Consider the following 72089-nt stretch of genomic DNA (forward strand, 5'->3'; position numbering starts at 1 on the left):
TCTAACCATTGAGCCAAACTAGCCAGGGCTCCTACACACTTTTTTTTGATCCACTCAGTATAAACTGACTTCTCTAGTCATGCATCTGAAGAGGCCAGCTCCTCCACCGCCTCCTGTACTTGAAAACCTAATCTATCCTTTAATTTTTATCTCAAATTGTACTTTCTCCATGAAGCTCAAACATATATCCATCCCCTGACTACACTTCCTGTTAGAAAATAAGCTCTTTGAGGACTAAATTCATATTTTGTTCAACATTGCTATCCAGTCACATCCTCGGCCAAGGTCATACAACTGACCAGAGGCAGAACCCATTCTGATAACCCCCTATCCAATGTTCTTTCCAGTAAGCATTTTGCTTGAGCCTTTGCTGGAATCACAACAGGGTTTTGTGCTATTCTCTCATGCTATTCGGAACAGGCAATGCACACTGTATCCACAAAAGTGGTTTCATCAAATCCATGGGAATGATCTCTAAGCTCACTTGGGGGGTTATCTATGATAGATTAGTTTGTGGATTTGTAAAATCAGAGTCTTCATTTGGAGGTCAGATCAATAGAAAATGATGAAAATAATCAACCAAACAACACTTTCTCACATAAAATGTTATTACGATATTGGTTCATTAAACAAGTCTTCACCAGCTCTCTAGTGGGCAATTTGTCTACAGAGCAGACTCCTTAATCAAACCATATTACTCTTCTTGCCAGACTTTTTCACATTTGGCATGGGAATTTAAATATATATATATAACATATTACATACCAGGATCTTCATTCCAATAAATATATATTCCAACCAACTACTCTGGACACAGTTTTGCATTTCTAGTGAACTAAACTGAGCACTCACTCACAGAGTGAAAAACCAGGGAAGTCATTGAAAAAGTTTCTGATTTAATCTGGGAGAGAAGGCATGAGAAGGAGCAGTTTCAGTCAGGAGGAAAATATTCTCTATCTCATTTCAATAACAGAACTTTTTAAAGCAGGAAGAGTATCTCCCTTTCCTTTGCTACTCACTACCCATTTCTAAGTAATGACCAAATCTTGTCGCTTTCTATTTTCAAAATACTTCTAAAATCCATCCCTCCCTCTGCAGCTCAGCCTCAGACCCTCATCAGTTCTCACCTGGATTAATTCCTCCCCTGTACTCCTTCTTAAAACGATCCTTCAATGCTTCTCAAACTGGGGAATGTTTAAGAATCACCAGGCATGTTTACTTAAATACAGATTTTTAAAAACACCACAGATTTTAACATCACACGGATTTAAATAGATGCCCCTTCACAGAGAGTCTGATGTAGGTGTAAAGAGGGCCCTGTGATTTCTGTTTTAAACAACCATCTCAGGCAACTCTGATGCAGGTGTTCCCATTGCCACATTTTGGTGAGAATGAGGACTATGCTGACCTCAAACATATGGTCCAAAATGGAACTCTGAAAACAATTCACATGTACTAAAAACACTTACATAGTCTCCTACAGTCAACTGGCAATAAAGAAAGCTGCTGGCCATGATGTTCAAAGGCTTTCAGGAATAGATGACCTCTACCAGGTCTCCTACCCAAGTTCTCGGAGCCTGCACAACACACCGAGCCATGGATATGGGGTGATCTTCCTCACAAAACCCTCTCTGGGTTTAAAGACTCTCCCAGCAATTACTTCTGTCCAATTCCTAGCAGGGATTTCCTCTTTCAGGAATGTCCCGGGTCCCACCTCCTTTACATACAAATCTGGTTTAGGAGAGGCCTTGTGTGCTCCTACAGTTCTTTATGATGTATTGAAATCATCGGTTCACTCATCTGCATTTCCACCAGACCATGACCTCTTTTCATACAAGAAGCATACATGACTTTATTTGTGGCCTAGTCTCCTCTATAGGAAGTGCTTGCTAAAGAATGTTTACTTGCATTTGCTCTCACCTGCATCATCTCAACACACCCATACAACTGGTTCCCTTATAACATAAATGAAATCAGTTCTTAATTCATCATTCCATCTGTAAATCAATCAAGGGCATAGAATTATTATAAGAAACCTAGGGCAGGATGCTAAAGTAAGCAAGAGAAACGAAGAAAATCTAAATACAGAAGAAAACTCTGTTCACCCCTACGGTAGTAAGAGGCACGAGCTTTGAAGGCAGCCAGAGAGAGATGGAACTCCTGCTCTTCCACTGACAAGCTGTGTGATTGTGAGCAGGTTGCATAAATTCTCTGTGCCTCAGTTTCCTATTTGAGGACAAAGAATATCCCCTAGATTTGTTGAGACATGTAGAGGACATTTTGGCAAACATTTTCAGTGATGTACCAGAAATGACATGTTTTAGGCTCTGCTAGCCAGTCTCTCTCTTAACTACTCAAAAGGGGAATCAGCCATAGACAATATGTAAACCAGTGAGTATGGCTGTGTTCCAATAGAACTTTATTGACAAAAAACAAGTGGTGGGCCTGATTTGAACCAAGGACTGGAGTTTGCTGACCTCTGCACTAGAGCAATGCTTGCACAGGTTAAACTTAACATTATTGCAGCTGTTATTATTTTCCTTGGAGAAATTTACTTCCTGGCAAATAACACAAGTTTGGACCTTTTATACATCCACTTAATCATGTGGTTCCCCCATAATAGGAACATCTCACCTATTTGTATTAATTGAAATCAATACAAAATGGGCTTGAGTCTGAAACTCATGATCTGAGATGATTTTGCACCACTCCTCGTTTATACTGATCATCAGAAGTAAAACCAGTAGAGTATTTGCTGGGGTGATATAGCTCCCCCTATAATTCCAATCATTCTGAAACACAAAAGTTAACTTGAAAACCCCTGAAAGATACTATAATGGGAAACATGCATCAAAAGAAGCTGCCTGACTGTTATGACTAATTTTGTTCATTGGGAAATCGTTGATGTTGAATGATAAATTATGTTAATTAATAACTGTGCTAAATTAAACTGAAGCGACACCAAATAAACCCAAGCCACTAAGCTGCTGAATATGGAATACATCACTCCTTTTCTTCCCTCCAGGATCACATTTGTACTTACAGTATAAATATATATACAAAACCTTCAGAATTATTCAGGTATTTCTGATTGGAAAACTTGGCATTGATGCCATGATCTAGGGAATTTAGGGTGACCACTGGTGAAGCAACAGTTAGGTTTTCTAGTTGAGGTGCCTGCGCTGCTGACTCATAAGTACAATGATTTAAGTACCTCTAATTTTTTCCAGGAGCTGACTATGCATAAAAACAATTTTAAGTGAATTTTTAAAAGCCATGTCTGCCTTCTTCTTATATCCATTTTTGCAAGCAAATATTTTTTGTAGAGTTTCCCAAGAAGTCATTGTTCTCCTCTGCTCACACAGTCCCCCCAGCTTATTAGATCCTCTGAGTGGCTGTGCCCACCTGTCGGGCCTGGACCAGGGTGGCTGCATCAACCCAGCACAGACAGGAAATCCCCCCACCCCTCTCAGCATCAGTGTACCCCCATTCTCCCTCCTTCTCATTTCTGCCTCACCCACTCAACCCCAGCTCCCTGCTCTGACACCAGCTGCCCACTGGCTGGGGTGCTGATTGTTAACACATGCAGCTGGGAAAAGACTCATAGCCACATTAGTCTTCACATAACCACTGACTTAGCCAATTCTAAAGGACATGCAAGTCACTTTGTTAAATTGCAGATTCTGACTCAGTAGGTCAGGGTTGAGGTCCAAGTTTTGTGTATCTGACCAACTCCAAAGACATACCCAGGCTCTAGGTCTAAACAATACACTCTCCAGGCTTTGACTCTTGCCATAAACTACTTTGAGCCAGTTGCTTCTTACAGTGCCTGACTCCCAGGCTGACCTGACTGTTGATTTCCAGACTAGCATGCTCCCCGCCCACACTTTCCATTGTAGGCACCTCATGGGTGCCTGTCCAGCTGCCTTAGCTAAAAAAATAACAGGAAAAGTCTCAATAGAGGTGGGTAGGGGTTTCTCTCACCTTGAGGCCTCATCTCCTTCTTCGGAGAGGAATCACCTTTGGAGAATGTCTGGTTTCACCTCTACCCTAAGCTAAGGACCTCCTTTATGTCCCACATTCAGGCTCAAATGCAGATTAGATTATTTTTTGGATGAAGGCCTTGCTGATTTTCCACAGGCAGCAAGTGACTGCAAAACATGAGCTTGGAAGTCTTTGTGAGGTGTTGGGGCCTGGTCCTACATTTAGAGAAGGGTGTCAGTTTCTCCACCCACCGGGAGTGCTGAGATTGACTTGCCCCTTGATGCTGTTATTCCTCACTTTTAATGCTTTAAAGCTTTTTGTAAGTCTGGGCTCATATGTGGCTTTGTTTCTACTGGGAAAAAAAGTGTCAAAATGTGTAGCTTCAAATTTGATCCTAGGTAGTTTGGACAAATCCCACAAGCAGGCTGCCAAAATTGGCTCATTTTTCAACATGGATCAGATGCTTTTTTTTTTTTTTCCCCTCTCACAAAATTAGATTTTGTTCATTTGGGTCTGTGTGTTATATGGGGAGGGTGGTTATTACAAGCGGATGACTCTTTCAAAATAGAAAATGCTTAAAGTGTAATGCAGTATCAAGAAAAATATCCTCCTTTCTGAATGAGTTAGCTCTGATTCGTCCCCACTAAGTGTTGTATGTGAAGAATATGCTATTTCACCCAACAGCCTCTTGTTCCCCTCCCTTGGTTTCTTGGAGAGGAGGATGGGCCCTCATTCCCAGCATAGCACAGGAGCGTCATACCAAGGTGTCCCTGAGACACCTGCTACCATACTGTACCTTTGTTCTGAGGGTGGAACAAAATTTAGAGAGTGTTCTTCTCATAGAAAACTGATACTTTAAGCCACTTTTCTCAATCACTTCGAACCCAATTTCCTTAACCATGCCAGGGAAATGAGACATTATAGTAATTTCATATAGGGACCTTCCCAGTTTGTTCATAAAATGTATACCCAGGGGTACTTATAGTGACCAATTTCCTGCTCTTAACGCCAGCTGCCTATTGGCTGGTGTTCTATTACTCAGCAACCTCTGCTTATTACCACATCCAATTGGGAAAAGACTCATAACCACATTAGTTTTAACATCCATTGACTCAATCAACTTTAATGGACAAGCAAATCGCCTTGTTAAATTTCAGATTCTTATTCAGTAGGTCAGGAGTGAGGCCCAAGTTCTGTGTATCTAACCAGCTCCAAGGAAATACCCAAGTGGTAGGTCTAAAGACTACAAGGATTTGGACCACAGTGTATACAACACCATACATAGACAAGAGCAGATTAAAAATCCTAGGCAAGCCTTCAGCATGGAATCTTCTCTGCTTTAAATATTCTCTGGCTAGAAATCAGAGGGCCAGGTAACTGTGAAAGAATTTCTATAACTAGCTGAGCCCCACAGATAATTTCTGATTCTGCCTCTATCCCCTCAAAAATCCGTAGTGGGAAATTATAGGGTTCTCACCTCAGCAAAGTGTCTACAAAAGGCTGATCATCTTGATCCTTCCATTAGAACTAAACAGACAAGTTACTCTGGTTCCCTTCTCCTCCTAGGAAAACTCCCATTGGAACACAGCAAACCTCTCCTCTCTTGGTCTCATGCACTGCCAGCTGTCCCCAGCTGTGACTCAAGGCAGTTCCTAGTACTAACAGCTCCCTGTGGCAGAGATATCGTGGCCACTCCCACAGAAGCTTGGTCTCCTATTTCTTACCTTCTCAAATAGCTGGGGCATCTCCCAGATCTCTCGTGGACAGACATCTTGAAGAACACTCTCCTACCACCTTTACAAAAGAGCTCACAGAACCCACTTGGAATAATTATGTGGTTCTTTTAATAAGATGATAATGATGGTGTCCATTTATGGCATACGTTCAATGAGCTAGGACTGTCCTAAGAAACTTACAAACTTCATTTGAATTACTGCAAATGTGGGAAGGTTGTTGCTGTTTCACAGTTAGGGCAACCGAAGACAAAGTGACCGAGCCACAGATCCATGCGAGTGCCAGCGTAGCTGGTAAATGACAGAGCCTGAGTTTGAGACTGGATCTGGCTGACTCAGCAGATACTGTCTACTTCTATTCTGTGCTGCCTCTCCAATCCCCTTGTCTTGTCTTGGTTCGTGAGAAGACATGTAATTTATGGTGCCCTAAATCACATGGTCAGTCCTATTTGGTTGCATCCTGGCAAAGAATACAGATTTATGAACTTTTCCTTTGCTCAACCAAGCATTCAAACATCTAGAGACTACAGGGAATCGTTGCCCCTGAATGAATTTTGCTCTAGAGGACTTGGCAGAAGGTCTGTATTTCTCTCCTCATCTCGGGCACTGAGGCAAATATGCAAATCAGTTCCCAGGATCTGTCCCAGCATTTTATAATTTCTTAAAGTGGTAACCCATCAAAGTAAACCCTATTTTTGTCTGTAGATCCCCATCTAAAAATTACTTATGTTAATGTTAAAACCATTTTCACTGCAGATAGAGGTCAAGATTTTGACCAAACCCCCAAATTCATAAAGAACTGAGAGCACATCCCCCTTCTTTTCTATCTCTGAGAACAGGGTATACTACAGGCCTTAGATAAAGGCATCGTGAATTCAAAGCTGATGAGTGTCTGTGGTATTTGCCTATGTATGTATATTTGACTATTATAACCAAAATAAAACAAAACCAATAGTAATTCATATATACGTATATATAATGTATCCAATTTAGAATAGATTTTGCTCTCAAATAGGTTTCATGTGATGCGTATAATGTATGTCTGTCTATTTTAGAGCCTATCGTACATGTGAGGGTTCTATATAGATGTAGTATGTGTAGTATGTGTATATGTGTGTGTGTGTGTATATATATATATGTGTGTGTGTGTGTGTGTATGTACACACACACACACACACACACACACACATATATAGTCTATGATTAAACTGGGGGAGGAGTCCCTACATATAACTGCTACAGTGTCTAGTCTGGCATTAAGAAAAGCACATCTAAAGAATTGAGAAAAGTACTTTAAAAACCAAAGCTTGTTTTGATTTAAATCTCTTGAATAAAGTTATTTTGAAAATATACTCCACAGTTTCATAACGTAATAAACCTATATATTGAAAGTTGTATTATCTTTGAAAAATCATTCAAGGTCACATTGATGGCCAGTGGTTTTACTCCACTAGAAGCTAATGGCTTGAGACTGGGGATGCCCTCCAGTGTATTTTCTTCCCAAATCCCCTATAGCTCTTACATTTCTTCTCATCTGCCCCCTTTTCACAAGAGGAATGCAGAATGTCAAGTCTTTGGTCTTCTGGGCTATTTCTACAAAGTTAGTTTTGAAATCAAAGGCTGATTCTGCCTCCACAAATCTTTTTTTCTCTAATGACATTACGTCTTCACTCTACATAAAGCCTCCTGGACGCCTCTGCAGCCTGGGAGACATTCTGTTATGCAGGACAGTGATCCCTTCAATATTCTTTGGCTTCCTCTCACTCTCTTCCTCTCTCCCTCTCCTTGCTCCTCACTCGTTTGCCCTAACTTAAGGGAGAAGCATTCCCATTAGTAGATTTGGGGGTTCATATTTCTAAAGCTCATTAAAGGTGATAATGTGTTTCTCAAGGGAAAAGTAAATGAGACAAAAATTTAAATTTCCACATTAGTTCAAATAAGTACAATGCTTGAATCCTGAGACAACTGCATTTCTAAGACTCAAATAACTGGGTTTTACTATATAATATATTCCTATTGCTTCACCTCACTTAGAAAAAAAAAATCAAAATACATTTGGATTTTATTATCATTCTGAAATCTAACCTTTCCAGTTAATAGGGCATTTCTATTCTTAATTCCCATTTCACAAATTTATATATTCATTCATTCCTTAATGAGACAGGTCATATTTAAACAGAGGTGGATAGAAGCAAGTGAATTTAAAATACGGAATAAATCAGGGATCTAGGTTTTACATTCTCTATTTAATACTCTATCACATGCTTCTAAGTCCCTCCTGAATCATACCCTAATAGCTATTCTTTATTTCAACCATCCAGTTTCTGAGAACCTTTCCCATGTCAGGTACTGGGCCCATTAGAAAAATAGGCATATCATGTCTGCTCAAGGTTTTGAAGTCTCTCACACATACAACCCCAAAAGCACACCTAATATAATACACCTGTTTGTTTGTTTGTTTCTTAAGTAAAGTAAACTTAAATTGAATTTTTAGACGTGTTTTGGGACTACACAGAGCTTTCTCAAACCATTAGAAGCCCCTGGATAAGGACAGCCTGGTGTTTGCAAGCCACCCTGAGGGACCAATCTTTCTCCATCTACCTGATGGACCAGCTCTTTCCTTCCCTATCAATTTTGTAACAAGTCTGGTATTTCCCAGCTCCCAGAATATTACCCCAAAATAAAATAAAATTAAATGTGGAAACAGAGCATAGAGAGTGACTTTTTAAATCATGTTTTTCAAATTGGAAACAGAAGGTAGTTTTTGGATCTTCCCCCCAAAGCTCCTAGTATTTAAACTCTACCTGCCACAACACCCTATAGCTATGCTAGTCTTTTCTCACACATGCTTTTTAAAGGTATGTTAAAGAACACATTCTAGTTAAACAGCTAATAAAAGATAGGGTGTGGTCTACCTTTGAGGACTTCTGTGTAATGTCTGTTAAATTCTACCTTCTGGACAACGTGACACTACTCTGAATGTTCCCCCATACTTCCTCTGCCTTCCATGGTTCACTTCCATGATCATTCCCTCAAAATAAAGTCAACAACCACCCTCACTTCATTTCCTTCCAGGTCTTCTGAAACAGCATCGTCTCCTTTAACAGCTTTGTCCTACCTGTTTAACTCTATAACCCCTCTATCACTGGGTATGGCTTTAGATGATTTTTAACTGCCAATTTTGAATAGCTGCACCTGTGCTGTGGACACTCTGTGTTCAACAAGTCCCAACTATAATTAATTGTCTGCTCTCTCCCACTCTCCTGTGTTTCCCCTCTGTAGACACCATTATTCTCACTGTTTCCTAAGCAGACACCCCCCGGCATCATCGACTCCTCCATCCCCACATGCGATCCATGGCCAAGATCTGCTACTTCTGAAAATATCGTAACCCTATATTCTCATCTCCATTTCTATGACCATTCCTTAAGCCCGGCCCTCCTAAACTGCAATTTCTTGGTGAAGCCACCTAACTGATCTCCCAACCTCTGATCTTGAATTCCACCCCCACCCGGGACAAGTTACCCTCCACATTGCCATCCGCCTGGTCTTTCTAAAAATTATAAATCTCATCACTTCTCCTGCGGGGTCTCTTCATCATGTTCAAGGTAAAATTCATGTAACAGAGTAAACAAAGCCCCTGGTGCTGATCTGGCCTTGCCTGCCCACCATTTCCTGCCCCACCTCTGACCACCAGCACCCACCTTAATAATAATTATAGCAATTGCTAATATGTAGGGGGTGCTTTCTCAGCCATGGTGCTAAGTGACTTATATTGATTTTTTTTTTCTATTTAAGCTTCACAATGATTCTAACATACCTTTAAAAACAATAGTAAATGAACTATTGTTATCATCCCCCTTTTACAGGCTTGCCTAAGGGCACCGATCTGGGTGCTGACACAGGCAGAGACTCTGTGCTCTACACCTGTGTCCCTCCACCTGTGACACTGCATACTTTCACACCTGTGCTCTACACCTGTGTCCCTCCACCTGTGGCACCGCATACTTTCACACCTGTGCTCTACACCTATGTCCCTCCACCTGTGACACTGCATACTTTCACACCTGTGCTCTACACCTGTGTCCCTCCACCTGTGGCACCGCATACTTTCACACCTGTGCTCTACACCTGTGTCCCTCCACCTGTGGCACCGCATACTTTCACACCTGTGCTCTACACCTGTGTCCCTCCACCTGTGGCACCGCATACTTTCACACCTGTGCTCTACACCTGTGTCCCTCCACCTGTGGCACCGCATACTTTCACACCTGTGCTCTACACCTGCATCCCTCCACCTGTGGCACCGCATACTTTCACACCTGTGCTCTACACCTGCGTCCCTCCACCTGTGGCACCACCCGCTTTCACACCTCTGTACTTTACACTCTGCCTAAGTGTCCCTTGCCTCTCTATTCTCATGACAATTCTGCCTCTTTTCTCCAGATGTTGGTAAGTAGCCCCAAGCCCCATTTTGTAATTAGAAAGTCTATTTTAAGCACCCATCTATTCAGCACTAATCTGAAACCACTGCTGCATATCAGCTCATTATTCACCCCCACCCCAATGCTGGAGAAAACTAAAAGACAAAGAATCCAAAGGTGTCAGGTACCAAGAGCTGAACCTTGGAGGAGGGTCCCATTTTCTATGACTACTTGAGTGCAAGCATTGGAGAGATTATCAGTGCACTTCCCTTTCACACTTACCTCGGCAGTGTCATCAGGTAGGTCCACTACGAATTGGTGAGCAGAACTTAGATTCAGAGCATGAGGGGAGGTGGATGGAGCAGGAGAGCATGGAGAATACCTGTCTAGGGCTTGAGTAAAAACAGTTGCAAAATAGGTGGCCCTACTCCTTGGTTTAGGAAAGAAGATCAGGTAGACATTGACTTGAAGACCAGTTTGGACCTAGTATTTACATGTCTGTCCTTTCATTAGCTCTTAAAGGAGAGGAATCTATCTGCCTTTGAAATTATTCTATCTCATTCTTATCTGTAGCTCTTTACCTGTAAATTTCACAAGGTATTTGTTGAAAACAAAGAACAAACACAAGAAAGAGTAAAAGGCCCTAGCTGGTTTGGCTCAGCAGTTAGAGCATCAGCCTGCAGACCAAAGAGTCACAGGTTCAATTCCCCCCTGGCCCTGGTCAGGTTTGTGCAGGAGGCAAAATCAATATATCTCTCTCACATCAATGTTTCTCTCTCTCTCCCCTCCCTTTTTCCTCCTTCCTCACTTCTACTCTATCTAAAAATCAATGGAAATATATCCTCAGGTGAAGATTAACAACAACAACAAAAAGAACAAAAGTAACAAACAAAGAAACAATATATATATATATAGTGTTTTTCTCCAAATTTGTTTCTCAAATAATTATAGTTGTTAATGGACTATTACACCTACTATATTAGTATATAGAGCCTAATGAGAAAAACCCACCTGGGTAAAATGATCATCAGTGGGAATTATTTTAGTCCTCAAAGTCTGAGTTACAAGAGAGCAGTTAGGGATTTAAGGCAAAATTGATTTCCCTAGAGGTCGACTTTGTGGACCCTCTACCGTTAGACTGGGACCCTGTGTCCGCATGAGGAGAGAATGGCTGTGACAATACAATTGCTTTGACAACACATTTTCTAGTAAAAGCTGTGGCACAGCAAAGGACCCCAACAATCACCCACCCCTGTGAACCCCAGAATCCCAGCCCTACATTAAGAAATAACAATGATGATGCAATGGAATTAAATAACACCCTAATAAATAAACTTTTAAACATTTTGCTTAATATCTCAGACTTAACACTGTTTGGCATCACAATAATAAAAAGAGCATTCCAGGGAGACTCTTCCTGGTAATATTCCTTAAGTAGTATCCTATAGTCTAGATTCCTTTTGACCATTGGAATTTCCCCCAGTACATCTAAATCCTGGCTGAAGGAAAAAGAGGAAAAGTGTACAAAATACAAAAATATAATAAAGAGGGAAGTGTGTTTGCAATCAGACATCAACAGCAGTGAAGAGGCAAAGAAGTGATTAATTGTGTCCATGAGTGATGCTGTATCCATCTTCATACCTCTTGATGGATCTCTAGCACAGCAGAAGTCTCTCTGACAGTGGTTATAGTGTGCAGCCTAGACAGAGAAGAGCAATGCCATTTAATATATATTTTATTGACATACACACACACACACGTATGTATGTCATGCCAACTTTGACTACCATGAATATTATATGCACAAGAGTTGAAATAAAAAGATAAAATGTCATAATTCAATTTAGAATTTTCAAAGTTGAAAAGACCCTTGGATAAAGCTGCTTGTTTTTGGTACATTTGGTACATTTCCTCTGTCCTAGTAATTTTGCTGTCCTCTAGGAAAAAATTCACTGCATACTTATCTACCACTCATTTGGGGCCTGTGACTCACCTACTAAAAGAGCATTCTTTGAAATGACAGCATTAAAACTAAAGTAGTCAGGGGAACTTTGATTATAATAGTGAAATTTAGGACTTGGTTCTTTGTTCTTTATCTTTACTCAAAATCTGGGAATAAAAAATGTTTTTGTTCTTCCCCATATACCCTCAGTGTCTTTGAACTTTTATACTCCATCTAAGATTGGTTTAGCCTCTGCAGTTTGGGTAATCTGTCACTGACAGCTGGTGACCATCACTGTCTATGTAAGCAGGGAGGTTTGAGTTAACTTTTAATGAACTGTTACAGTTACTCATATTCAACACATTAACTCTTTTCTTCAAAATCAAACTATTTCCCAAGAGGGTCTTCCATTAAAAGCAAATACATTCCAGACTCAGCGAAAGAAAAAACACAGGTATCAATTAATTCAGAGTAATTTGATTTCATTGTTCTGGTAATACATTACCCATTCTAGACAGCCTTCATATTACTTCACCTCACTCTATGGGCCTCCATGGTACTCACATTCTTAGCTTCTTAATAACAACAAAGACAAAGAGTATATTTTTTTCTTCTTTGGAGAGTTATAAGGAAACCTCTGGTGGTCACTTCTCACTCTTCAGCCCTTGTTTAAAGCAGGTCCTTCTAAAATCTGCAAGTTCTCATACCTCTGCAGCAGTCCTCCCCTGAGGATGCTCCATCCTCTAGAACCTGAGGGTTTCAGCAGAACTGCCTGCTGTTTCCACTGAAAACGTAAACTCTGGAGTAAGGAAATAGCCCTTGTCTTCCTCCAGCAAAGCAATGGCCATATTTCATATAAATGGCAATGGGAGCAAGTGTGCCAAACTGTGTCTTTCCTGGTTGATTTTGCAAAAAGTCTGTAGCCTTACGCCACTTTCTTCCACATAAATTTTTGTCTTTTCACTGTTAAGTGTTGAATATATATGTGCTACTTACACTTGGAAGTGACTATGCAGAACACAGAGTCAGTCTGAGGTAAAATGATGAGGCAGGTAAAATCTCACTTCGGCCATTTCTGCCAAATTCCCATCTCCTTCGGAAGTAGTGCCCCATTATTTCCTCTCATAACTGCTCTATTAAAAGTATTCTTTCTTCCGGCCAGTGTGACTCAGTGGTTGAGCGTTGGCCCATGCACCAAGAGGTCACTGGTTCAATTCCCAATCAGGGCACATGCCCAGGTTGTAACCACATCCTCAGTTGGGGGCATGCAGAAGGAGGCCAACTGATGTTCTTTCTCATTGATATTTCAACCTCTCTCTCTCTCTTCCTTCCTCTCTAACATCAATAAAGAAAAAAAAAGTATTCTCTCTATCTGGTTCCATCATAAAGTTTTAATAGTTGATAAGGGCAAAGTATTATTACTTCCAAAATAGATGTATTTTGGTTTAGTACTTGAATTTTTTTCAATTCAACAGAGAAGGTATTATCCACCAACAATGTGAGGGAGGAAGTAGTGAGAGTTATACCTTGCCCCTTTCACACAGGTATTTTGTGTAATTCTTACAGTTTGGGAAATGAGTATGGTCATCAGCTCATCTCAATCCTGGGTTCGAAGTAGTTAATTTGCCCCCAAATATAGAGCCATTATAAATAGCAAAGTTGATCTATAACACTGGTCTTCTACCTCTAAATTGTGTGCTTCTTCCCCTGTACCACAGTAGCAATGACCAAACCACTTTTTATCTCTACTTTTATTTTTATCTTTTTCATTTGATCCTGTACCTTCACAGTGAGGATACAAAAGGTCAAAGGATTGGTCACTTCTTTCTTCCTTTCCCCCCTTTCTTTCCTACATGAGGAAAACAGTTTTGAAAAATAACTAGATCTCAAGTGAATAAGAAACAAGTGGACTCAGAGAATCTGGGGCTGTCTCAACAGCCCTCACCTCAGATCACGGATTCCACGTTCTTCTGCTGAGACTGGTCCTGAGTGGGCACAGAAGACCACCTACAGTCCTCAACTCTTTACCCAACCTGAACCTTTGGGGAAAATGGTAGCGGATCCCTAAACTCACTTTTTTTCCCTTTATTGATTTTAGAGAGAGAGGAAGGGTGAAGGAAAACAAATAGAAACATCGATGAGAGAGAACACTGATTGGCCACCTCCTGCATGCCCTCACTGGGAATTTGACCCACAACCTGGGCATGTGCCCTGACTGGTAATTGAACCGGTGACCTTTTGGTGCATGGTCGATGCTCAACCAGTGAGCCACACCAACCAGGCTCACTTTTTTATTGTGCAGGAGAAACAGCATAGATGAATGAGAACAAGTTCTGAAACCCTATAGACCTGAATTTACATCCCTGTGCTGCTACTTCCTGGCTATTTAAACATGGGCAGCTCATGCACCCTTAACCTTACTTGACCCTCAGTTTCCTTATGTGACAAAGAGAAGAGAAGGAATAATATGGGGCTCTTGTGAAAATAAAATAAAGAACCTGGCAGAGAGTAAAGATGTCATCTCTCTTCTTTCCTATCTCTGCCTGCCCAAATCTCATACTCTTAGCGAATGGTAAAGATGTCCCAAACAGGAGACACTTTTCTGTTGTGAAAACATAATTGTGGATCAATGCCATGTGGAACAGTACTCTTGGAGTTAAATGGGTTTGGTCCCAGATAAGGAAGGGTAATAGGTAATGGTTGTTCAAACACAGCTTCCTATCTTAATTGCTCTACAATCAAAAACAGGAAAAAGAGAAGGGATTAAGCAGTACAGCTTGGTAGCTACAGAATAGTCACAGGGATGTAGATCAGAGCATAGAAAATATAGCCGATAATATTGTGATGACTATGTATGGGGTCAGGTGGGTGCTTGAAGCATTGGGGGACTGCTCTGTAAAGTACACGTTTGTCTAACCACTATGCTGTACATCTGAAGCCAACCAGAATAATATTGGATGTAAACTGTAACTGAAAAATAAATAGATAAAATGTCAAAAAAAAAAAAAAAAAGAATCAGAATGATTTCTTTTATTCTCACATCATCATCCTCTACATATCTTGATTTCAGGAATTTTGATGAACAGAATATAAAGCCCTCTCTGCACTACTCCTAAATGATAGTACTAACCCTAAGGAGACAGCATATTGGAGTGGCTTGGACCCCATGGGATTCTGAAACCAAAAAGTATCACTCATCGCCGGTTTCTGAAATGTTACCTGAAGTCCTCCAAAGATTTCTTTTTGGGTGCTCTCAAACCACCAGTTTGGCAGCAGGCCAATTTGTAATCGATGACCTGGTAAATGATGGGGTTGTACATTGCTGATGATTTTGCAAGTAGGGTGGGCACCACAGAGAGCTGTATGGGGATGGAGTCTGGCCTCCCGAAAGCTGACCACACGGAGACCACTGCGTAAGGAATCCAGGCGATCAGGAAGCCAGCACAGATCAACATCGCCACCTGGTGAGAGAACGCAAGGGACAGCAAATCAAGACACCTGGCGGGAATGACAGGCGTGGCCGAGAGATAGGTAGCTATTTACACTATCTGTCCATGTCTGTTGTCTGTAGGAATAATTTCGTATGAGCTTCTGAAATGTTAGGCCAGAAGAAGTTATTACAATTCTTTATTCCACTTACCACGTGTCATTCATTCTCCACTCCAGCATTTGAACGTACCCAAAGGCCCAAAGTTTAATCCTGTAAACAGGGTTCCATTGTGCCTACATTGGACAGGAAATCATAGACTTCTCAGCCCACACTCACTTAAAAACTAGATGAAAAATACGTTGAGCTTGATGAAATTTTAAATCACTTATATGTGCCTCAGGGAACTTAGAAACTCTGCCCTTGTTTGAAATTCAAATATGAATCTTTTTCAGCAATTTCTATTAAATGGTATTTCTTTCTGTCCAAGTCTTCCTTAAGTCCAAGGCTCAGATCTTGGAAATTCACTAGCTACAAAGTAAAAGAGAATCATCCAGCTTTAACCAAAGTGACAAAGTTGTATAAAATGAGACTTTTCCAGAAAGCACTTTTCTCTCTCACAAAATTATATTTACTTTAGAGATCTCTTAACGCTCAGACCAAAGAATAATTAGAAATAGAATTTAAAACATCCTCTCTAGTTTCTCCCCATCTGCAAGTCAATCCCTTTAGTAATGTAGCCCTAATTATTGCCCTGTCACTATCTAGGTCACCTCACTTTAATTCAGCAAACCCTGTTTAGAAAGTGCTTTGAACAGGACACGAACAGGTGCTGTGGGGGTTACTGTACAGCTGCTGCCTGCACTGTCTTCCTCTAGCACACAAACAACTACAGAGCAAAGCTGGACAGGAATCAAGTGCCAGGAAGACAAAATTACATGCTCCGGAACATGTGACATTTCATGAGGGATGTAGCATAGACCCTGCAGGTTGGCAAGTGGAAATGCAGGAAGAGTAGGGAGAGCAGCGTGAGCAAAGGCATAGCCAGGTATGTGTGAGGTCGCTATAGGGACTAGTGAGCAATTCACTTGGGCGTCTGAGAAAGCAACAAAAGAAGATAAAGCTGGAAAAAAATAGAAAAAAACAAGATAATATCTATGTATGCAGGGTTTTGGATAACGAGTAACTGAGCTTGTTCTTAGTTCTATATGCTTTGAGGCACTACTCGTTTTTAACTGAGACTTAATGAGAACTGTGATTAGGACGATTAGCCTGTAAAATGAAATGGAGGAGGAAGAGACCAGGAGGTAGAAAGGTCATTGTGTATCCACCCGATCAACATGTGTTACTGAGCATCTCTTATATGTTTCGTGTTGAGGATAAAGTAACGAATGGAGCAGACACAATCCCTGCCCATACAGAATTTCCACCCTCAACAGGTTGGTTCAGACAACAGTCTACCCAAGAACTAAGTGGGGTCTCAGGGTTCTGACACTGGCGAATAAAGTTCAAGGTTTGGTTTTCATTTTCAACTTGAGCTATTTCAGGCCCTTGTGGAGAGAAAGTACACAAATTCCAAAGTATCCTTTGCAGTTGGTCTGTTATTTACTAGAATATTCTTTTTGTAAGATAAACACTGTAAGTCCTCACTTAACATCCTATATAGGTTCTGCAATTTTAAACAAAACAACTTATAACAAAACCAACTTTACCATAGGTTAATTGATATAAAGAAGAGTAAAGTTCCTGGGACATCTCATCAACATGATAACAAAATGACCTTGAACAAAACATTATTCAAGGACCTGCTATCATGAAACTATCTATATTCAAATCAGTCCTCTGTTTTTAGTGCACATCTGGTTTTGTTTGGTTGGGTTTATTTTTCCTCTTTTCAGTATACCCTGTACCTGAGCATTGCCAACCTCCCTTTCCACACTTAGGCTGTTCATGGGCTAGCATCACATGGCCCAAGTTGACCAGAGGACTGCACACCCCTGGCTACAGTCGGAACAACAAAGGGCATATAGTTAGAAAGAGCATAATCAAACCTGTCTTGGGAGTTCCAGGAAAATGGGCCTTTTACCTTTGAGTTCCCTAAAGTCCTGGGGAGATGTAAGGATGCAGCTATTTGAGGCCAGGGGCCACTTCTTTCCATCATCCCCTTAGTTAAGAAGTAAAATAACTGTTCCCAACATCAAGGTCATGACAAACTGTGGGGAAGATCAATGATGAGCAATGAGACACAAAATATTACAATAATAAAGCTGAAGCAACAATATTTAGGCATGCTTTTTTGTTTTAGAAATTCAACTGGAGCCCTGGCCGGCTGGCTCAATTGGTTGGAGCACCGTCCCGTACACCAAAAGGTTGCAGGTTTAATTCCGGTCAGGGCACACACCCAGTTTGTGGGTTCCATCCCTGGTCGGGGTGTATATGGGAGGCAACTGATTGATGTACCTTTCACATTGATGTTTCTCTCTTTCTCTCTTCCTCTCTAAAAGTCAATAAAAACATATCCAGTTGGATAAGTTATTCTTACAGCAGTCATCTGTGTGCGCGTATATTTCAATATGCTTTTGTGGGAGTAGATTATGGCATACACAGAATGAATGTTCCAGACCCCTCAGTCTGCTTGGCCTGTGAACAGCTTGTCCATCGTGTGTGTTTGCCCTGGGAACCCCACATATGTGGGAGGTGTTAAAAAGGAAGCAAATCTATCCTTATGTCTCCAGTTCTAAAATTCCACCCAAAAAGTTCAAGGCTCATCTCTAAAATTGAACTCCAGCAGGAAAAAAAAGAAAACAATAAAAAACTCTCAACAATATTTAATTTTACTCCATTTTGCAAATAGAAAATTGAATCCCAAGTAGATGAATCAAATTAGCCCCGAACTCCTTTGTTTCCTGAAGTCTGTCCTTCGGGTCCTGCAGCCTTGACCTCAGGTCCTGAGCCGAATTTCCCACCCATGCTTCACAGTTATAAACGAGGCACATAGGACATGCACAGGTCTCCTGCTTGCTTGTTTCCATTTTTCTGCAGAAGATTACCCAGGAGAGACTGTACTTGGTTTGATCTGTGTGAATTTTGTTTGTCAATGGAATGGAGGCCTTCAGGCTCACACTGAGGGCATTTTTCTCTCAACCCCCAAATAAACAAGAACTGTATAAACAAAGCTTGCTTTAGCAGATGCCTGGGAACTTCACACAGCTCCATCCTTTCTCCTTTGACGAGTCATGTGGTGATTTCCCAGGACCTTCACTAAAAGCTGTTTTCTGTGTTGCTGCCAGAGTCACTGGCAAAAAGTAGATTAGCACTCAGTCCATAATATTTTCCACATTCTGCACATCCCACTTCCATTGCAGTGTGTGACGGGGAGGACTTCGCTATTTGCATTAGGTTATCCCTAATAGGAGAATTTAAAAGGACATAGGCGAATTCAGTACACTGCACTTTTTGAGCAGATAGCAAATAAATCAGTGTGGTTTTTCTGAGATTAGAATAAAGCTAAAGACTTTAAAGTGAATGACTAGAAAGCAAGTTTAAAGCAAAAAGATTTAAAAGGTATTGAAGAATGTGACTTGTTTTTAAAGGGAATACAAAGTTAAAAATGGGGCACGTTCATTATTTGCAGCCTTCTCATGTTAAAATGCAGTCCACAAAATAGTAAACCTTAAAATATGAAATCTATTTTAAGACATGCTCTATAAAATTTTTCAAAACTTTCATGCGGCGCTGTTTTCCCAGAACTCTCTATGCAACTTGGAATGTGTTGAATCGTTCCTTTGGTCTGTTCTTCACGTTCCTCGTTTGTAAGCGTGTTCTCCTCTGTGTTCCAGGACTTTTCCCCCGGATGTCCTTAAACCAGTTTTAACACAGCCACCTGTACCTGTCTGCTTTCTTTATGTTGTTACAGTGTTTAATTGCTTCATTTTTACCACTGCTTTTTGGTTCACTGGAAAAGCAGTAAAACTTTAAGTTCTTAAATTAGGCAGTTTTTTGTGTTTTTTTTAAGTGAGAGAAAAATCACAGGGTACGTGTTTAGCTTCTACAAAAGAATCACACATCTGTAACCCAGTTTGTTGCAAAAACCTCTTGCTGCAGGGGCCCAAGGGAGAGCGGGGTGTTTCAGCTATGGTCTAGGCTGGCATGAAGTGTCATGTAATTAATATTGTCCATATTGATCAAGCCAGTGAATTAACCAATTAAAGCAATAATAGAATAATAGTTGAAAATAAATTCTTTATGTTATAAAAGGCTCTGCTACCTGAACCATTCCAGCAGATAGGATTCCCAAGAAGGAAGGCCCTATTTTCTCTAGGGTAGCATAGAGTCATGGGGGAGTCATTGATATGGAGATACTCTGGGGTTTGGAGTCTAATCATGTCTCAGCTCCACCAACCAACGTGAGACAGAATCCCTGACGCCCTAACAACCACCATTTCTGTTCCTTCCACCAGGCTCCTTTGCCCAGATATGAGTGCGACTCTAGCCAACATTTGAAGCTTCATGTCACCCTGAACCATGAAACAGATGAGAAGAGGACAGGGAATTGATGTGGAGGTGAACAGGAGGACCAAAGGCATGAAGTCAACTCCCCACCAATAACAAGACTGAATCACATCACAGAAGCAGCTAGACTACTGATAAGAAATCTATTTCAGTGTCTGGGCTGAGATGAGGTCACAAGAAGAGAGATCACCACAGCTATGCATTGAGAGAATAGGGAGAGGGAGGGTCCCTGCCTGCTTCAGGAGAGTGTATAATTGACAGGAGCATGGGAATAATAAGATTTGGTTTTTCTGTCTTGGCTCTAGCTAGCAAGTTTGTAGCTTTGCTCCCAACCAGAGAGGAAATATGATATTAAAAGAGGGTAATGCCTTCCACATGTGGTCAGCGTATCACTGAGTGATACAAACAAAGGCAGAGAAAGTGACAGTCATGACCTTCCTTCTTTTGCCCCCAGTTCCCTCATCTATATAACAGAAAAGGTGGTAATATTAATCTTTCACACCATCTTTAAGAAATTAAGTTATTCAGCAACTCTAAGAATATCTAGTTTTCGCCCTGGCCGGTTTGGCTCAGCGGTTAGAGCGTCGGCCTGCGGTCCTGAGAGACCCGGGTTCGGTTCCCGCTAAGGGCATGTACCTTGGTTGCAGTTTGTCCCCGGCCCTGGTCGGTCGTGCGGGTGGCGGCCACTTGATGTGTTCCTTTCACATCGATGTTTCTCTCTCTCTGTTCCTCTCTCTCCCTCCCACTCTACCTGAACAAAAAAAAAAAAAAAAAAAAAGAATATCTAGTTTTCATTTCTTTCCTCCTTTTATGTTATCTGCAGAATCACAACTAGAGCCGACTGTACCAGACCCTCTTTAGTACAGTTATATAGAAAAATCTCTGGAGAGCTTTGGTGTGTCTGCCATATGTTAGCCCTGGTTGTGATCCAAGTAGAGAATATTAATTCATGCTATAAAAAAAGATGCAGCAGAAGAATTCTGTACTTTCCAGTTGCAATTTTCTCAAATCTTAAAATACCACTACTCTATGAACAAGCAAAAACTGTGCTTGAAAGGAGAGGATGTAAATTAGGTCATGCCACTCCATGCATCTGTGTTTTAGTTTTTATCTAAAATGGAACACAATATTCCCCAACTAGGTTGAGGCTGGCATACAGAATAGAAAATATAAATTTATAAGTAGCTGGTTCAACTAAACAAAGAAGAGTTCACTATTCACTACAGATAAACCAAGGCCCTTAAAATGGGGATGCTGCTATTCAGCGACAGGCACATACTCAGATGGAGAGGCCAGGGGGTTATACAAATAAGAGCCATTGTCACAGACCTTTAAACAATCCAATGAATCCAGCCATTGTCATAGAACCTCAGAGTCTTAGTTATTTAATTACCCTCCCCACCTCCATTAACAGATGAGAAAATTAAAGCCCAGAAAGGTAAAGTACTTAACTCAGGTGAATCAGTCAAAATACTGAGTTGCAAGCAACAGAAATTGAGTTAGACTGATGAGACAGAAAAGGAATGTGTTGGTGAGGACACAGTCTCACTGGGAATGCTGGAGTTAGAACAGAGGTCAAATAGACAGAAATGATACCCAAAACTATGACCTGAACTGGTTCTGATGCAGAAACCATTGCTTCTGCAGCCATGGCCTGAGGAGAGATCTCCCCAGCCCTTTATCTGGTGTCGCTGGTCTCCAAGACAGGCTGATGTGACTGGAGTCTCGGGTCATAGCTGTATTCTAGCCGCAAGAAAATCTTGAAAAACGAATAAGTGGTCTTTCTGAATCTTTTAAGAGGTGGTCTTTGCTTCCTCCCTTCCCCTGTACTCTTCAGCAAGAGACAAAGTGTTGGAAATTCCTCAACACAAAAATTCCAGACACAGGAAGGGGTTCAGCCACTGGCAGCCAAAATAAATAACAAATGTGGCCTGCATGAGACTTCCCAGTGGGCTAGTGGCAAAATTAGTCATGAAGTGAACAAAATTATATGGGTGTTAACTCCATGGGCCTTATTACTAAAGGTAAAACCAGACATTGAGCAAATAATCACAAACTAAGTATGGAGCTATACACTAATTATGTATCGTGACACCTTCTAAGAAGAAAATGCAAAGGCAGCATTAAACCATTATAATAAGAAGACGCAGTCAATTTGGGGAATGCTCCTCTAGAAAGTGACATTTAAGCTAAGAAGAAACAAAGAAAATTAATTAATTAGGTTAAAAAGTAAAGCAGTGCAGCTCAGCTTCCTCCCTAACTACCCTCAAACTTCACGTGGGGTCCACAGGACCTGAATCCTCAATGACAAATGACACTGGGTGAGCAGTAAAGGAGAGTAGTCATCAGAGGGAAGCAGACGATTACGCTCATGAGTTGTGAAAAGACCTCACAATCACAATCACAGTGAAAGAGCAAAGCAAAAAAATACACTTCCTCTGGAATAAAAGGGAAGTAGGTGATCAAAGCAGGGGTCAAAGGACTGCTTAACACTCATCAAGGTAATTAGGCTAATTTAGTTTATTTAATTATGTACTAATTGCATCCATCTTGAGTAAGCATCTAGCAGGCGCCAAGAACTGAGGGGGGAGGGGGTCATGGTCAACAGCAGACAGGGAGGCTTTGGTGGAAATAGGAAAATAAAGAGAAAGCCAGGTACCCACAGGATCTTTGTCTATTCGATAAATAAACATGAAGTACTAATAGAATTAGTTTAATACTACTTGGAAAAATTAATCTATGCTTCTGGAGTTTCCTTCCTGTGACTCGTCCATCCCCCGCGTCAAAGCAGCTCCAAGCACGTCCGTTGCCTTGTGCGAAGGATTTTATAAGGCGAAACACCCAAAGTAGTAAAACGCTCGTTTCTCAGCTTCTGAATTTCAAAAAGGAAACTTGAAACGTACAGGAGACGATGGTTGAGAGGAAAGGGGTTGGAGTGGGAATAAAGTGACACGAAGGACTGAGAGTACTGAGTTCACGTGAACGACTGAGGGAATGCTCGTGGAAACAGGAGCCGGTGTCCCAGTGCCGGGAGTCAGCCCACAGCCCGAAGGCCGGGGAGGCGTCGGAGGACCTGGCGTCTGACCTGGAGAAGCTGTCCTGAAGCTACTCCACTGAGCTTGCACATGGGGGTTGGGGTGGGGTTGGAGGAATCAATATATCCTCAGTACTCTGGGAATAGGAGCGCAGAAAATGTATGCCTCACTTTCCAGCGTCTTAACCAGCCTCTGAACAGCCACCAGATGGGTTGGGATGGAAGGATGAGGAAGCAGCTGGAATTGCTAATGAATCTAAAGAGGCTTTACAGTTGGGACAAGAAGGATTCGAGGTGACCCATGGCAACTGATGACTGAGACAAGAGGGTACCTTAAATATCTCAGCAACTTCAGGGTCAAGAAATAACAACCCGGACAAGAGACCCCACCCATTGGCACCGTGGAGTTAGGAAGATGTCCCTGGAACACAGCTGTGAGAAGAGGAAGGACATTCTTGAATCAGCTGAATGTATCCTGATAGGTTGACATGGTTTGTTTTGCAAGGTCAAATGCAGGCATTAGAAAAGAGATTATGCTGATTCAGAGAAACTGATATAAAGAGCTCTTTGTTTTTTGTTTTTTTCTTTCGGTTTTCTTTTAGGCACAATGGTTCTCAATCTTCCTAATGCCACGACCCTTTAATACAGTTCCTCATGTTGTGGTGACCCCCAACCATAAAATTATTTTCATTGCTTCTGAAATGAAAATAATTTTCATTTTGCTTCTGTTATGTCTTAGCCAACCCCTGTGAAAGGGTAGTCCAACCCCCAAGGGGTTGCGACCCCCAGGTTGAGAGCTGCTAGTTTAGGTTCTTTTTTTCTCTATTTTCCCCACACCTCTGCAGTTTCTGTAGTCTAAAATTTCAGCCTGCTACAAGAGTCCAGCAAAATCACTTTTTAAAGTAAATTGGAGGGAAGCTGCAATGTAGAGAAAGGGTTATGAATAAAACCTCAGTGTTTAAGTTGACCAAGTCAGACTGGCAAAATGCAGGCCCAGGTAATCACCTACCAAGAAATAATTAGAATACACACACAAAAAGGGTAAATGACTTTGATCCCGGAATCCCAGGGGGTGACCTCTAAGTGACAAGCTTCCAGACCAGACTCTTCTGAAGATCAGAAGCACTAAGCAAATAGGCAGATTTCTAATCCTGAGAGGGGGCTAAATGGAGGGAAAAGACCATGAAAAGGCTCAGCATGAGGCTGTTTCTACTTACTTTTCCTCATTACAGAAAATCAAGGTCAAAATTAAATGATAACTTAAAATAGTTTCAATTTAGTACAGTAGATGCCACAATAGAAAGTTGTGTTTATTTTTCAATATGGGTTCAATTTTGACTTAAATTTTTTGCACAAATGTTAATAATTAGAAATATTATATATATATACATGTTATTTAAAATAGGGTTTACATATGTAAATAAAATATAGACATATATATAATATTGTAATAATATAACATATATAATATAATGTCATTTAGTGTATATGTTAGAAGATACACATACAATAAAATCATACATGTACATGACTACACTTTTCATTTAGCATCTCTTTGGTTAATCTGGTCTGGGTGAGCCTGGCTATTTAATCTATACATTCAGGAGAAGGAGAATGATAATAAATCAAATTAGTTGGTGTGTGTTGAGCTTTACTTCATATGGATAATGAGCTTTAGAAGCACTGACTAAAAAAGTTGCCATCTTCAAGAATACGCAACAAAAAAACACAAGATTCTAACGTATTCATAAAAACCAGCTGTGAGTGGGTCAAGTCAAACAATTCAACCAACAGGAAAGAGAATGATGAGTAGCAGACTCAGAGAAACTGGAGAAGGAACTTATGGGTTTGAGGACCCAGATTCTCTAGGCAAGACCATCAGAATGTCTCAGGGCCAATAACATTATAGGGTGGCAAGGAGAGAGAAAAACTCATACAACATCTCAGCAACTCCCAGTGTGCCAAGATACAGGGCTGCAAGGTCAACCAATAGCCACACACCAGTGTGACAGACATTGCATTGTGCCCCTGAGCATACTTCCATAAACTATCGAAAAGGACAATTATTACTGTTGCATTCACCAGGTTCCTACAACAGTGCTTGACAGAGTATAGAGTTTGGGTTCGCTGTAAGCCACATTTAACTTGGCTTCGTGTACTTTTTTAAAATCACAGATAGAAGCTCAAGGAAGAGCTGAAAATGAATAGGTTAATTCATGAGCTACATCTTATGTTAATATTTTCCCTACTTCATAGCTAATTGTAAGGTAAAAGTAGATCATGATTCCTGATTCTACATTTGTTGACCATGAAGAACTGCCCCTATTTGGGTAATCGGTATAGACTTGGAGTGATGAAAACTTCCTTCAATGTCCTCTTGCTCAGCATGTGGAGTTCGGGGAGTCAAAGTCAACTAGAACAAACTGATGGTTGCCAGAGGGGAGTAAAGTGGGGGATGGGTGAAAAAGGTGAAGGGGAAGAAGAGACACAAACCTCCAGTTGTAAAAAAATAATAGTAAATCACAGGATGTAATATACAGCACAGGAAAAAATGTCCATATCATTATAATAACTTTGCATGGTAACAGACAGTTACAAGACTTACTGTGGTGATCTCATAAAATATACAAATGGTGACTCGCTGGGGTGTACACCTGAAACTGATATAAATTGGATGTCAACTATTTAATTAAAAACAACAACAACAAAAAACCCCTATTCTTCCTGATTGGTGTTTTAGGCTGACAAAATAAGCTGTCGACCAAAAGAGACCCAGAGGGTGTGAGGGGAAAGAAGAGGTAAACCAAAAAACCTATGTGCATATAGGCACAATAATTTTTAAGAAATCTCTAGCTCAACTGTGCAACCAAAGGATCTTAGCACAACTTCAAAAAGTCAGCAATTTGGAGAGAAGAATATTACTAAGATAAAGGCCCTGGCTTATTAGGAACCATCTCTGGTGGAGAAGGAACTGGTAAGGGGACTTTAGGTCCCTGAGACCTGTGGTTCTGAAAGTGGGTTGTGATGACACCTGGAGGTGGGGCATTGATCAGCATGATTGATTGGGATATCGGAAGGAATTACTAGAAATTCTATCTACATTTATTTGTATCTTTAAACTAGAAAATGGAAAGTCGGGTGTGCTAATGTCAAATACACAGTTGGATATTACCTGTGTGTCATTTACAGTGACAGTGTGAGCTGAAAAGTACTTTCAGTATAATGAAAGCATAAAGACCGCTGCCTTAAACTTTACTAGAATTCCTAGAAATTATAAGAGAAAAGAGGAGTATGGTTTATTTGACATCTATGCACCAGATGACAGGATAATCTCATTAAATCTTCACCACAACTCAACAAGGTAGACATTACTGTTTCTGTTACACAAGTGAAGAAGTAGATATTTTAAAGGTGTCTAGCTCTGGGTCACATACCTGGTAAGTGTTGGTGATGAAATTAAAACCCTAGTTTGTTTTCAAATTGTCTGTTCTTTTCCTTGTATCACAATAACTAAATCGCTGCCAATTTTGAAATTGGTGTTTACCAAAGGACTCAAACCTGCAGTAATTGTTCCTGGATTAAGTTTTCCATAGGCAAACAGACATGGTAAGCTCTTACTCTACAAACAATCTGAGAGGTCAGAATGTCCCTAATCATTCCCACCAACGTCCATACAAAGCAGTAAGTACTGTGAGGCATTTCATAATTCATAGAAGTTATTATTCTTATTACTAAAATAATTTATAAGAACCAGTAATAGTCTCTTCAATAGGGAGAATAAGCCTCTGGTAGATCCATTGTACAATTTTGGTAGATATTATTAGAACTGCTGTGTATGCACGTGTGTGTGTAAGTGAGACAGAGACTGAGACAGAGACAGAGAAAAGAGATTCGACAAGGTTTAAACAAATAATGACAAAGCTCAGAAATACATAAACAGTAGAGACTCTAAGTTCTCCCGGTCTCCAACGTTCCCTATTCTTTTAGCCCTCTGAAGTTTTCAGCAAGTAGAAAACACCCTCTGTAAATTATTACTGCAGTTACCTTGGTCAGTTTCATTTCCAGCATGTGGCTGCCATGGATCCGACTGTCAAAATGAGCTACTTTTTTGGAGGAGGATTTAACTTTGGCAATGATCTTCACGTAGGAGAACACAATCACAGCCGTTGGGAGTAAGAGGCAGAAGAAGAGGATGTTCAGGATGAAAATCTGACCCCCTACTGAGGCCTGGGCCAGCCACCAGTCCAGGGTGCACGAGGTTCCGAAGGGCTCGGGTACGTAGTCCCCTAGACCTACCAAGGGCATGGTGGTCCAGAAGGAAGCATAGGCCCAGATGACTGCCAGGCAGATGTAGGTGTGCTTTCTTTTCAGCCAAACCCCTGGAGGCGGAAGAAAACCATTACCAAGATATAATCTGCCCTCCACCCAAATACCTCCCCTTGATATGTCACATTCCACATCCAAAGAGTTATTCCACTGGCCTTGGGAGAAGTGGTCAGATAACTGAAGCCGGAGGGAGAGTGGAGGAAAGGAAGGAAAGTTCCAGAGCTGGACCTTTTTCCAAGAGAATAAAATTGGAAGTGATTTCACAGGGAAGGTTTGCTCTAGGCATCTGGGAGCCTTGGGAGAGGGAAGTGACAAAAGCTGGGGAAAGACGACAGTAAAAGATGAGAGGGTACCAAAGACAGGAAGGTCTTGAGAAAGCATGCAGAATGAACTCTGAAATCCTATCCAATGCAAGAGACCAACTGGTAGACTGAATCCAAAAAGCCATGTACTCGTGGGTCATCCCTGGTAGAACTTAATCTCCAGGGCAGGTGAGAAATGATATGACATTGCTTATGTCTTTAAAATGTTTTCAGTGATTAGAAAACACCTCTCCCTGAAAGCTTTCTCCCTAAAAGCTTTTGTGTCTCTCATTTCATTTGTCTTCCTAAGTACTTATCAAATGGGGGCTGGTGGGCCATGGCCATGGCTGTGTGGGTTACATTGAGGTGCACTCTGCTTGGTAAGAGAACACTTTGAGTCTTCAAACCTTATTAACCTGACAGCCACACTCACACAGCCCTTGGAGAGGAGGGAGAGACTCTAGGTAGGTGGTATCCTGTTCTGCAAAAGTAATTCTGTGAAAATACTTTCAGGAAAACAAAGCAACAACAACAACAAAAACAATGAGCTCCATCTTTCAGCACTAGTATCCATGAACCAAAACAGAATTCTGGGAGGAAGAAACAGTACAGTCATCTAGAAAAGCTAAGAAGCCCTAGTGATCATTTTCCAAAGCTCCACACAACCGCCAAAGACAGGCACCAACAGGTTGGCCTGGCTTTGCGCTGCAGCCTACATGGAAGTGGTGTCCACACCCTACCTGTCACCTTGAACCAAAGGCCCCGAGAAGTGACCCCTTACTGCTTTGGTTTTACCGTAACAGAGAAGAAATATTGAAATATATTTAAACCAAATACAAAGAAACAAACAAAAAAAGAATGACTTCTTTGGCATAGACTCAAGGCCTGCCTCTGCTTAGTGCCCTGTGAGGCTCAGGAAGTCAGCAGGGCCTACTTCTCCATTCTAGTATTTGACCTTCACATGACCTGTCTAAATATTGGTGTTCTTACTAATTAAATAGAGAAAGCAAAACTCTAGGACCTGCAGGTTTTGATAAGAATTAAATGAACCAATGCAAAGCCTGTTTGGCAAGCTATGAAGAACTACATTCACATACATTGTTACTCTTAGGTTTGCCTCATTTAGCAATAACAAGAAATACAACAGATTGTTTATATACTCCATTGTCTCTATTTTTCCAAATATGTGGCATTTTAGATTCTAAAATGCAAATTTTTTGAGCCCAACCAGATAGGGATAACAATTATGGAGCTGAAATATTGTCAGCTCTTGGTTATCCATTATAATGGATAGAATGTGGGCACGGATCATCACATAGAATTACGGAATGTGCATCAGCATACTTACAAGCGTCTATGGTTAGGGGTGCTTGGTGAGGTGTTTTATACTTACATTCGAGTGTGGTGAAAGGCTGTCAAGTACAGGAATGAGTAGATTAGTAGGTTGGTTCTGTGTTGCTCCAGAAGTCAGAACTAGGACCAATGGGTGGAGATTACTGGGAGGCAGTTTTGTCTTAATATAAGGAATAACATTGTAACAATGACAGCAGACCAATCAGAGAATGGGCTGCCTTATGCAGTAGTAAGCTCCCCGTCACTGGTCACTGGAATTATTCAAGAAGAGGCCAAGTGGCTGTCTGTGAGAAATGCCTTAAAACAATTTATCACATTAGATGGGAGAAAGGTCTACATATCCCCAAGTGAGCTTCTAAATCTAACATTCTAAGACACTGTGTGGAAGGTTTAACAGTGTGTCAAATCAAACAGACCAGCCTATGGATGTTCAACCTTAGTAGAAGAAGGGGAATACACACAGTTCTCATATGGAGCTATGCCCCGCAATCCTTCTGGAGATGGAGAAGAGCATCTCTTTAATTGACACAAAGCTTAAGTTTAAGAAAATATTTAAAAAGCAGACATTAATCACTTCTTGGCCTTTTGGCTAAGGTCAAGTGTAGTATCTGTTCTTATCAGTTTAATATCTGATACATCCTCTATCTGAGGACATTATAGTAAATGTATTTTTGGAGCAGGGAGATGAAATGGGAGCTTGCACTGTCCACTCCACACATCAACCCGGTATTGCAGTACCTCAGGAATGGTGCACCAAGAAAGAAAGAAAGAAAGTAAAATGCAGATATTAAGGCTTCAACTCCTGCAAATATTCCCAGGAAGTTTAACTTTTTGCCTTTGTATATATATTATTTTTATTGAATTAATTGGGGTGACACTGGTTAATAAAATTATATAGGTTTCGGGTGTACAATTTTATAATTCATCATCTCTATATTATATTGTGTCAAGTCTCCTTCCATCACCAATAGGACCAAAAATAAGTTTATAGAAAGAATTTGACTCTGAAGTCATTTAGAATATTGTGTCTGTATATATTTTATCTTATTGGAAATTCTGATTTAAGTTATTTTCATTCCAAGTTTTAAACTGTTTACAAAAGGAGATACAAAGTTTAAAAAACAAACAAACAAACAAACAAACAAAAAGAATTAGCACTGGATTGGGAAGATGGTGGATCATGACCCTTCCTTTTCCTATGCATGGTTTCCCTGGATTTGGGATGTAAACTTTTAAAATCTAAGGGAAAACTCCACCACACTGAGGGTCAAGTTGACTCAATGTTTCCCGCCTCAGACTCCAGGCCGGGCTCTGTTCCCATGGTCACAATCACTCTGATTGACAGACTGACAGACAGAGCAGCTTCATCCAGAGGGAGTCAATATTATTCCCTGGTTACACTTACCAATATTAAACTTCAGGGCCCAACTATATCTCTTACAGGTTCAATAAATTCCCAGAACTATGAGTAATAAAAATATATTTTAACATGTAGAATTGTCTAATCACAAAAAGAAATCTCTAGCCCCTGAAAACTTGTTTATTACTGGCCCTTCCCTTACCAATCCTCTTAGTCACTCATTTTTCTACCTACCTATCGATACCACAAAAAGAATGTTAGGTGACATTTCTGTACATGTGTGCTGTCCTGCAGCACAGCTGAACGGCTCTCGGACTTGGAGGCAGGCCGTTGAATTCCTCACCCCTGCAATCAGAAGCTGCCTGAGTGCCCAAGGAGAGTCACAAATATCTTTTCACATAATTACGCTTCCTATGTGGGAACCAGCTACACATCACGGACCTAACATCCTTCCAAAGCATTTAATTCCTTTGTTTGCTTGGCAAACCATGGGAGACGCTTACACACTTTATGCAAGGAAATGATTCTTTTAAAAGCAAACACCAGACATTCCTATACAATCAGTTTGAAAAGAAACCCACAAAGACACAGGTTTAAACGTTCAACCTTATGTTAGAATAAGATAGGTTGTATAAATGGAAATGCTCTGGAGTATTAATGAGGTTATTGGTAATCTTTGTTTATTACCTATGGGCACACTATGGACAGGTCTGACAAGCCACCTGGCGTTGAGTATCAGGGAGTTGGAAACCATCCTACTTACCATAAGATAAATAGCAGATTTTCAGGTATCGATCCAGGCTGACAGCCGTCATGGTGATAAGACTTCCACAGCCAAAGAAAAATCCGGCCCATCCGTACCAGCGGCAGCCGATCCAGCCGAACACCCAGCGATGACAGAAGCAAGAGATGATGGTGAACGGTTTGCCTACAACTAGAGTGCCAGGCAGTTTGTGAAGGGAAGTTCCCTCCAGTGAGCATTCACCTGCCTCCCTCCACTCCCTGTTGAGTTGCATCCGACTCAAACAACGGATAGCTATTTTAGTAAATGTCAAGTCCATGTGCTTCCAATCAGACCCAGATTTCTGGGATTTAAACTACTTATTCCTTCAGCCTCCTTCAGTGTCTTGTGGTTGTTTACTTTCTAGGAAGTATTCTTCTACAGATGGTCCCCAACCTATGATGGTTTGATGTAACGGACTTTCACCTTGACCATTGTGTGAAAGTGATATGGTCATAAATTATATAAGATGTTTAACACTTTTATTATAAAATAGGCTTTTTTGTTTGTTTGTTTGTTTGTTTTTGTTAGATGATTTTGCCTGCCTGTAAGCTAATGGTAGTGTTCTGAGCACATTGAAGGTAGGCTGGATGGACCAAGCTGTGATGTTCGGTAGGTTAGTGTATTAAATGCATTTTTGACTTATGATTTTTCAATGTGGAATGCATTTATTGGGATGTAATGCCACTGTATGTGGGGGAGTATCTGTACTTTAATTCACAGTCTGCACCCTCCCTATTTAGTCCTATATTCAACTGCACCCTTTCTGAAGGGAATGTGCTCAGGCAGCTGTTCAAAGTCTCTATCTGACGTATCTATCAAAGGAAGGTTCTCTAACCTCATTGCTTGAGGAAAACCAAGGAGCCAATATTTACAGCCTTCAGGTGCTGGCCTGTCCCATCCCTCCCTGGCGTGCCCTTCCCTGGTATACAAAGGTGTGCAGAAGTTCCTCTTAGTTCAGTCAGTTAACACCTATTTTTTGAGTGCCTTCCGTAAGCTGGATACACATCTTTTCCAGTTGTCCAGACAGCTAGACACACTCTGTCTTGCTAGACTGTGCACCCTCCTATTAGAGCTTCCTAATGGAAGTGAGTCTAATCCCATCGTCAGAGAGGAGACTCACTGTGCAAGAACTGCTTGTATTCAACAAGCGATTATTCAGTGCCTCCTATGTAACAAACACAAAGCAAGGTGCTGGGAAACAAAGTGGAGATACAGATTTGCAAATTCATTTTTTAACAGAGAAAGCAGATGGAAGAAACAAATAATTTGCAATGTCAGATACAATGTAATGGGATGATAGGTAATGATTAGTGCTGTAAAGAAAAACAAAGCAGAGGAAGGGGGTAGACAGACATGGTTGTTTTCCATAAGGGTATCAGGGACGACCTCTTTGAGGATGAGACATTGAGCAGAAGCCTAAATCAGTGAAAAATAATTCAGGCAAATATCTAGAGGAAAAATATTCTGGGCAGAGAGAACAGCAAATTCGAAGCTTGAGCTCAGTGTTTGTGGGGTAGGTGATAAAGGTAGCAAAAAGGCAAGATAAGGTGAGTTTGGTAATGTCATGCCTGGGACCCAATGGCCAAAGCTGTTTTAAGATTCCTTCTGGATCGAGCTTTTGGAGAAGCGTTGCAGTGCTATATAGACCACCTCTCCCTTCTTCACTTAGTAGAGTAGTAATGAACTTGGATGGTTGTGAATCATTGAAGAAATTGTTTTGTTATGTTTTGTTTTGTGTTGCTTTGATGTACTTTAAATATCAATGTCTTGGACTCCAATACCTAGGTAAACTGATTTAATTTATCTGGAGTAAGCCTAGGCATCAATATACTTAAAAAACAAACAAACAAAAACTCCCCAGGTGATCCATTGGTACTTAAACAACAAGTATCAGTTGTATAGCTATATAGACACCTGGTCTCTATGAAGTGCTTGCTCAAGGTGCTTATAATGGAATACAGTTGACCGAGAGAAAAATGATGCAAACATAAAAGATTGTAAGGTTTATTGAAAGGTATATTAGAGATAGCGTTCAGAAGTCAAAAAACTGATCTGAGTTAATCAGAGAAAGTTATCACATGGAAGGAAATGTTTCCTGGTGAATTACTCTTAAGACATATGCAGACTAATGAGGTGGTTTGTGCAATTGTAGAGCTGACTTGCTTAGTCGAGAGCATTTTCAATGTATCCAACCGATTAAGGACATTTTTATCAAGACTAGTCTCATTCAGCCATAAGCATCAGCCAGGTAGGATTCCGTGGTGAAAGATGTGGTTGAAAATAGTGGGATTCATTCAAGATTTTTACCTTCAGTACCACGGAGAGCACCGCGCGGGGTCAGCAGGGCAAGCTGACCAGGAAAGCTGTCATTTGTGTTGTGACATCGCCATCGCGTGGCAATAGCAAAAACGGCAGCTATTTTGCCGCCTGGAAATTCCCTAGGGTTCACCTGGGCTATTTTCACAGACAGGAGCCTGATATGTCGTGCTCCTCTTAATGTACGTGTGTATTTCTCATAAGAGTTCATGCTGTTTAAGTCTGTCCATACGCCTTTCCAAATAACTTACACAATCCAAACTCCTGTAAGAGGGCAACACCTCACTGCTGTGTGGTAAGTAGTGACTCAGCAGGGAAAGGCTTATTACTGAGCCTTGTGTTTAGAGATTGGCAATGGCAGAAATGTCCCCTTGTGAAGAGAGGAACAAATATCAGAACATATTTTTTACTTTATTTATTTATTTATTTTTTATTCTCACTTGAGGACATTTTTGCATTTATCTTCAGATAGAGCAGGAGGGAGACAGGGAGGAAGAGAGAGAGAGAGAGATTGAGTGATTGCTACCCACATGACCCCAACCGGGGTCAGGGACAAACTGCAACCGAGGCATGTGCCCTTAGTGAGAACCAAACCCAGGACTCTCTGGTCTGCAGGCCAACACTGTAACCGCTGAGCCAAACTGGCCAGGGCTCAGAATGTATTTTTAAAGGGGATGCTTTAGACGAGAAACTGTTAAAAGGATTCCAGCAAAAGAGTGGATGTGGGTTTTTGGAAGTCAATTTCCCCAACTCCAGTAACTTATGACCCTAATGCCAAAGAGCAGGACTTGGGCACATTTGAATGTATCTAGACAACCCTAGAATTTTATAGATGAAAGCAAAGGGAAGTGACTTTCTATCACTTCTATCATTTCTATTTCAAAAATGAATTACAGTTAATGAAAATTTTTATTCCAACTTCTACTTGATGGGTTACCAGAGGCCAAGGAAGCGGTTTTCATATGAAACCATTTTTACATAAGCTTCATATGAAACTTATCTGGAAATCCTAATTTAAAAAATCCTGATATCCAGGTGGCATTCTCAACCAATTAAATGAAAATTGCTGGGTATGAAACCCGGCCATGAATATATATATATTTAAGTTCCCCAAGTGACTTTCATGAAACCAAGTTTGGGGACCAATGAACTAGAAGTTTCCTGTACCTGCAGTCAGTCCCCAAACCACACTTCAGTTCATCATTTCACTAGGCAGCTGTTCCCTCTCCAAATAGTAGCTTTGGCATCTAACATGCTTGGCACACAGAAAGGGCTTGATAAAAGTTAAAAGAATGACCACTTTAGCCAGACAACATTTACCACAAACTATAAACATACTTGTGAAGGGACGAGCAAATGGGGATGGAGTAGGGGGCGATGTCAGGGTGAATGAGGACTTCAGCACGGGGCATAATTCAAACCCCAAAGGAGAAACAGCAGGATGCGGTTACCTGAAATCCCCAGGTCACAGACTGCCAAATTGACAGTCATTATTTCTGCAGGTCTCAGTTTCTTCTTTCGTCTAGAAGACATATAAAGGACATACCCGTTTCCAACTGTGGACAGAATCCCTATGGGAAAAAAAAAAAAATAGACATTCCCAGCATTAAAACTAGGATTTACAGTTCACTGGAATATGAAACGCTTGTCAATGTCAAAAACGGACACCATCGGTTTAGAGGGTAGTGAGAGAACTCTACATAATAATCTAAATTAAGAAATGAAAAATAAAGCATGAGTTGTGAGTGATGGGTGAGGGATGGGTTACCTCCAAAGGGGTAGGAACCAGGGGTTATACACCTGAACTTACCCAGAAAAAGGAGTGACTAACTTCCCAGTGAAGCTAGGAGGGTGTGGACATCCTAACAGCCAGTTCTCCTACTGGAGCCCTGGGCGAAGTGTTTCCTCAGGCATTTTTATGGAGTTTTGGCTTTATAGACCTCCCTCCCTCTGATAAGAAGGGTTAACAATCCCTTGGCTCTTGATAAATTCTGAAGATAAAGTGACCCAAACATAACTAGCTGCTTTCAGTATCCCTGTGGATCCTGAGGGATTCAAGAGAGGCTGAGGCCACGTCAAGATGGCATAGCCCCCGGCAAGAAAATAGTCACCTCCTGGAGAAACATCCCAGGATTGCCTCCCGAGGACACGTGGACTGGGTTTCTGCAGGTGCTACTGGAGTAGGCTCCGAGGGGCAGTGGGTGACAATTGGTAGCATGGGCTCTTCCCTCCCACCAAAGGGAGAGAAAGTGACCCTCAACCCACCAAACTACCAACAATGGTGTAAATGGGTCCCGTTCTTTCCTTTGGCATCACAATGAAACTGTTCAAACGTCCTTACAAACCCAGTTTACATCCAAAATGACCCAATCCCTACCGACTTTATTTAAGAAAAGAATACACCTACTTCCATAGCTTAACATGTAGAGTAGATTTCTTCAGGAATTCTTGCTTCATAGTGTAGCTGTGTATAAATGAGAATCTGGTACAGCTGCCTTTAGTAGTAAGGAATAAGGAGAGTATTAACAGGAGAAACCCAGAGTTTTCTATCTTAATTTCTACTTCTCCACTACAATTCATCTGGGGCAAGGAAAGAAATGTGTGTTTCAGCGGATGGTATGAAACCACCAGAAACTAGTGACCCTTTTTGCTCTTAGAAAGTTCTGAACCCTGGCGTAGTGCTGCTGAATGGTCCCTTAAATTCTCTTTAGATTTTTTAAGACAGAAGAGGTAAAAAATAGAAGAGACTGTGGAGTTCTAGAGCAAACCCGCTAAAGCCACACCTATGTTCCACTAAAGGAAACCAGCTAGCAAGGCACACTGGGAAATTAAAATGAGAAAACTTGAAAAATGATAAATGGATGCCATCTACTTGGCAGCCAAAGGACTTTGGAAATCAGTGTGCATATGAATTTGCAACTGAAACTCACTGAAACACCCTTTGCCTGCCTACATTTCTTTGGGGAACATTGATTTTCTTACTTTTCCTTTCTTAAATTTTCTTTATTATTCTGATTCATAAGCCTCCACCCAGTGCCCAAAGCATTATCCCAAAGTAGTCAACTCTCTATTGGTTGCATGTTGATTATTCCCACAGGCTATTTTAGCTGTAGGTGGGTCTCAAGAGAATGCAAACTGATTTTTAAGGATAAAGGAAACTAAGATTAAGAAGGTAAAGATGCATGGGAGGACTTTTAAGATGATCAAAATCTTGACTGTTTCTATGAATACAAAAATATAAAGTTCATAGATAGACTGACAGTGAAAGAGAGGAAGGTAGACATAGGTCTCTAGTTTATTTCTTCTCCATTCCAGTTTTAGCTGCCAGTTTTCCCTAAGACTTCCAGTATGTAAGGAAGCTCACCGAGAATGTTGTTCCATGCTGGATCCTTAAAAGGAATCTGGGCACATCTTTTCACCTATCCTAGGAGGGGCGGAAAACCAGATGCAGGACCAAGCCCATGACCCGGGTCTCGGATGGGTCCACACCCCCCAGCTGACCCTGCCTTGACTGAATATTCTGGAGCATGTCTTGGCTCCACCCTCAGCTCCTTGAGCCATTTGATGATCCCTCTGGGGACTCTTTTTGGACTTCTTTTTCTAGTTCCAACCCCAGGTGCGTCCAATGATAAATTCTCCGGATTCCCCCACCCTCTGCCATCCTGGCTGCCTCTCTGCCCTCTGTCCCTTCATGCCAGTGTGGGGAATGCACAGCCCTCTCTCTAGTTTGTGTTGCTTGGGGAAATCTGTCAGGTTAAAGATGCTACTTTTTAATTCATTTCTTGCAATTGATTGAGACCAATTTAATTTAGAAGATGTCTATTCTTCTGTCTTTTCTGATCATTGAAAGTAATTATGCTTTATAAGAATGCCATGTGGATTTAACTACCAGAGAGACAGTCCCCATGGGAGCAGAGATTTGTCCATTTTATTCACTGCTGTTTGCACAGTAACTAAACCATAGTGAGGAATGGGCATTCAGTATCTATTTGTGTTTGAAAGGATGTGGGGCTTCATTTATAAAACATAGAATTTAAATCAGTTTCATAATAACTTATAATAAAGCCAAGGGCCCAGGGGATCTCTCTGCAGCATAATTTCTGATTAATTTTGATTTTATTTTGTCTCAGGCAGTGACCATAGAGGGGTCTCCAGACTTTTCTAATAAGTTTGCTAATTTCAGGAGTTTAAATACAATTTTTATCCAATAATAAATAGATGAGAAAGAGAGGGAGTCCATGAGAGGGAAGGAGGAAAGGTGGGAGGGAGGGAGAGAAGAAGGCAGACAGAGAAAGAAAGAGAGAGAGAGAGAGAGAGAGAGAGAGAGAGAGCGCTTGACCCAACATCTGAAAAGATCAAAAACAGACACACCTAAAGACATAACCCACCTGTACACTGGTTACCCAAATTTGAAACAATTTTAAATTTCAGAGAAATTTAAGAGAAGTATTACTGTTGAATTCTAAGTGCCTAGACTAGTGCTGTCCAACAGAAATACAATGTAAACCAGAAATATGAGCCACCCATGCTTTTACTATTTTTATTTTTCTGGTAGCCACATTAAACAAAGTAAAAATAGTACTAAATTAATTTTAATATTTATTTCACCTAATATATCCAAAATGGTATGGGTAGAACATGTTGTCATTTTTTTTTTAAATTACTCATGAGCTATTTTATATTATTTTTCTGGTACTAAGTCTTCAGTATCTGATGTCTATTTACACGATAGTACATCTCAGTTTGGAGAAGTCACGGTTCAGGTGCTCAGAATCCACGGGGCCCCTGCATGGGTAGCACAGGCCGGAAGCCGATGTGGATTATTGTATACAGCAAAGCCTTTGGCCGTGCACTGACTTCCATGTATGCCCAGTCCATTTCTTCACTGCTCACCCAAATTACTTAGCAATGCTCGCAGGGTGCAGCTGTACTTCAGGAGAAGTAAGCTTAGTGTGCCCATTGTCGCTGCAGCTCTGGGCCCCTTCCCTCCGCTACGCACAGAGGAGGCTGAACTTGGTGATTGCTCACGTCCAGTCTAGGCCTCTAATAGTTTGATTCTAGCAAAGCCGTTTTTAACAAGCAAAAGCACTGAATTTAAATAAGAGCTGGTTATCACTAATTTTCTTATGCAGAAGACAGTCGTTTTACCAAAGCGATGAAAATAAAACATAGTCTTAAAATGATTTATTTTGCAGTAAGTTTTTTTGGATTATCAAGGAAATATTTATCCCCAATAACAAAGATAATAGTGTGTCTACCCATCTTCTGCCTTCTTCCCACTTTTCACTGCCACTGAATATATCCACACGAGTGTTGGAATCTTTGTGCAAAATCAACATGTCAGCCCATGAATTTTCTAGGTGCGGCTTTTGCTCAGAAAAATTAAGGAAGCTTACCGATTATTGTTAAGTAAAAGCCAGCCACCAAATCGGCTTCCCAAGAAAGTTTGGAAGCAAAGGGATCCCCATCTCGAAGGTAGTGTGGCAGGTCGTCGTCCTGGGGCAGGACAGTGTGGTTCAGCGCCATGCTGTTCTTGGGCGACCAAGAGTCTGAAAAGCAAAGGGAAGCCATCTCAACAAACCTGGAGAAGCCGACTTGAACCGTCTCATAACCATGCCACCAGTTGTAAAATGAAAAGCAAGTTCCCAAAGTCATGCTTGATTGTCTAATTAATAACTAGAGGACATTTTAACATTTTTCTTCAGTGATCCAAATGTGTCAGTATTTAATTATTTACTGTGCAGATTATCCATGCCTACATGATTTCAGGCCAAATCCCATCCATTTTACTGCTTCTTAGCAAATTTTGTAAAGGTCTGGACTAAGAGAAGATATTGTATGGAGTGTACAATAGATGGGTATACAGTATATAGAATAGGTATATAGATAGATAGATAGATAGATAGATAGATAGATAGATAGATAGATAGATAGATGATAGATCACTCCTTCAATATTTTATTTTATTAATATTATTTTTTAATCCTCACCAGAGGACTTTTTCCATTTTTTGTTCAGATAGAGTGGAAGGGAGAGAGAGAGAAACATCGACGTGAAAGGGACACATCGAGTGGTTGCCACCCACATGACCAACCAGGGCCAGGGACAAACCGCAACCGAGGTACGTGCCCTCAGCGGGAACTGAACCCGGGTCTCTCCGGACCGCAGGCCAACGCTCTAACTGCTGAGCCAAATCGGCCAGGGCTCTCCTTCAATATTTTTAATATATAAAATCTTTAAAATTTTTTTCAGATTATAGTTTTTAAAAATTATACAAATTGTCCAGGGGAAAAAAAAATCTCTATCAGGTTTAGTGTATTTTAAGAGAAGAAATAGTGTTGGTTTTTAGGGTATTAAGTATAAAGGAACATAGAAACTTTACTAAATGAAGTTAAGAGCTGGATTTTCAAGGGGCCATTTAGATAAAAATTCAATCTTGGTTGTAACGCACAATTCATCCACAGGAAGATTGGGTTTCAAGTTTCCCAAAGCAGAAAGCAACTTCATTATTTCTCACCTCCACCCCTTCAAATCCACTCTCTAAAGTTGCTCATTCCAGGGTGTAATCTTGAGCAATGAGGAACTCCCAAAACACACAAGCCTTGGTAGTGTTTCTATTAAATTTTGATTTTCAGAGGTTTACAAAAAGTCTTTGATGGGCCCTGTGCAAACATATGTCACACAATACCCCCAATTCTAAAAGTTTGGGTGCTGTGTTATTCCTGAGATAAAGCATACTGCTGAGCATGTGGTGGAGGAAAAAGGAAAGGGGGTGTTCCAACCTGTTTTGAATGTGCTTATTTCAAAACGAACCAGTAGGTGTCATGGTTCAGCCCTCTAGGAGGTGATGTGGGGCAGAACTTCCCACCCTGCCAACTTAACTTGGAGTTGAATACCCCACAGTTGGTGACATGCTGATCAGCAGATGCCAGTCAACTTCTCCAAAAGACACAGATTAACCCCTTGCTAACTGCCCATTTACAGCTGAAATATGACTTCTCAACCCACTCCTGACCCTCTTGGTGCCAAGTGAGCTGAAGCTCTTGTCTACTTCCACACACAGAGTGAGGACAGTCACGTGGTTCATGGTCATTCAAAACCCTTCTTCCCAGGAGCTGTAAGAAGTGAAGTGTCCAGGGGAAGCCTCTGGCTGACAACCTCATCCTATCTTAAGACCTGCCCCAAATCCAACTTGACCTTCAGAACTCCTCATTCCCCTTGGATTGGCCCTCTTTCTAGAAAATTATCTCCCCATCACAGATTCCTCCTGCCCAGTCCTGTCTTCTACTTTAGACTCAGAATCATAAGATGAGAGTTTGGGTCCAGCTGTGACACCCAGCCTCTAATCTGGAGCAGATTATTCCAACTCCCTGGGCCACAATCATTTCATCTGTAAAATGGGTATTAACATTTTTACTTACCACTCATGCTTATGTAGGAGCAACAGGACATTGGATCTGAAAGCACATTGTAAAAGTGCTGGAACACTTGCTTTTCCCAAACTTGCCCATCCATGAAGATAGTAACTGCATGACAACTTCCTCAGAGTTCCTAAACAATTGTGAACTTGTGTAACAACTGAAGTATTTATTTATTTTTGGTACATTCCCCTAGCGGGAACCGAACCCGGGTCTCTCTGGTCCACCGGCCGAGGCTCCAACTGCTGAGCCAAACCAGCCAGGGCTGAAATATTTATTGAACACCTACTTTTATTGCAACTCTGTGAGATGAGCTCAAAGAGATGCATCATGCTACCTAGACTTAAGGAGTATAGTTTTCATTTTGGACAGAAACAAGATACAATGAATGATCAGAAAATAATAACACAAGAATGTAAAACAATAAAAGTCTGCCTTATCTTACTTTAGACAATTTTTAAAGCAAGAAAATAATGGTGTTATATACATAACAAATATTTATGATCTGAGCAGTTAAGTAGATTATATCTGTACGTATACTTGTTTTAATATCAAAAATTGTTTTTTGTGTATCTGGAGGTTCTCACGGACCTTCAGAGTAAGACTCAAAGTGTTGGTAATGATAAAGAAGTTTTAAAACTTCAGCTGATATCTTTGAGGGTCTTGAATAGGCAGTGAGAATTGTGGAGGGTATTTTTAGTGGGGGAGGGAGGCAAAAATGAACATAAAGCATATGAGGGATGGGACTGGCTTTCCTGGAACAGAGTCCCTGTGATGAGCAGTGGCGGCCACCTTGGCCTGGTAAAATGGGGTTCTGTTCTATGGGGCCTGCAATTCCTGGTTTGAGTAGCTTTTGAGAGATCAGATATGGGCTTTTTTTCTTTCTAGAATTACTGATCAAAATGGGTGTTATAAAAATAGCTTGGCAATAAAATGTTTGAGGGTAGACATTTCCCATTCTTTTCACAACCATGAGTTAGGTAGTTTCCTGAGGCACAGTGAGGGAAGTCAGTAAAGAACCCTAAATATAGAGTGTTTTGGAACTCTTCCCCATACACTCATAGCAGTTCTCAACCTGTGGGTCGCGACCCCTTTGGGGGTCGAACGACCCTTTCACAGGGGTTGTTTAAGGCATAACAGTAGCAAAATTACAATTATGAAGTAGCAACAAAAATAATTTTATGGTTGGGGGTCACCACAACATGAGGAACTATATTAAAGGGTCGCGCCATTAGGAAGATTGAGAACCACTGCAAGGCTCATTTTCAGCTCCGCGCTTTGCAAGTGTTGTTTCCCCTACATGTGGTGTCTGTTCTCTGTCTTCTTAGTCTATTAAAATTCTACTTGACCTTCAGGCCCCTGTCCCAAATCCACATCCGTCAACAGGTAAGTCTAGCTCCCTCAATGGCTACTTAAGAGAAGAACTTCTCTTCTCTCCACTCCCTAAAATACTTTGAGGGGTACTTGATCATGCTTAATCTAGTTACGTCTTTCTCTTGTTTACCTACACCTGCACAGAAAAGCTCTTGTCCTAAAGAAAAGAGGGGGTGGGGTCAATGCGTGGAGATAGAGCATTGGCTGTGGCGTCATCCTCATGACTTCGTGGTGGTGGTGTGTTGTCCTCTGAGTAGGATTGAAGCAGAGTGTTGCAGTGTGGCCATCACAAGGGTTTCTACAGAACAGCACTAATCATGTGACCTCAAATAATGAATCCAGCATATAGTCATGATCCTGTTGGTTCAGAGATCTGTTTCAGGGAGTTCCTTTGTCACCACTGAGTGGACCTGAGTTACCTCACTGTATAAATAAAAGAAGGTTGCTTGGTTATTTTCTTCCCTCTTTTACCTCCTGTGTCTGAAGACTGCCTGCCTATGGCACATATTGTTGTATTCCACCTGCCCAGGTGCTCAGGACTCTCCTCACCACCTTCCCCAGTTCCTAGGACACCATCCTACCATCAAAACCAATGGTTCTCAACCAGCTGTATATCTGGGTCACCTGTGCACATAGTTTTATTTTTTTGATAGTGTTCTAGCTGTTCTTTAGATACCATGATTTGAGGAGAATTTTCAGAGGATAGCTACAAAAAGATCATTTCCAAGAGGGTCCCCTACTACACAGAATCTGTCAAATGTTGTTACCATGGAAACCTTTTCTCTCACAGGTACCAGTGCTCGGAGGGAAAGCACACATGTTTAGTAAGATGGCATTAAAGAATTGATACTATAAATAACATATTTGTGACTGGGAGTTGCAAAAGCATATTGCACCTAGAGAAAGTTGCTTTCAACTAAAATGAAGTGTTTGGCTACTGCGAAAATACTGCACATCACTGGAAGAGTCTACTATTTTACAGAAGATGTTGATGGTCTTGCTAGAGAAGCATTCTGTTTCAAAGTGGAGAATAAAATAAATAACTTCTCAAGATGCCTCCTGAATTTATGATTCTATGCATACATATAAAGTAAGCCTCTTGGAGTAAATTATATGTGATTATTCCCATTACTCACATTAGCACAATCCTTTAAGCAACAAAATATACTCTACTGCCCTCACATTTGCTAATTAATGGTCCTTTTGACCATGAAAAATATTTAAGACTGTTTTCATAACAGCCTATTACAGAAAACTCTGAAAACATCTCCACCCTCACCACCCATAAAAGTTATAAATATTTTTGAGTTACTAGGATTAACTTAAAAAAAATCTCTATGATTCCACAATCAAAATTAAGGGGTAATTTTGAGGCATAGCCAGACCTAAGTCCTCACATGTCTAAATTGAATGGATTTTTTTTTTTTTTTTTAATGGCTATTTGGCAGGTGTGAAAAAAAAAAAAAAAAAGAACAGCAAAGTACCACCTCCTAAGAGGAAATCAGCACAATACATTAGTAACAAGGATGAGTCTAATATAGTTCGACTTGATTCAGTCTCTGAATTAGCTTCAGAAAATGTTAGGCAACATGTTTTCTCTTTAACATACATGGTGCATTTCCACTGGTTTAAGGCAGGAGTTAGCAAAAAGTATGGACCCTGTGGATGTCTATTGTATACAACGTATCTGAAGGTGTTCTGCTCAAAATGAGCTTTCTCGCTCTCCTGCTCTGGCCTGTGAAACTTTTACCATTTTTTGCCTTAAGGCTTTATTGTCCCCAAACCTATTTCTAGGTAAATATTATCTGAGAACATAAAGTTGAATCTATCTGCACCCATGGAAACTTGAACATGAAGGTGTTCATGAGATTAGTGACTTGATACCTAGCAGCAGCCAGTGGAGCTGAAAATAGGTATGGTGCAGGTTACATCAATCACGACACAGAGGAGGGAGGTGGAAACAATGCATCCATGGGTACCCATGAAAGAACATGGAAGGCCACAGAATGTTCAGAAACTTAACAAAGATGTATCGGAGAGCTAGGGAAGGATGTCAAAAAAGATGTGCAGCAAGAATTGAAATAGTCGACCTCTAGAGGTAAACATTTTTAGGGGTCAGCCTGATAAAAAGTAAGAAAGGCCCTGGCCAGTCTGGCTCAGCGGTTAGAGGGTCGGGCCCTGGACCAAAGAGATTCAGTTTGATTCCCGTCATGGGCACGTACCTGGGTTGTGGCTTGGTCCCCTGCCTTGATTGGGGTCGGGCGGGAGGCAACCAATTGATGTGTCTCTCTCACATCAATGTTTTTCTCTCTTTCTCTCTCTCTCCCCCTCCCATTCTTCCTGAAAATAAATGGAAAAGTATATTTTTTAAAAAAGAAGCAAGGAAACAGTTTCTAAAAGATTTAGAAGTCTTATGGATGGCTTCTATAGGTCTTTGTCAAGGACTACCCCCATTAAGCCTGCAGGAGAAAGGGTCTCTGGTTAAATTCATTTAGACATCATCTTCAGAAATGTGTGCCGTGGGTTTAGCTAGTGTTGTATAGTGAAGGACCAAGAAGCCAGGACCACACTTCCATGCTCCTCAAGCTCATTGACAGACAGCCTGGGTCCACCACTGTGTGCAGAAAGGTTGTGGTTCAAGACCAGGAAGTGGCATTTTCTCTGCCATTCTGCCCACTCCCATTACTTTCTTGTCATATTCCTTTGTAAAAAAAATATATTTTGTTGACACAATAGGGTATTTATAATATATTTGGTGGGGAAAATATAATTACAAGTGTTAGAAACATTTTTCAAGAGAAATAAAAGTATAGTGGGAAAGGCACAGAAAGATGTACGTAAAGGGGTTAAAATTTTAAATTATGAATAGTGATAGAGAAGTTATTATGTTAGTGATATTAGGTGTAATTGTTTTCTTTATTGGGGTGATATTTGATATATCTATTTTCTAATTATGCAATGTTAGATTACTTTTGTAATATTTATTGTCTATATTTCAATAAAAGATTTGCTACAGGTTACATATAAGATTAGTGAAATTTATACCCATTCATTCATTTGTATAAAGATTTGGTGACCACTGATTATATGGTAGGCCCTTACTGAGTCAGTGGGTTCCTTCCCTTAGGGCTTTGCCATTAATGGGGTGCCTCACAGGAACTGAGATAGAAGACTTTGTGGCAAAGGGCTCCATTCATGGCCCAGAAATCTCACTGCACAGGTAGCAGCTCACATCTATGCTCCTGATCATGCATCCAGACTGCCTGGGATGTGTCAGCAGCAGGTGGGGGCCCCAGGTGTCACCTTGGGGACTTTCTCCCCACTAATTGTGTCTCTTCTTACTCACCAGTGTTCTGTACATTCAATGGGCCTGAACTCCATAATGTTTTGTTTTTTTTTTTTTTCTGTGTCAGCAGCCATAGGTGCAAACGTGCACAGAGCAGTGATGATATGTCACCCTAGCATGTTACCCATCAAACCTGTGTTCTGGGAACAGACATGGATCACTTTGGCATATATAAAGATATTATTTATATATATATATATAAAACTGTGGCCCAGATGGTGTGGCTCAGAGGCTTGAGCGATGACTGAGAGGTCCCAATTGGATTCCCGGTCAGGGCACATGCCCGGGGTTGCGGGCTGGATCCCCAGTAGGGGGCGTGCAAGAGGCAGCTGATCTATGTTTCTCTTTTACATGGGTGTTTCTCTCTCTCTAAAAAATCAATAAAAACATTTTTTTTTTTTTAAAAGAAAAGGAACTGTAAGCACTTTGACGATGCAGCAGTCAAGAAATAAAATAAGCCCTGGCCAGTTTGGCTCAGCTGTTAGAGCGTCGGCCTGCAGACCAGAGAGTCCCAGGTTCCGTTCCCGCTAAGGGCACGGACCTCGGTTGCAGTTTGTCCCCGGCCCTGGTGGGGGTCGTGTGGGTGGCAACCAGTCGATGTGTCTCACAGTGATGCTTCTCTCTCTCTTCTCCCCTCTCTCCCTACTGCTCTATCTGAAGATAAATGCAAAAAAAAAAAAAAAAAAAAAAGAAAGAAAGAAAATAAATAATTTGTGGGCTGAAATAGCCCCAACCCAGGTGACCAGAGAGGTGACCTTTGTCTATTGGTCAGTGCTCGGGAGAGTCCAGCCTCCTCCACAGGGCAGGGCCCCAGCCTGAAGAGAACGAGCGATTCGCGGAGGCTGGCTGTCACACAGAAGGGCAGACTCTCTTCAGGTTTTTCTGCTGGGGTTCAACACGATGCTGACAAAGAAATAAAGACCTATATGTCTTTCCACCCACTTAACTAGAAATGTGGCAGGAAATAGAAATGAAACGGAGGGAGGAAAGTGGGAAAGATGTGGAAGTGGGAAAAGGAAGAAAAACACATTTCCCTCTACTGAACCAAGCCAGCAAGAGAGCAATCAATTCGACTCAATATCTTCTTAGCCATGTGAAAAAGGGGCAGCACTGTCTGTTGAGAATAACAACCTCTGTGCCGACTTATTCCTAAGCAGTTCGGCTTGAAGCACGACGGCAAGTCTAAGGCGATGGGAGAATTGCAAGCAACAGAGAGGTCTGCTTCATATTGTCTTAAATGTTAATATTAATTTGTTTAGTGTCAGCTGCCATGTAACTCTTATTTCAACCAGCTCTCTTCTTCTGAATTCCTAATAAGTTTCAAATTAATTTATCCCACATTCTCTCCAACCTGCACTCAGGCAAAAGGGATGAGGTGCAAATTTCATATAATAAGCACTATTTTCATTGCCAGCCCTCAATACTTTTCTATCTCAGAACATGAGTCCCCTCCAACTCAAGTATCAGACAATGTTGCCCTGCTGTGGCATGGGGCTCCCTCTCCTATCCTCACCAGGGATACTCCCATAGTCCCAAGAGCCCTTTCTAAGGAGGCTATCAAGTAGCCAAAACCTCTGCAGATAGTCAACGTAGCACCTGGACTACAGGTTGGCTCACAAGCATCCAGGGCATTTTCATCCCAGAGATGAAACTAGAACCTTAGACTCCCACTAGCATCATCACAGAACACAGGACCTGCAAATCCCTCTCAGGTCAGGAGTGCCTTCGTCTGCACCTTTCTGGTGAACATTTTGTTTCCTCCTCCAAACCTCGATTCTACCGTAAAAAGAAACTTAGGCAAAATAAAATAACTTTGAAAGATGTAGTCAGAAATCTCCTACTTACTCCCCAAATTTAAATACTCCTGCTGTGAGAGCATACATCACTACAGATCATGTTAGCTGTGATTTATGTTTATAAAGTTGCCCTCCATAATCATAATGGTCAATATAAAACACATGCAGAATTTTCACAATAGAATCCATTCATTCTTTCTCAGAAAGAAGCAAACCATACCATACAAGGTTTGGAGGGAAAAAAAATCTGAGAACAAACAGGTTAGACACACTGTTACTTTGGCAAGAAACTGAGACAGATCAGAAACTGTGATTTTACAACCTTTCATTATTCTATTGCTGGGGACCTTCCTTGTTTAACTCGTGATGTGAATTTCTGTTTCTGAGATGGCTTTTAAGCATTCATTGATAGATTTTGGCTTAAACTCAACAGGAGAAAAAATAAGTCCAGTTAATGTCATTAGTTACACAGTGGATTTCGAACGAATATTCTGACAAAGCTTCTTACTTGATCTGAGTTCTTATAACCACAAAAAAAGAGAGGGGAAAACCCCTAAAAGTTAATTCACCATTGTCTCTGTGCCCCATGAATCATGCCTTGGCTATCATCCTAATTCCCTTTCACTGACCGTGCAATTCAAAGTCCTGTTTTCTAGACAGTAAATCTTAGAATATGTTGTTTCTTGGTGATATTATCCCCTGGTTAAAACTCACCAGTTTAAAGGCCTGCCAAAAGGAAGTTTCTTTTCCTGGGCTTCTCGGGCTGGAATTGCTCCGATCTTGCAATGTCTTCCTATTGGTTCTTCCCCAAACCACACTCTGGTCACTCTGTCCTTCAGCTGCTTGTCGTCTTTATCAAGTGAAAGGTATTCATTTTCTAGACTGCCCTCTTCTCCCCACCCCTCTGTTGGAAAGACCAATCATGTCATTGGAAAAAAATAATCTTATTGAATTATGAGGAGAGATGCAATTTTTGGAAGCTTAACTTATTGGTGATTAAAAACTTAGCAGCAGCTACTAGGTTCTTATAAATTGATCAGAAACTAGAAGAGTACTGTTTACTGAATGTACTTTAAGACATCATCTATTTATTTTTTTTCCCTTAATATCCTTTATCTGTCATTTTGACTTACCACCAATAACACTCAGGAAGATCATTTAAGTTAACACTCTGTCCCTGGGACTTCACATGTTAACTTGGGCTTCAGGAAAGATGCCATACGTAAGGAAAGCAATCGTTGGAAAAATCCATCTCAGTGAAAGTCCCTTCCATGGAGGCAGAAAAAACGATGCTTCCTCTAAACTGAAATAATCCAACTGTCACTTGAGCTACAATGAATAATATATCTAGCAAAAAATTTTCCCAGGATACTAGCCTGTATCCAGCTCTCTGGGTCCATGCTTTCAAAAGATTGCTTCCATCTTTGCTGGAGACAAACTGAATTGATCTACATTATTTTAAGGGGTGTACAATAATTATTTGGAATACCCCCTGCCCCATAACAAATTACTTGATAAATTAGTCCAACGTTTATGTTTTGTTATAATTAATTATTTTTACATTTTTCTTATTTCCTCTTTAGGTCCTTGCTCCTTTCTCTGGCTGGAAGGTTATATAAAAATATCCCAGATATTTTTAAGGATTTCCCACTTACTTCCCTCAGACTCTGCCCCAATGACATCTTTACAGTGTATCTTCTGTGGCCACTCTATTTGCTCAGGTTTCTGCCTTGAAAGAGTTTCCAGGTATGGCTCAGGGAGGAAGAATCCAGACTTCCTGAGAGAAGAGATGGAGTTAGCAGGTAAAAAAAAAGAAAAGAAAGGAAGGAAAGAAGGAAGGAAGGAAGAAGGAAGGGAGGAAGAAGGAAAGGAGGGAGGGAGGGAGGAAGGAAGGAAAGAAAAGTGGGAAAATACCATCTTTAATAAGGAGTTAAATCAACCAATCAAAACCGACCCAGATCCACAGATGTTAGAATTAGGAGACTAGTGTATATATACAGTTATTATGACTGTATTCCATATGTATGTTCAAAAGTTAACCAGAAAAAAAAAAAGTTCACCAGTGACAAGGGATATATAAAATATAAAATTGTCCCTAATCACACTTATAAGGATGAAAGCTACAATGTCTGAGGATCAAAAACAATGCTCTGGATGGACGTAACAGCAGATTAGACCAACTAGATGAAAACACTGGTGGACTTGAAGAAAACGCAATGGACACCCAAAAAATAAAACATACAGAGAAAACAGGATTTTTTAAAAGTTAGAAGTGAATCAGTGGGCTGCAGGAAAACTTTAAACAGTTTAATTAATGTATGTATAAGTGCAGTTGCTTTAGTATAAAAATATTCAAATAAGTAATAACTGAAAAATTTCCAAATCTGAATAAAACTCTAAACCCACAGGTCCAAGATGGTCAACAAACTCCAAGTAAAAGACACTTGATAAAAAAAGACATCAAGGTGCTTCACAATTGATTTGCTTAAAACCAATGAGTAAGAGAAAGATTTAAAAGGAGCCAGGAAAAAAAGACACATCACTCACCGAGGGAGACAGGGTGGCAGGACATTTCTCACTAGAAACAACGCAAGAGAAAAAGCAATGGACCAGCATATTCAAAGTGGTAAATGGGGTGGTGGCGTGGACATTTACCTGGAATTCTATAACCAGAGAAAATGTATTTAAAAAACAAAGGTAAATATGGACATTTTAAAACAAAAGCTGAAAGCTAAAAGAATTCAGTAACAGCAGACCCACCTTATAAGAAATGTTTAAGTTGCCTGGCCAGTGTGGCTCAGTGGTTGAGCATTGACCCATGCACCAAAAAGTCGCCAGTTTGATTCCCAGTCAGGGCACATGCCCAGGTTGTGGGCTTGATCCCCAGTGGGGGGCATGCAGGAGGAGGCCAATTGATGTTCTCTCTCATCGATGTTTCGATCTCTCTCCCTTTCCTTTTCTCTCTCTCTAAAAATTAATAAAGGAAAAAATTTATTTAAAATAAAGAAATGTTTAAGCAAGTCTTTAAGGCAGAAAATAAATGATGCCAGATTGGAACACATCTACACAAAGGAATGAAGGGCGACTGAAATATGATTATGTGCTTAAATACATGAAATTTTCTTTTTATTATTTTAATCTCTTAAAAATGAATTGTTTAAGGCAAAAGAATAATTAAAAAGTCACATGGAATGTAGGGTACATGTGAAAGTAAAGCAAAGGAAAACATTACAAAAATCAGGAGTGAAGAAAGAGAAGTATAACATTGTAAGGTTCTCATACTACATATAAAAAACTCCAGCATCTGACCAACACATCTTAGATCAGCAAGCCGACTGTGGTCATCACAACCATATCTTAGGTTATAAAAAGTTACTGTTCTTTGCTTGAACCCATAAAAGGCCACGAACTACCCTGGCTGATCCTTTGAAGACCCAATACTTTATTCTCGAATGCTTCCTACCCAAATGGGGCAGTAAGGGGAAGAGTCAGAACCAGCTGCAGTATTACCGAGCACATCCATGAATTCTAGTCTCATGTCTTGGAAAGTGTGTAAATGCTGAACGTTGTGATTACATGAAACACAAAGCCTGTCAGATAAGAAAAAGTGAAAAAGAGCTGTGTTGGTGGGTGTATTTTGTAGGGAATTTACATAAGTTCTCATTGAATTAACTCTCTGGAGATTTACAGGGAGTGAAGTGCAGACATACTTCCATTCAGGGAAAGTTACAAAGAGAGAAAAAAGTGAGCGATGTGGAGTAGATGGTATTTTAGACAGTAATTTTTAGTGCCAACTGAAATTTTCATTCAGATATAATTTGAGAACCATTCAGGTGACACTCTCATGCAATAATAAAATACTATAACAACATGAGAACAGAATTTTAAAAATCTATCAACCCTCAAAATTTATTTTAACAGCAAATAAAAATTCCCCGGTCTCTCTCATGCCAGGCAAGGCATAAATATGACAGTCTGCTGATGCCAATGGGCATCAGGGACCTCTACATAATGATAATGGAACAATAGGGTTCATCTACAAATTTTATATAAACTGTTATTGCTGTTTATTACATTTTTAAAATCATTACCTAACGACACGTTTTATTTTTACTTTTTAAATTAATTTTAGAAAGACAGGAAGGGAGAGAAAGAGCGAAACATCTATGTGAGAAATATCGATCGGCAGCTTCCCATAGGCACCCTGACCAGGGATCGAACCTGAAACCCAGTCATGTGCCTTGACCGGGAACCAAACCCACAGCCTTTCGGTGTATGGGACAATGCTTCAACCAACTGAGCCACCTGGCCAGGGCAGTTCATTACATATTTTTAAGTCCATGCGTTTATACAAGCATTTTCGCTTATTCCAATTTCCTAGTTTTATTCTTTATACTGACTGAAATAATGCAACAATGTATATTACAAATAATAAAAATAGAAACACTCATTAAAGGTTCAAATTACATACATACAGAAGTGGGTGTATGCATCACAGAACCTTTTTTAATCAGACCCTTGCATCTATTTACCCATACTTTAGACACAGCTCTAGCAAGTTTAGTTATTTGGTTCCCCTGACTGCAGAATGTTGAAAAGAAGAGAATAATTGCAGAGGTAGCATAATACCCTCAAAGTTCATCCATGTTCTAGCAGGTGGCAGAATATTTTTGCTTTTTCAGGGTGAATAATATCCCATTTTAAGTGTATATGACATTCTCTTCATCCATTTATTCGCTGAGGGACATTCAGGCTGTTTCCACGTCTTGGCTGTTGTGACTAATATTGCAATGGAGATTGGAGTGCAAATCTCTCTTTGAGATGCTGTTTGCAATTCCTTTGGATAAATACCCAGAAGCAGGATTCCTGACTCATCTGATAGTTAAGGTCAAATACTTCACAGTCACTTATATGAGGAGCTTAAGTAGTCAAACTCATACAAGCAGAAAATACAAAGTGTGTGCCAGGGACGTATGCAGTTTTCTGGCTCTGGGCAGCGATTTTACTCTGTAAGAATGGTTCTAGAAGCGTGATTCAGCAGTTTGATTTCTTGACTAGTTTGCAAGATGGTCCTAGTTTATGAAGGGTTAATATGTTTATTCCAGGTGGAAGAAAATAAGTTTTTTGGAATGAAATGAATAACAGCCAAAACCCATATGATTCTCCTAGTTACGTTATTGACGAGGGAAAAAAATAAAGATCTTAGGCTATAAACATAGAGAAATAGGGCCTGCATTTCTCATCCCATCTCCCTCAAATTCTCAGGTTTCCAATTGCCTGCGCACCTATCATGGTGACAGGTCCCTCCCACCCGTGCTGCTCCTTACCTTCGGTTCTTCCGTGACTCTTCCCAGTGTCTGTTTCATGGCTGATCCACCTTGCTTCGACTGACTCTTTTCAACCCCTTTTCATCTCTCAGTCTCCAGAACTGATGACTCCCTCATTTGGTATCTAACCCATGACAGTCTCAGCTGCTTGACCCTCAATGCAACAAAACCTCTCCTCAGGTGATGCAGCTCTTCTAGCCCTCAGCCACCTGATGACCTCCCGAAGGCCCCATCTCCATGTACCATGTCTTTGGGGATTAAGACATCAATATATAAATTTTGGATGGACAAAAACATTTGGTCCACAGCATAGATCATTGTTAAAAGTAATTATCAGAAAGATCAACGACTTTTACTATTTTCTGGGTCTTCTATCTATATTTGCTAAAATAAATATCTATTCTTTATATACTTGAAAGAAGAAAATCTATAGTATTGGTTTCCATGACTTAGAAAGGTTCCTACTTCCACCTATAAAGGCTTAACTTGGAGAAAACCAATTCTCCCAGGGAGAATAAAAAGGGAAGTTTGTGAAAGGCAAAACAAAGAAACAAACAAAAACTCATCCTAATGAAAGTATCAAAAGATCTACCAAGGCAACCAGGACATAAGAGGCTGAGGTCACAGAGGTGAGCTTGATCTTCTTCTGTGCTTTTCCCTTCAACGCATTTGCTCATTCATAAATAATGTAGGCAAGGAGTCTCAAAAGTTGATCAAAAAGTGGATAACAGAAGACATTTTAAGTAGCATTTTCAGCAGTCTCAAGTGGCTGGAAATAAATATTTGGAGTTTAGAGCTACTATTACAATGGGCACTTGAGCAACCAATATGCTGTAGAGAGGAAAGGCTCAGAAAAGTGAACTTAATGTCTATGGTCAACCAAGAATACCTGTTAAGAGGCTTAAAATATCAGCAAAGTTATTGGCAACCTCACTGTGCTGAGCAAATAAAAACTGGAGTTACACGTCTGCCTATTGGGAAGGATACTGATAAACAACCCAAGGCTTCAGAAGAACTCATCCTAAATTACGGTAAGGTGTATAAAGATCAGGTCTTTTAAAAGAATGAAATAAAGTTACAATCGGTTTAAAGCCTGACTGAATTAAAATGATCTGCTCTTCTCTGGAGAAAGAGAAGCGTCTATAGTATTTCATACACAATCGTTGATATTCAATAAAAAATTATAAGGCATGCCCTGGCCGGTTTGGCTCAGCGGTTAGAGCATCGGCCTGTGGTCTGGAGAGACCCGGGTTCAGTTCCCACTTAAGGGCATGTACCTCGGTTGCAGTTTGTCCCCGGCCCTGGTTGGCTGTGCTGGTGGCGACCACTCTATGTGTCCCTTTCACATCGATGTTTCTCTCTCTCTCTCTTCCTCTCTCTCCCTCCCACTCTACCTAAACAAAAAATGGAAAAATGTCCTCGGGTGAGGATGATTAAAAAAAAAAAAAATTACAAGGCATACCTATAAAAAAGGACACAGAACTGATCATAAAAATACAGGAATATAGACTTCGGAATTCATAAACAGTCATTAAAAACACAAACAGTGATTTACATGTTCAAAATTTACCAAGCTAAAAAATTTTCCCCAGGAACTAGGATAAAATAAAGTATAAAATGGAAACTAGAACTGAAAAATACAACTAAAATTAAAAATACAATAGATGATAGATTAAAAAGAAAATTAGACACATAGCTTCAAATATATAAAGCTGACAGAATAAAAGGAGATACAGTTTCCCAACCATAGTAAATCTTAACATACTCTATTTTTGACAGAACAGATGTAAAATAAATAAATAAGAATATAGAACGATGCTGTTCAATATAATAGCCGCTAGACACTTAAAATGTGGCTAGTGCAACTAAATAATTAAAATTTTAACTTTATATATACTTTTAATTAATTCAATTCTAATTAAAAACTGAAGGACTATACAATTTTTTGTTAAACACAATTCTATTGTTTCAGTGGGCTGCATTTCACTTTAGCTGTTGCATTGAGCAAGATATCATTGCTGTAAATCATAAATGCATGAGGTGCTTGCCCTAGTTCTGGTATTAAATGTAAAGATTTCATCAGTCTAGTTAGTGTCAACAGATTGACTAAGTTGGAAGACACTTTTTCTGTAAACCATTTCTGTAAGATTTCTAATGTGTTGATTTGAAAATTTTATGCATATATCAATGATTACAAACCGTAAATTACATTAGTAATTAGTGAAATATTTATTTTAATCATAATGTAATTAAATTATTTTCCTAACAAACAATTAGTAAGGACAAATATTTAAATTTAAAATTAAGGCTTCCTACAGGTGCAGAGATGAGTAGAGATACAGAAACGAACTAGAACTGATACATTAACTTTTTTTAAAGACTGAAAAAAGGAATGCTGAAAATTTTATAATAAATGACTATTTTAACTTTTATGCCACAACAAAGCAAAAAAGTTGCTTGTTGTGTAAAGCGCATTTTAAAGATACAGTGAAGAATATTTAGAAATGTGTTCAGCCTTATATAAGAAGTTTACTTTCAATGGTTAAAAAAGAACTGGCAAAACTAGACACTTGAAATTAGAATAGGGTGTCCAATAAAAAGAGTTAAATAATTTTTAACAAGAGCTAGGCTTTTAACTTTGTTCAGCTATAAAACTGCTTGGATTTTATACAAACTACAAAGTAATTTTTAGATAAATATATAAGAAAATAAATAATAATTTTAAATATAAAATTTTGCTAGAAAGTTACAAGAAAAAATCCAAATTTTACTTTTTGTAAAATGTCTTTGATTAGGCCACAAACCATTGCCCATAAAATACAAAACCTCTCTAAAACTATATAAGATCAATTGAAAGTTTGAAAAATTGCAAATATTTTCCTTTAGGTTCAGATGAGTCATAAAACATAACAAACTATCCAATTAATATTTTGGATATGACTTATTGTTTTACCAAAAAAGTTGGAAATTCATAGCCTAAAAATGCAAGCTGGTGGCATATTCTTAAATCTCTTACATCTGTCAGAAAAATTGCAACTAGATATGAAAAAAAATAGTTTCTGTCACAATGGGTAGTGCTCCAGTTATTTTAGTTAAAAAAATTATATTTATTAAAAATTTAAACCAGAGACTCTTGTTCTCTTGCTTTCCTCATCACTTTATTCCAATATGTTATACATATTGAAAATAGTTATGCTTATATTTCTGAAATAATCTTTATGAAAGATATCAGGTGTAGAGTTGTTAAAATTAGTTATATATATTCACACACATATAATATATATATATATGAATGCTAGAATATATATATATATTTATATATATATGCTAGAATTTATCATCAATTTATGTACTTTTGAAAAAATAGAAGACGACAAATTTAATTTTCTGGGCCCTTTGTCAGTGTTCATTGGTTGACTTGTAAAGGATTTTAACAAATATTGACTATATTGTTAACTCCAATTCAAGCTTTTCTTCAAATAAAATAATGCCTTTCAAATATCCAATAATCAAAGACAAAAATTCAGCAGTTCACTTTTTGTTTTCTCACTGATATCACACTGCATATGAACGAGCTAAATTTTCAAGTTCCATGGGGACAAAACATACAACTTATTGTACAGTTAGACAGGCATGATACTTTAAGTTAACATCAAAACTTTCTATAATACAAGTCAGTAACATTTTTACACATTTTAAATATGAATCAATGTATAAAAGATTTTAATTGTAATGGGCAATATTGCATAAACTAACTGTGAACACCACAAAAAATCTGTATGATGTTTTCTTAATGTTGATAAGTGTAAAATTGCTTTCAACTTTAACAATACGCCTTTGAAATTGATGTTAATTGTACTGAGTTGGCACAAAAAGTAGTAAATTTTTTAAACTTGAGCAGATATAGTTTTAAAAATTGTGTACTTTTATTTCAAAAGTTAGTACTACTTCTACTTTGAAATGATAATGTTTGAGGTATAGTGCTTTAAAGAAAATACATGACTAACAATAACTTCACCTATTCTTTTACCTTGTAATGTGGCTACTAAAAAAATAAGAATTAAATATGTGGATAGCATTGTATTTCTGTTGGACTGTTCTGACACAGAAGACTGAATAGCAGGACTGCTCAACTTGACCGAATTAATGTATGTAGACCACAACGTGTAGCAACTGTAGAACACATACATTTTCTACGTCCGTGGAAAACAACTATTATCTGCTGGGCCCTAAAGCTAGTTACAATAATTTTCAAATAATTGAAATTAATAAAATTATGTTTTAAACCTTATAAATATATTTTCTGTACACTGATTATAGTGATAAAAAACAACAGAAATAAAAATACTCAATGCTAACATAATACTGAAGGAAACAAAAATATGCCACGTGCACGTATCTTATCATGCAATCATTAAAATGGAAAATATGAAGAACACAAAGCAACATGAGAGAAATGAATGTTGCATAAAAACATGGAACTAAAATCATATATATACCTAAACAGATATAAACAGTATGTATTTAAAAAATAAATATATAAAAAGACCTTAGAGGTCTTTAGATATTATTTTCCTTAAAATTGTTAAATCTATATTTTAAACATTTTTTTTAAACGTGCCTTTTTTGTCTTGAAAAAATAAAATCTTACTTAATTGTATTCTTGAATTACAAAAAAAAGGAAGATTAGTGCATAACAAGTAGCACTATAATTGATTTTTTTAAGGCTCAACTTAATTTCTCATTCACACTGGTGGGATTTCTAGAGCGATCATTTAGCATTTATTCACAAAATAACAAAAATTTCTACCACTAAAATATAATAGTAGAATTTGCTTTGTAAGATATGATTAGCAAAGTAACTATTATAATTCGTAAAGAGATAACATATGTTTTCTCTACTTTCTGGGAGAATTGGTAGATAATTGAAAAGGATTTTCTTTTCTTCCTTTTTCCTTTTTATTTCTTTTTTTCCATCTTAGAAAATCAAACGGAAACTACTTTTAGAAAAATAATGAACCATTAGGTTCATTTGGGTTCAATGCATGCAGAAATAGGATAGAAAACAAGCCATTATAGAAACTGGCACTTTCTTTTATATTTGCACGTTCAGTACTTGTTTTGCAAAGACTAAGAAAGTGTGAATATTGTCCACCAATTGGTTGATTTAGGAGAACGGTGTGCTACAAAGTCCCTAGTGGTCTAAACTTTTAATTGGATGCTAAAAAAAATATATCACAGTAATCAGAAAGCTCAATATTATAAGTAAAAAGGATAATAAGCAAGGAGCCATCAAAAAGCTATATTTATTTAAAGAGAAAAGATTAAATTGGCTTACTAAGGAGAGTAAAGTGAATTACAGTAAACTAGTCCAGAACACCAGGCTCCCATTAACGCATTGGAAGTCTTTGTAGCAAGAGCCAAATGAGACTTTTCTTCTCTCTCTATAAGGCCAGGATAGTGAAGAACACAGATTGCTCTATTTTCTAAATTTCCCTTCATTGGGCCTTGCTATTTGTCAATATTTTTTCTAACTTATTTGTCTTCCTCCTTTAAGCTATCTCAAATCCTTTGTTGAGCCCATCTGATGTGGCTCAGTGGTTGAGCATTGACCCATGAACGCTGGTTCGATTCCCGGTCAGGGCACATGCCCAAGTTGTGGGCCCAGTCCCTGGGGGGGGGGGGGGGGGGGCGGGGGTATGCAGGAGGCGGCCAATCGATGTTCTTTCTCATTAATGTTTCTATCTCTCTCTCCCTAAAGGGAGCTTCCTCTCTCTCTAAAATCAATAAAGAAAAAATTTTAAAAAAAATTCTTTGTTGAATAACATGTTCATGAGTGAAGAAAATTTTCCCAATGAATAGGTTAAATAAATCTTAAATTTGCCTACTCTCTCTATCGTCATGACCCTATAACATAACCTATTAGCTCTGCTTCTCAAAAAGCCATTCTCCATTTTCTGTCTTCTTATCTTAACTCGTAACTACAAGTTAATGAATATGGTAGTCCACTACACAGTGGCTGTTGCCTCCTCTTGGATTCATTCATTCATTTTGTATTCATGAGAGTAGGAGGCCTAATTGAAAGCCTTGGAGTGTGCTGTCTTGGCCACTGGTCTCCTGACTAACATAACAATAAAATATAGAGAATGGTTATCCTTTAGATGAGTAATTTTTATTTTCCAAACAAATCTATTTATATATTTCCAAATTTTTTAATAATGAACATATATTACCTTTACAATAAGCAAAAATAAATGTTGTTAACCCACACCATAATTCAGTATGAAAACATATTACTCATAAAAAGGGGACTTTCTAACATATAACAATTAAAAAAAAAACAGAGGTTCACTCCAACAATGAAACCAGGTCACCAACATCTCTCTGGAAGCCGGTTGTACACAAGCTTTGACACCCCAGCATTTTCAGCTGCCCCATAAAGGATGGGTTTCTGGATTGCCTGCTTCTGATATCCAATAGAGCTTGCAGGACTGTAGTAAACAAATATGCAGTCCTTAACAGGTGCATGTCCAAACACTTGCAGAAGCTATTCCTCTGGGGTTTGAGGGCAGAGACTGCAGGCAAAAATACCAACCTCCAAGTGTTACCCCGAAAGGAATTTGATTGCACAGTTTACAAGGGGCTATCTCAGGGCCCAAATTCTAATTAGCACACATCTAGGGGATAGCTGTGTTTCCCCTTCCCCGACAGGCCCAGGGGAGCTAGTGGTCACTTCCACCACTGTTTCCCTTCTGCTCCCTCTAACAGTAAAACTTAATTGCTGGAATCGCTCTAGAAGGAGTTTGTCCACACACCTAGCATCCTAACTTATACAGTTGCCACCCCAGGGACAGACTTCCAAATCACCCAACTCTGATAGCCAAAAGGGCTGTCCATCGCAAATCCCACAGGACTATAGTAACAATAGTAAACAGCAAATATGCAGCCAAAGTAGTTATCAGAGGAAAATTTATAGCCAAAAATGCCTATATTAAGAAAAAAGAAAGATCTCAAACAACTTTACAAATAAGATAAAATTAAATAAAAAGAATAAAAAAATAATAATCTGCCCATTTGAAATTACAACCTATTTTTAAGATATAATTAGCCAGGGAAATGATGTGTTTCACATATATAACTTTTATGGATAACTAAAGCAATTTCCTTACATTCTCACTGTTTCAAAGATTTCAATATTTTTATGGTCAAAAATTTTGTATTATGTATTACATATTTTTACTCATCATTAGATTAGGAGTCACCATACATGATTTGTGGGATCATTTGATATTGAGCACATCACTTGAACTCCAAATTTATACCGTAGTTATCACACAAGGTATGTACAGTGGGGAGGGGTCAAGTGAAATTACATATTTCAAAGCAGCTTCAAAACTAGATTGTGCTATAAAAAATAAATGTTAGCTATTGCACCTAGGTGATCCAAGGCTATTATTATAAACACCAAAGTTTGTTGGATGCTTGAATAAATGATGTGTTGTGAATTGTCTAACTGATCAGTGCCACCTGTTCCTCATTTCATATGCCATGCTTTTGTGAGTTCTGGAGTTTTCTTTTTGGAATCTAAGCTGTGGTTATTAAATAAATAATAAAGAAACAAAGTGAAACTCATCCACAAACAGTAGACTAGTCTTACTCATTTCATCAAGGATCACTAAGGCCACTGGATACTGAGAAATTGTTCGGGCCCAGAGGATAGGGGATAAGCAGCAGATAAGAGCTGAACATAAAGGGTTAAAGTTTGCATGCTTGTGTGTGTGTATATGTGTGTGTGTGTAGACATACTCATTTTATTGTGGTTTGCTTTACTGCAGTTTTTACTAATCGAAGGAGTGTGGCAGCCTTGTGCCAAGTAAGTCTATTGTCATTTGCTGAAGGTTTAAGTGAAGGTTAGCATTTTTTAGCAACAAAGTATTTTTTAATTAAGGTATGTGCATTTTATTAGAGGTAATGCTAGGTAATGCTATTGCACACTTAATAAACTGCAGTATAGTGTAAACATAACTTTGATATGCACTGGGAAACCCAAAAGTCCAGGTGACTTGCTTCATTGTAATATTTGTTTTATTGCGGTGGTCTCAAACCTAACCCACAGTATCACCAAGGTGTGCCTGCACAGGCATCTCCACCCTCTATTTCTGTCTATTATCAATGTTTTATTTTCATTAGAAGGGCAGCAATTTTCTCTTCTTTTCAAAGAATCAACACTCTATTTTTGTGTGATTAAAACCTTTACCATAAGTTTGAACGCAGCCTACCCTGTATCCCCATGTAAGAGAAAAATGTAGGATATGTGGGATTTTCTTCTTCCCCTTGCCACCCCAAATTCAATTCTCAGGTACTTGTGTTTCTTCTGCACACGTGGGCTCAGTTCTGAGAAGAGACACTAGGAGAAAACCGAAACAGTCGGCGACTTCTCGAGAATATTGTATTTGCACTTTCTGCGTCATTTTGATCCACACAGGTGAGAGTCGAAGCAATTTCTGGTGGGGCAAGTTATGCTGTTCCTAAAATGGAACAAGGAGAACGGAGGTGTGCCAATGTGCAAAATGACTCATCACCAGCCACAATTAGACTTTCTCAGTCGCCTGCCAAGTGCCCGACAGGCCTGGCTCGGAGCTGCACGGCCCCTGTTCAAGGCTGCCCCGCCTCTGGTAATCTTCCTCAGCGACTGAAAATTATCGATCCTGTTTCCACACATCTCAATGTTAATCAGCTTGTCCTCAAGCGTTCCCATGGACATCACAAGTCGACTTGCTAAATAAGCAGAGTCCTATTAATATTTTCTCTCTCCTAAGTTAAAGGGTTAGACACCACCAACCGAGCCAAGTTTTAATTTGTTCTTAAAATAGGACAAACATTTCTAGATGACCCACTCATATGAGTCCTTATATTTGACAGTGATTCAGAAATATAATTAGTATCCAGAGAGATGGTTGTACAAGGCAAGACCTAGATGAAAGGGAAAAAAAAATCATAGGAGAGACAAAATAAGCTATATAAACTTAGAAATCAGTGAATTTAAAAATCCCTGGTCTATCACTTTTTAGCTATTTGTGATGCTCTATAAGGATGGAAATATAAAATAAAGATACCCAGTTCTTAATATTTTAATCTTAAGAATACAAAAAAAAAAAACACCTTTGATTATTGTACATGAGCATTTCTGGCTGTAGTTTATATGTAATTTACATAATAACAAGTTTAAAAATTCAAAATTGCATACAGAAAAACAATACAAGGAAACAGAAATCGATCTCTGATTTTTTGTTTTGGGGGGGCTTTTGATTTGCTGATAGGTCATGAAAGGCAAACTCTAGCTGAACAATGAAGATAAATTTTAACAATTTTCATTGCGTGGACTGTGTCCCTCAGAACAGCACTAGGCTTCTGTATAATGCTTTCCACTGTTTTCTAACTGAGTCAGCTTCAAGGGCAGACAGTTTCACTCCTGTGTTATATACCCTGCAGCACCCCACCCATGCTAGGTAAAGATGCTTCTTTGTCTCTGTCTCTTTTTTGCTGTTGTGGTTGTTGTTGTTAATCCTCACCTGAGGATATTTTTTCACTGATTTTTAGGGAGAGTGGAAGAGAAGGAGGGGAAGAAAGGGAGAGAAACATCAATGTGAGAGAGCCACATCTATTGGTTGCCTCCCACACATACCCTGACTGGGGTGAGGATTGAACCTGCAACCCAGCTATGTGCCTTTGACCGGGAATTGAACCCACAACACTTTAGTTCTCTGGCCCACGCTTTAATCACTGAGCCACACCAGCCAGGGCAGGTTTGCCCTCTTTTTAAGGAAACATAATTCTGTTTCTTAGCCCTTGCTCTTTGAAATTCATACTTTACTGTTGTGGAAACAAAATAAAACCTTCAACCCTTATTATTATGGGTAAAGAGAGGTGCAATTAATATTACATCTGCATCTCCTGATATCGTCCATGACATCTGTAAGGCGGCCAGACAGAGATACCCTTGAGATAATGTCACCCCCCCCATTGGAAGAAGGGAGGGCTGACATACTTTGTCCAAGAACATGTCTCCTTCTTCCTCCCAACCCCACCATCAAGGACAGAGAGGGGACTCCAGAACCCACCTTTCCAACCCTCTACTCAAAGCCTTACCCCTACTCCATCCCTTGGGTTCATTCACTTTACCTCTGATTGTGAGACTCTCTGGAAAGCCCGAGATGACCGAGGTCATCCCTCATCTCTCACATTGCAGTTGCATAATCTGTACATACCCCAGTTCTGTTCATGTCTCCTGCCTCCTCCCAGACCCTGAGATCTCTCCCCGTGCTGGCCAGATTCACAACTCCCCTCTCTGTTATTCTCTTCTCCAAATGTTTCCTCACTTTTGTGTTCAGACAGAAACCTGGCCCTCGGGGGACATCGTGAATCCTGCATCCATCTCTAGTAGTGGCCATTTCCCCTGGACCTGGAAGGGAGCCCCCCTCACCCCATGCTGCTTTCAAGACATTCTTTCCTTCCTGGGGCTCTGAACCTTGCTGTAACTGTCATCTATTTACCCCATTTTCCAAAGGGACTCTTGGTTCACTGTCATTCACTCACTTTGGTCCTACTCTTCAGTAACATCAACATACTTGTAGTTGAGAATTTCATCACCTGAGCTCCTCCCATGGCCAGAGCCCAAGACCTCCCCACTGCATGTTCACAGAGCTGTGCTCCGTCCCTCACCTCTGGTGCCTGCATCCACTCTCCGCCCTCTAATGCCCTGAGCCAACCTCCTTCCACCCCACTGACACCTACACTCATTGATTCTTTTTTTTTTTTTTTGTAATCTGCTTTTATTGATTTCAGAGAGAGAGAAAGGGAGAGATGGAAACATCCATGAATTGATCGGCTGCCTCCTGCGCATCCCATACTTGAGACCTAGCATGTAACCCAGGCATGTGCCCCAGCTGGGAATCCTACGATGACCTGCTGGTGCATGGGAGGGATGCTCAACCCACTGAGCCACACCAGACGGCCCAATCATCAATTCATAATTCTCAGTCTCGTTATGGTTCCTCACCTTCTTGATGGTTTCTCTGGCCTCCTTACCAGGCTGAAATCCCATCGCAATCCTTGGCATTCACCTGACTCATCCTTCGCTCACTTGCTCCAGGTATTTGGCAAACCGTGATTAGCGGCATCCTCTTTCAATTTGTGACCACGGAATAAGTGGCTCCCAAAGTCAAAGGATACCCCACTCTCCATAATGATACATTCTGTCCTCCCAAATTCCCACACCTCTCCCCCTTTCTCACGCTCCCACTCCGGCCTTTCTTTCTATTTCTCTGAGGAAGCGTAAGCAACCAGTAACCAGCCTCAGAGACGCCCACCGTTGCTGCTGCCCACCCAGAGCTCCACATTCCCTGACTCTTGTGGTCTACCTGCTACCAGAGTTTCTGTTATTTGGTTACTAGATCACAGCTATGAGAAGTTTTATATGTGCAAGTCATACTAATATTTCCCAACTGCAAGAAGCTTCTAAAAAAATATGAAAAGGACATTGCATAACAATTGGTCAGTACAGGATATTTTCCTATTCTCATAAAATAAACAACAGATTGAAGACAAGAAAGACATGTGTGAGAATTATAACTGACCTCTGGCAGTGGTGGAATAATGGAACAATCATTAGTTTTTTTGTTTGTTTGTTTGTTTGTTTCCATTTATCTTCAGATAGAGCGGGAGCGTGAGAGGGAGGAAGAGAGAGAGTGAAACACCAATGTGAGAGAGACACATCGAGTGGTTGCCACCCACAAGACCCCAACCAGGGCCGGGGACAAACTGCCACTGAGGTAAATGCCCTTAGTGGGAATTGAACCCAGGACTCTCCGGTCCATGGGCTGACGCTCTAACCACTGAGCAAAAACCAGCCAGGGCATTAGTTTGTTTTAAATGCCAGTTGAGTTAAATAATCTTGAGAAATATTTCAGAGTAATAAAAACGTAAGTTTGAATCATATTCTGCCATCAGCTAACTTTATATTTTGAATAAACTATCAAATAACAAAAGAATTCAGTTTCCTGTACATGATCCACACCACCTCCTATATTTTACTGACGATTAGATACATTGAATTATGTAAAATGTACCTGACATATATTCTTTTCATGTTTGCTTTTTTTCCCAATTTAATTTTTTTTTTAAATATGTAAAACATTCACATATTTTATATCATTTCCATACTGTGGGAGGCAGAAAAGGGCTCATCCCCGCCTCCCACATACACACCCAAAGACACCTCCGTCACAGTTCCCAGAACCTGTGTAGCAAAAACAGATGCTACAGATGTGATTCAGGACTTCGATGTGGAGAGACTATTTTGCATTATCTGGGTGGGCCCGGCACAATCACAGATATTTCCTTAAAGGTAGAAAAGGCAGTTAAAAGAGTGAAGCAGAGGGAGCTTTGATGTAGGGAAGACAAGAGCTGCACTCACTGTGCTGGCTTTGAAATGGAAGGACAGTGTCCAGGAATGCAGGGCGGCCTTAGGAAGCAGGAAACGGCGAGACGTTCCAGTCTGCTCCAGGGCCTGCAGGAGAGAACCCAGCCCTGCTGACATTTTTTTTTTTTTTTAGAGAGAGAGGAAGGGAGAGGGAGAGAGAGAAGAGAGAAACATCAATGAGAGAGAAACATCGATTGGCCGCCTCCTGCATGCCTTCCAACTGGGGATCGAGCTCACAACCTGGGCATGTGCCCTGACTGGAACTCAAACCAGCGACCCCTTGGTGCGTGGGTCGGTGCTCAACCACTGAGCCACACTGGATGGGCCCTGCTGACATCTTGATTTTAGCTCAATGAGCCCCATTTGAGAACTCTGACCCCAGAACTGTTTCATAATAAACTTGTGTTGTTTTAAACCACTGAATTTGTGACGGTAGCCATAACTGGTACACAGAGCTATCAAGTCCAACCCTTTCCTCACCCCCACCCTGTCCTGCTTCTGCTGTAACTACTTTCTGCTTTATCCTTCCTGTGGAGCTACGTCTTTAAATAAACAAATACTTGTGTTTACTGTGGTTTTTATTTCTTTCTTACACAGAAGTTTTCATACTATATACAAACACTTCCCATCTCTTTTATTTTATTTTTTTTTTACTAACAATATTCTTTCTGGTTCTCTTTCACCCCCAACAAAGATCTCCCTGGCTGCCTGTTTTTTGTCACCTGTCCTTGCAATAAAGCGCTATCTTCCTGAATGTTAGCGAGTTGAGTTCCCTTTTCCAATGTATTCTTTTTAATCTAAATGAATCCTTTCAACAGTTTAAAGCATCATTTTATCACACACAGTAATCATAGTGCCAAGCTTGAAGTATAGGATTTCTAATTTTTGTAGGGGGTAGCTATAAACTAATTTTATTTCAAATCAGTCACTGTAAGATTTCAGCCACCAGGTGGCACCTAAGTGTTTGATTTATTAAAATCATTTGGCCACAGGATTGGTTTGCTAAATTTTAAATTAATTTGTCAATAAATTATTTATGACTATATAGTTATAGTTATTATATAATTTCTACCACTGATATAACAAGTTACTCCAAATTTATTATCTTAAAACAATACAATGCATTATCTTACACATCTGTAAGTCAGATGTCCAGAATGGGTCTCACTGCAGGGAAATCAAGTTATCAGCAAGGCTACATCTTTCTAGAGGCTCTGCAGGAGAATACATTCCCCTGATTTGCCCTGCTTTTAGAGACTGCCTGTATTTCTTTGCTTATAGCTCCTCCTCCACCTTCAAAGTCGGCAGCCTAGCATCTTCAAATCTCTGATTCTGACCTTTCTCTTCCACTTATAGGAACCCCTGTGACAACATTGCCCCACCTGGATAATCCAAGATAATCTTCTTATCTCGGCATAGCTGACTAGCAAATTTAGATCTATCTGCAACTCTAGTTTCCCCTTGCCAGGTAACCTTATATAATCTCAGGTTTCAGGGAACAGGTCACATATGTCTTCTGGGCCATTATACTGGCTACCAAACCTATGATGTTCTGGAACTTCTAACATGTCTTGATTTTTTAAATATTTTGCCCTGTCATTTCCAAGTCCAACAGCATCTTCAACATTTTTTTCTGGGGTATTCAGAAGATCAGTGGATAAAGGGATGGCTGAATGGGTGGATCAATTGATGGATATTTAGATAGGTGTGAAGCATTTAGGAATGTTTTTTATATACTCAAACCCCTTTTCATTTCATGACTTTTTTCTTCATCCCAGCTGGGCTTATAGACATGAAATGGACATATGTCAGAGTTAGAATCATTACCATAGAATCCAATATCAAATTCCTAGCTTCTTAGTTTTGCAAAACCTAGTCTGTGGATAAGACTTAAAGACTTAAAATAGTACTTGAAGAATTTTCTTTTCCAATTTCAATTTTTTCCATCCACAGGGTAGATTAGGATTTTCCTGGCTGTGGGAGAGAGATAAAGAAGCAGGAAGATGACTTCCTATTGTTGAAGGGGTCTGAGACAGGTCCCAGGTCCTCAGGTTAGACTTCGGATTGGCGGGGAGTGTAAGGAGAAAGTAGATGATAAGTTTGGGAACCATGACAAAAAAAGAGAGAGACTTTGTCCACAATCCTAGCTTGCATTTTGTAAGTTCTCCAAGCTGTACTGGCAAGGAGTAGGGTGGAAATCGCTATGAGGTTGTCAGAAGAGAAGAATAAGGCAACCTTGCTACGTTTTGTATAACTTCAAAGAGACAAGGAATGATAGCTGACCCCTCTCTGCACACCTGAGAGAAGGGCATGAGGGTTAGGAAGAGGACAGTGGGACCAGCCATATGGCCAAGGACCAAATATATTCACAGAAAACTCAGCAGATGCCAGCATAGAGGGGTAACTGTGCCCATGTTCTAGATGGTACACAGTAGATGTCAATATATGTTAGGTATGCCAAGGTTTCAAGGTCTCCGCTCTGGTAATGCATGAATCTTGTAGAAGTTCTTGGAACTTAAATGTGATCTCAGGAAGATTGGAATGGGAAATGGATAAGGAGACATATTCTGAACTGATTGAAATTGACCTAGAGGACATAAGTTCACACACATACACACACACACACATATATAATATGTAGAGTATATAATATGTATAAATATATATACTATATAATGTATAATATATTTATTCTATATTGTATATTATTTATATAATATATAAATTATATATAAGATAAATTTTTGCTTAAGACAAAGTAAAAATTGAGTTGCAATATGTTTTAAAACTACTTTTCATACAATTGAGTATGTGACTTGAAACAATATGTCTGTTAGCTGTAGATATATAATAGACAGACATCTATGTGAATAGAAAGAACTATCAAACCATACACAGTCACTATTTTTTATTTTTTATCAAAACTATGCAATCACATTGGCATGCTAGGTGAAAAACGATATACTGGAGAAAGCTGATTTTTTTTTTCCCCAGGCTGGTGTGGCTCAGTGGTTGAGCATCTACCCATGAACCAAGAGTTCGCCAGTTGAATTCCCAGTCAGGGCACATGCCCAGGTTGTGGGCCCAATCTCCAGTGGGGGGCATGCAGGAGGTGGCCAATCGATGATCTATCGCATTGATGTTTCTATTTCCCTCTCCCTCCCTCTCTCTCTAAAATCAATTAAAGAAAAAAAAATAAGAAAACAAGAAAAACCTAATTTTTGATCTTCATTTATTAACTAGCCCTGGTTTGCTTCCCATAGAGTTTTCCTCTTCTTCATGGAAAGAAATGTTGATATTTATGTACTTTCCCCCCCATATTTCTACTGATCAATAAATATCAGCCACAAAGTCAAAAAGTTTATGTGGGGAGTACCTGTCTAATGACAATAAACTTAAAAATCTGAAATATACAGCCTTATACTTTATAAGAGTCTTAACTCTATACATTCTAAAATCACCTTACTAGTACTAAGTAAGAAGTAAAAACTGAAATGTGAATATCAGAATTGTCCTTTGGGATGAGGTATCAGTGTTTGATGCCCAGTCAAGGACAAGTTCAAGAAAAGTGCAATAATTCTCTCTTACCTGCAGAGGACACTTTCCATAACCCCAGTGGATCCCTGAACCCTCAGATGGTACCAAACCCTATATATACCATGTTTTTTTCTATACATACCTTTTCACTTAAAGAAACTAATTGGCAAGTAGCATGTCAAGTGTGGATGTGCTGGACAAAAGGATGGTTCACCTCCCAGGTGAGACAGCATGATCTTTCATCACTGCTCAGAACAGCAGCTCTTTAAGACTTATGAATTGATTATTTGTGGAATTTTCTGTTCAATATTTTCAAACTATGGCTATCCATGGATAGCTGAAACCATAGAAAGTGAACCCACGGATAAGAATGACCACAGTATTTACTAAGATTATTGATAGTGTGACTCTCTGAACTGGAGTCTAGGTGCTACTTTGTGAGCCCTCTGTAGCACCAGCCTCTCCAATATAGGAATACAATAAGCATTAGACTTACCCAAAGTTAACCATGACTTGGTTCTCCAGCCCATTTGGGGAAAAATATATAGGCCCCAAAGCAGTATAAGAGGACACTGAAGAGGTTCTGGAGGTATTATGGCTACAATACAGGACAAAGATTGGGACAACTTTTTAATAAATATAGTGTCTCTCTCTCAAGCTCCTAAGGTGTTTTCTGTGCATAAAGAAATAAAAGTCAATATAAAACAGTGCTAACAAATCTTCTGCGCATCAAGGAGAATAGAACGAAACCCTTACTAACAGATGAGTCATAGAGAGAAGCTCTCACTCTTCTCCACAGATCCCACTCTAAGCAGCTCTGGGTGCCACCCACACTCGACTCTGGCTATGTAAGAGCCACGGCTGGAAAATCTCAGTATGGTAAAGACAACAGAAACTTATGAAATTAGTCAGAGAAAAGTGTATCCTATGACACCTGAATTATCCTTCATTTCTTCAGATAATGAAATACAATAAGAACAGCAAGGCAAGAAAAAAAAAGGTTTAAGTATTAGAAAAAAAGGTGCTGTCTTGATTTGCATGTAACTAGATTGTATACATAGGAAAAAATCTACAGATGAGCTACTATAAATATAAATAAATATCGCAAGGTTGCTGGATGCAGGTGTATACACAAATATTATTATTTTTTTACTTCTACATAGCATCAATAAACTATTATAAATTAATATTTTTAAAATAATACCAAAAATATAAAAAAATACCCAAGAATAAACCCAATCAAAAACATGCAAGACTTCTACACAGAAAACTCAAAACACATGTAGATAATTTAAAGAATCATGGGTCAAAAGACTAACATAGAAAGATAAACTATCATAATGGATTAGAAGACACAGTCTTGCAATGCTATTAATTCTCTGTAGAGTCAAGACAATTCCAACCAAAATTCAGCAGAGTATTTTGTGTGTGTGTCAATGGACAAAGTGTACTTAGACCCATCGTAGCACAAGGTGAAGATTAGTAAAGTCAGGTGAACCTGTGTTCTAAACCCAATCTGCCCCTTCCTGTCTGTGATCTGGGCCAAGCTACTTAACCTCACTTTTACATCTACAAAATCGAGATGATAATATCTCCCTCATCGGTTTCCTGTGAGGATAAAATGGGCTTACTTAGATAGTATTGCTCACAGTTAACTGCTACTAGTATTTCCTTTTAAATATCTCTCTCCTTGGGTAAACTGTAAGCTCCTTGGAGAAAAGGACTGGGTTTTGTTGACAATTATAAGCCCAGTGTGGATGCGTAGCAAATGCTAAATCAATAAACGTATTTGGAAATATTGAAATAGAAAATAGATGGCAGTTCAAGCAAAGGTTATTCAAGAGGGTGTTTCAGAAGGGAAGAGGGATTTCTGAGTAAGTTGGCAGAATGTGGTATAAGGCATCTGGGAGCAGACATTGGTTCAGATCAAGGAGGATCTGGACTGAGTCCCAGAGAAAAGAGCAAGGTGAAGACCCAGGCTTATGTGGACCTAAAATCAGAGAAGTCTATCAACACAGGGCACAGGCTTGTACCAGGGCTGGTGTGATATGGAAAGCAGGGAGCCCCAAGAGAAAGGTGGAAGCCAGCTGCTGCCGCTGAGGCACATGGTCAAAACAAGTTTAATTCACTGTTAAATCATCTCACTCATACCAAATAAGGTGTCTTATAGTATTTCCTCTTGACTGACTTCAAAATTAGTCCTCAAGATGAAGGCAGGGCTGATCCTGAAGTTGAAGATCACGTGACCTCGGCTGGGGAAAAAACAGTGAGGTCCAAGTAGGTCCATTTTATGTTGGAGAACTTTGTTATATACACTGATTGCGAGATTTAAAAAATAAATACTGTTTTTCTGTTTAACAAAACCCTACTGGGGAGAATTTGTTATTTTTGAGAACTTCTCTACTGAGCTCCCATCGGTGGTGGAACTGGACAGCAACAGCAGGATGTAGGATGGTAAACACGTGGGTTTGAAGGAAGCAGCTCTTCTGGGAGGATCCTAAGACTTCAGCAGAGGAAGTTAATGAGGAAGGAGAGGAAGGAAGGCTGGGCTGGGTAACTGGTGCTTGGCCTGGACTGCAAGCACAGTCTAAGGGGGTTAGCATATGGACAGGGTGCAGCAGGCAATCCATCCCAAGGTGCTGACCAATGGAACAGGACTCTCGCCAGCCTCTGATGATACAACTGTTCAGAGGTGGAGTCAGGACTCTGGTCCTGTAAGGTGGACCTCAGAACAGCGTACTAGTCACATCACAGCAGATGTTCAGTAAACCTGACCCTACCAATTGATAGGAGATAAAGGAAACAGCAAAGTCTAAAGTCACCCAAGACTCCGGTCTCATCCTCAGCACATCTAAAGTAGACTGATGGTGGCAAACCCCATGCTCTCATCTTGGGTGCTAGTGAAGCTCTTAGTGTCCTTTTCAAAATGATTGGGATTAACTCAGAAGTGGGCAGAGCTGAGCTGATGATAAGTATCATAGCGACAGTACCTGGGAGGCAAGGGCTAAAGCAGAGCATGGGTCAGGAGTGACTCCACTGACTACAGTAGTAGCTCATGTAGGAAACCTGAGGGCTGGAGCTTGGGCCACTGATCCAAGATCTAAAGAAACATAGTTGCTTATATTTGTAGAACATTTGTTTTATTTCATTTTGGACTTTGAGAGTCAAGACAAAAGAAGAAAGAAACCAAGCAGGACATGTGGCCTTAGGCCAGAAGGACAAAAGGTATTTATCCCTGGGATCCCAGGTACAGGTCCAGCCCAGTCCACCAATTCTGGCTTCCCCGTGGGAGTATGCTTGCACACAAAAGAGC

The 72089-nt window shown here is 39.9% G+C and overlaps 1 protein-coding gene and 2 non-coding genes across 3 annotated transcripts; 2 read left to right on the plus strand and 1 right to left on the minus strand.

The window, feature by feature from the left end:
* Positions 1-6830: 6830 nt before the first annotated feature.
* On the plus strand, positions 6831-6950 carry LOC118622112. Its single transcript, XR_004957936.1, has one exon. It is a non-coding gene; the product is annotated as a small nucleolar RNA SNORA23 (small nucleolar RNA).
* Positions 6951-11776: 4826 nt separating this feature from the next.
* On the minus strand, positions 11777-39045 carry OPN5 (opsin 5). The gene is made up of 6 exons (XM_036249320.1): positions 38894-39045; positions 34949-35068; positions 31161-31331; positions 27101-27435; positions 15303-15544; positions 11777-11840 (listed from the first exon to the last, which is right to left on the minus strand). The coding sequence occupies exons 1-6, from the start codon at positions 39021-39023 to the stop codon at positions 11777-11779; spliced, it is 1062 nt and encodes a 353-aa protein (XP_036105213.1). The 5' UTR covers positions 39024-39045.
* On the plus strand, positions 29607-29796 carry LOC118622164. Its single transcript, XR_004957974.1, has one exon. It is a non-coding gene; the product is annotated as a U2 spliceosomal RNA (small nuclear RNA).
* Positions 39046-72089: the final 33044 nt, after the last annotated feature.

The sequence above is a fragment of the Molossus molossus genome, unplaced genomic scaffold (assembly GCF_014108415.1).
Source record: "Molossus molossus isolate mMolMol1 unplaced genomic scaffold, mMolMol1.p scaffold_m16_p_8, whole genome shotgun sequence".
Taxonomy (NCBI): domain Eukaryota; kingdom Metazoa; phylum Chordata; class Mammalia; order Chiroptera; family Molossidae; genus Molossus; species Molossus molossus.

What these genes read in the sequence shown, in the direction of transcription:
- OPN5 (XM_036249320.1), bottom strand. Translation starts at nt 39,023, where the DNA reads ATGGCGCTGAACCACACTGTCCTGCCCCAGGACGACGACCTGCCACAC. An exon ending in AATCTGCTATTTATCTTATG is followed by an intron (nt 27,436 to 31,160) that starts GTAAGTAGGATG and finishes TTCCGCCTCCAG; the next exon opens with GGGTTTGGCTGAAAAGAAAG. An exon ending in TGGAAATGAAACTGACCAAG is followed by an intron (nt 15,545 to 27,100) that starts GTAACTGCAGTA and finishes TTCTCTCACCAG; the next exon opens with GTGGCGATGTTGATCTGTGC.